General features: G+C 35.8%; 1 long non-coding RNA gene across 1 annotated transcript; it reads left to right on the top strand.

Annotated features, from left to right (window-relative positions):
• The first annotated feature begins 14,702 nt into the window (after positions 1-14,702).
• LOC149536298 (uncharacterized) lies at positions 14,703-36,903 on the top strand. Its single transcript, XR_016357695.1, has 3 exons — positions 14,703-14,823; positions 14,953-15,020; positions 36,698-36,903. It is a non-coding gene; the product is annotated as an uncharacterized LOC149536298 (long non-coding RNA).
• Positions 36,904-72,089: the final 35,186 nt, after the last annotated feature.

Raw genomic sequence — 72,089 nt, forward strand, 5'->3', positions numbered from 1 at the left:
ATCAAGTCATTTTTGTTTTGCTTTCTATCAAGCCTTTGCTTGATTTTTGAAGCCTTTACAGTCCTTTCTTTTCTTTTGAGTTTGTGTTTGCTTGTTTTTAGTCCTTTGGATTTACTCATGCCATGCCTTTTGATTTCCCCTTCAATACGGTCTAACCTAGAGGTCAATCGGAGTTGTCAGTCAAGATATATGGTCATTTTAGTGCCTCAAAAGTGGACATTTCAAGTGCAACAACACGAATTAAAAAAATGATGTTATATTTTCAATTTGACATTCACTTTTTGAAAATATAATATTTTACTCACTTTTTGTTATGTTTTTAAGTTACTTTATCTTTTAAATTATAACTTAAAGATTTTCCTGTCATTCTCCTGACAGATGTGATGTTATCTAACCACTATCCCATCTATTTTGTCATTTCTTGGAAAATAACTGCCCCCAAGGTGGCCAAGTCTCAGCTCTTCCTCAACATGTCTATACTGTTGCATGCTTCCACCATCACACACATCCAATGTGTTTGGAATTTGGAGCCACGTCTGCCATCCTAGCAGGGATGGATTCAATGGTGCAATGATGCCATTACTAGAACTGCATAGTTTTTGCACATCTATGGGCACCTGCTGGCAATTTTTAGGAAATGCTCTTATGAAGCAAACACCCTCACCCTCAAAAAAGCCTCTGAGGCTCTCACCTTCAACCCCTTTGATGTGGATTTGCAAATGAATCTTGCCAAACTTTTCCATGACAAGAAAATTGTTGAAAAGTATGTTGCCCATGGAGCTCAAATCAAGGCCTGTCTCCACTAGTTGGAGGTTGGCGATAAAGCCTCGAAGGAGTTCTTTCAAGCTCTCCGAGCCCGTCATACCAATGTTGGGTTTAAAAAGATCAAACAGGGAATGACTATTCTATCCAGTCTCCTTGACATCCTGCAAGCCTTCGTTCATCATTATGAGAACATTTTTGCTTCACAGGGAAATTTAGTTGCTTAGGAGGAGGCTCTCAGAAAGTGTATCTCTGTTACTCCAAACCGCCTTGTAGTTGAGCAATGTGCTTTTTGTGAGCAACTTCTTTCCCTCAGAGACCTTAAAGAGGCAGTTGACTCCATGGCGGATGACAAGTCTCCTGGATGTGATGGCTTTCCCTGTGAATTTTACAAACACCTCTAGGAACAAATAGGTCTTGACCTGCACAAAGTCTATCTCGAAGCATACCATACTAAAAGCTTAGGAGTGATAATAAATAAAGGGAATATCAAATTCATACCTAAAGTTGGTGATCCTGAGGACATATGCAATTAGAGGCCCATTAACCTTCTAAATGTGTCTTATAAGATCATTGCCCAGGCGCTCTCCCTCAAAATTAGGTACATGTTGCCTTTAATTGTGTGGCCTGAGAAAACTGGCTTCATCAAGTCTAGATATATTCTTGACAACATCATTGTTGTCTAGGAGGTATGGAGTGGGCTCACAAGTCCAAGTAGTAGGCTATCTTTTTAAAGATTGATTTTACTAAAGCCTATGCTCGCATTGAATGGCCCTTCATCTTGGCTATGCTTCAAGCTCTAGGTTTTGGCCCCAATTTTCTTTAGTTCGTGGAGATGCTCTTTGGTGATGCTAATGCTTGCATTACCATCAATATTTCGCAATCTGAGGCTTTTGGACTTTTTTGTTCAATCAGGCAAGGTTGCCCTCTAGCTCCAGCGCTTTATATCCTAGCTACTGAAGGTTTTGTCTATTTGTTAGCTCATTTTGTGTCTTTAGGATTGGTTCATGGCATTTCATTGCCTGATTCTTCCTCCCAGTTAGTCAATGGTCATTTTTCTGATGATTCTTTTCTTACGCTTCTTGAGGATGAAGAAAATATCAAAAACACTTTAAACTATTTGGACACCTTTTGTCAAGCCTCTAGCTCTGCCATCCAATGGCATAAAACACTCTGTTACCGCTAGTCTTTTTTTCCAGCTCCACCTTGGCTTAGCCAATTCCAGTGGAAATGGGTCACTCTATTACCACTAGTCTTTTTTAGTCACGAGGAAATCTTCAGCTTTCTTGGCATTCCCTTTGCCTTCCAAGCCTCTTCTGTGGAGCTTTGGAATGTTGTGCTTGCCAAGATTAGCAACAAGCTCGACTATTGGATCACCAAGCTACTTTCTCTTGCTGGTAAATTCTAGATTTGTTCTAAGATTCTAGCCGCCACCCATGTCTACTATTCTTCCCATTGGGTGCCATCCAAAGCTTCCTATCTCAAGCTGGAATGTTTGCTTAGAGATTTTCTTTGGGCTTCTAGTTCTAACCATCATGGTTTTCATAGAGTTGCTTGGGATTTTTGTTGTCTCCCAAGGGAGTCTAGTGGTCTTGGCCTGCTTTCCACTCGGAAACAAGGCTTTGCTCTCTATGCCAAATGGATTATCCGAGCTATCTCTAGGGATGAAGCCTAGAAGATTTTGGTAAGGCACTACATTTCTTCTAGCTTCCTTATTAACATGCCTACATAGAAGGGGATTATTTTTCAAACCCTTCTCATCATGCATGAACTAGTGGTCATTCAGGGCTCATTTATTATTAAGAGTATCTGCAAAGCCTGGGAAGCTCTTAAGAAATGGCTTCATTGGGCTGGAGATGAGTTTCGCAATGGGCTTTCCTTGAATCAAAAAAACATTTGGTGGTCTCCCCTGTTTGCTATGCAGGGTACTCCTCTCGCCAAGATTCAAGGTGCTAGTGCTCTGCATTTTTTCAAACGTGGCATCCACACTCCTAAAGATTTCTTTTCAAGAGTCACCATGAGTTTTAGGTCATGGGAAGATATGCAAGTTTAGTACTACCTTGTCAGTACGGATCAACAGAATTTCAACCTTTTGCTATCTTCCATCCCTGTGCACCTAGTTCATAAGGTGGGGATTCAGTCTTGTTGGCCTTGGTGACATGACTGGAAGTGGTATCCTACCACTCCATTTGCCAATTATAAGCCTAGTATGGGGTACTGATGGCTCTCACCTCATCTTCCGATGGTTGACACACTTAACCAGTAGTGGCATTTGCAATCTTCACTCTCTCGATGGAGAAAACATGTTGACACCATTTGGAGTGTTATTAAAAAACCCAAGATTGCCCAGTTTTCTTGGTGCCTTGCCTTCCAAGGTCTTCCCCTAGGGCCTTGGCTCAAACACATTGGGGTTCCTGATCCTAGATGCCCCTTCTGTGGTCAACCTGAGTCTTTTTTGCATATTTTTTGGTTTTGTAAGCGTGCTCAAAATTATTGGCACTGGATTCATGATTTTTTCAAGCCTTTTAGGCCCGAACCATTTTCATGGCACATGATCCTGTTGGGTGATTCCCCTAGAATTACTCATAAATTCACTCAGATTTGGCATACCTTGAAGATGGAAATTTTTTTTTCTCTATGGAAAGATAGGAATGCTATTATGTTCACTCATAGCTTTTTGGATGTTAACATTGTTATGTACACTAAAGCATGCATTTGTAACAATGTGATTATGCAAATCCAGGTGCAAGCTAATAAAGTTTCCTGAGAAGTTGCTCACTTACAGGAATTGTTAAATCATTGGGGTAATGCTCCTTGTACCATTGCCAGAGTTCCTCCGGATGCCTCGGTTGATGCCTCTACACCTCATGGTCGTCGTTCTTGCCACCACTCCTCAAGCTGCCAATCACAAATGTCATGCTGCCAAGCTTCCTGCCACCGCTCTCCTAGTGGTGGTGATGGCGGATGGAGGTTCCACTCTGCTTCCCCACCCTGCGGTGGTTCTAGCTGGTCCTTGGCTCTGCCTCCTGGGCCTCGGCGGGTGCATTCTGGGAAATTTCCTCACATGGCTTTGGCGATTTCGCCTCCGTGACCTAAGGTTAAGGAAGCAGAGGTTGCCCCTTATCTTGCTGCTGCTAATGACAGCTGAACTGTTCCCAGTCCACCCCATAATCCTACCGATACATGGGGATTTCCTAATAGAGATGATCCTCCTCCTTCGGCTGGCACTGCCTTGGCAGCCTGAGGTGATTTATTCATTTTTTTTTTATGAATAGTTGCTATTTTCTGCTGAGGCCGTGTTGTTAAGTCCGGCTTCAGCCGTGTGAACTTTTTCGCAGGGTGATCTTGTATCCCTTGGCCCCTTTTTTGTGAGTTGTATTCTTAGCATATTTTATTAATAGAAAATGACTAATCATCAAAAAAAATTATAACTTAAAGTGACTAAGTGCACTTTATGTTATAATTTTAGGTTGAGTTACTTTTTAATTTTTCACTTAAAGTGACTATAGAACTATATAGTTACATTTTAAATTTTTGATTTTAAAATCAAATACTTATTTAAATGTCACTTTAACATAATATTTATGTATTATATTGAATAACATGATACATAAATATTATTTTTGACCCATATTAAGGACATCTTTATAATTTTAAGTGAGATACATGACTTAAAGGCCTCAAAAGTGGAAACTTTTCATGTTATTGCATATAAAAACTCACTTTGAGGATTTTTTCATTGCATTACATCAAAAACTTGTGAAAGTGGACCTTTTTGAAGCAATGACATGAAAAGTAGAGTTTTTGTGCTTAAGCATCAAAAATGTGAAACACATTATAAAACATGCATATGGCCTCAAAAGGTCTGATTTTTCCCATGAGCATGTTTTAAAACATTCAATGCACTCCAAAAAGTGCGATTTTGCATAAAGACACATTTTAAAACATGTAATTGACCTCAAAAGGTCCAATTTTACATGAAGACAATGTTAACCCCACTAAAATAATATTTAATAATTATTAAGATACAAAAAATAGGTAATATATATAATAATTATAAATAACTAATAATACTTTTATAAGTAAAAGATAGATAGATAAATAAATAAATACTATTGTACAATAAATAATGATTAAAGTTATAAATAAATGAAATAATATAACTAAATAATGTTTGTATTTAATAGATGTTATTGAGATATTTAATCTACCTCATAAACTTAATATTGTTAAATAAACTAAATACTATAATCTAATAATATTAAATCTTAAAATTTAATAATATCATTTCTTATTATTAATAAAATATTATTTAAGTTAGGAGTTATTATATTCTATTTAATATGATATAGTTGAAATGATATTAATAATATACAAATTAATTAATATTATTATATTAATAAATAATAAACTACATTAATATTAATAATTAATTGAAAAGATGTGTCTCTTGTTATTATATCTTATATAAGAGAAGTATTAAACTTAGGAAGAAGGGGGAAATGAATTTTTAGAGAGCTAGAATATAAATTAAGGGGAAAATGGGAAATGACCTAAAAGGGGTCATTACAAAGACATGTTTTAAAATATGCAATGACTATGAAAATGTCCGATTTTGAGAAGGAAATGTGTTCTTGCTCCCCAAGAATCCAATTTTGGCCATAACTCCAGATTTTCTTCATGGATTTGAACGAAATCTTTTGCATTCAAGGTGTTTTTGCTTGGTGATCATTTTTCTTCCATCAAAGATGAGTTTAATGTGCTAAAAACTATTTTTGGGAGTCCAAATCTAGGGCACATTTTTGAAGAAAATCTCCAAAATTCCTTCATTTTTGCTCATAACTTAAGTTTTACTCAATGGATTTGCATCAGATTTGTTCCATTTGAAATGTTTTTGCATGGCAATGAGTTTCCTTGCTTCTAAAATATCATCGATAGAAACTGTGTAGCCAACAGGTTGATACCATTGGTAGAAATTGTGTAGCCGATGGGTTCATGTTGTTGGTAAAGATTTTGTAGTTGACGGGTAGATTAGTATTATTATGTAGCCAATGGACCCCTTTGAGAAAGTTCAGCGGGAAGTATTTATACCCTGTCTGGGATCATTGTAAATCATCTTATGCTATGTATATAATCTCTTGGCATAGGCGAGTAATAAATGGAGTACTACTATTGCTATTCTTGTTCATTGTCTGTGTTCATTAATCAATTAATCTATGCAATAAACATTTGGCACCGTTGCCTAATGGACTTGGAACAAAGGCCGAGGAATGATGACTAATGCTGAATTAGTTAAACAAAAACAAGAATAAGCTGAAGGACAAAGATAAAATCTGCACAACTCAAGGAAATTTAATTTTGGCGCAGCAGGCCGAACGTAGATGGAGGTTTCAGAAGATTGCCAACGGATATCGAAGTGTTGAGGAATTGTTGGAGGAGACTCAACAGCGGGTGGAATTGGTGGAAAAAGCAAGGGATGAATTTTTGAACCTGTATTCACCGAGGGAAGTGAATCCAAACGGAAGGAAATTAACTTGTACGGCTCGGAGTGCCGAAGGAGCACAAGTGTGGAGTGAACTCTTCATCCGCGATACACTTCTAAAATAGGAAGACCCTTCTTCACCCGACAACATAGCTATTGGAAATAGGACAACTATTGGAGAGACCGCTGGTGTGGGAGTGTAGACCACTAGTGTGGGAGTGTAGATCACCAATGTGGGAGTGCAGATCACTAGTGTGGTAGTACAAAATGCTAGTGTGGGAGTGAACAATGCTAGTGTTGCAAGACCGAACAATGCCTGTGCACAAAATTTAGTAGTAATGGTAGGACCAAAGGAAAAGTTGTCAAATTTTGATGGCGATGGTACGGCTGACCCGATCTGACACTATAAAGCATGCAAAATGATTTGGAGAGAAAATGGTATAATTGATACAAACAAATGGGTTTGGTAGTTTCGGGCCACCCTACGTGGTGTTGCAATTGACTAGTTCACTGATGCAGATCCCCAGAAATTAACCACTTGGGACAACCTTAAGGAGTTTACTATCAAATTTTAACTACTCTGCGACGACAATGAGATCATAGCCAAGATATACAACACAAAACAAGGGAAGAATGAAACTGTTCGAGTATACACTAGGAAATTAAATGTTTTTCATCTCAATTACATGGTTTTCATCTCATTCACCATCCACATATGCATGTAATCCTATTTTTCGCTTCCATTTTCACTCATCTCACCTTTCGCTTCCATTCACATGACATGATTACATGCAATGTCTTACGTGTAATTGCATCTAAAAGGTTTGATTTTGATTAAAAGTCACTTTTTGAAAAGTCAAAAAGATGTCATGTGCATGTTTTCCCATGTACTTTGACATTACTTTTCCTCAAAGGCATCTATAAAGTTCATTTTCACCTCTACATATGCATCCACGCCTCCATGAGAAAATACATGTTTCCTCATCTTTCTTTGTTTTCCATCTTACTTTTTATTCTTCATTACATGTTGCATTTACATGTAATCATTTTTTGTGCAATAACATCTTGAAGACCCTAAGTCACATTTGAAAATCAGCAATCTCCATTTGCATGCATTCCCATGCGCCAAGCATGTTACTTTAAAAAAAGAGAGAGTTAAAGGTGCTGATGGAAAGTTGTGCCAAGTGTACATATAGACATTGCCAAGAAGGTTTTCAAAGTGTCAGAGACTCCAGTTTGTGCTGATCTACAAAGGAGAATTCATGACAACTTGAATGAGAAAGGTTTAATCACATCAATCTATCTAAAGACGTAACACCATGGTTATCAAGGTGAATGCAGCAGTACAAAGTACATGAACTTTTAATCTTGTGATCATCAGGGATTGCATCGTCAAGTAAAAGGTCCTTCAAGATCGTTTCAACTCTCTTCCATCTTCTTCTTTCATGTTTGTAATTGAAGAGGATGCATTGCTTGAAGATGTGTAGTTACATGTAATGTGAGTTACATGTGTATGTAAAAGATGTAATGTGAGTTGCACGTGTAGTTGCATGTAACCCTTTAGTTTCTGTAGTTAGAATTGGTCAAAGTTGGTTGAGTTGCTCCCACTTTTTCCTCCCTCTTTTTCTCAACTTCTTTGCCTATATAAAGGAGTGCCCCCTCATTGTAAAATCATCATTATCTTTTATGCAAGAAAACTTTGGAGAAATTGTACTAGCATCACTTTGTTTGTGTAAGCATTATTTTGAGAGAAAGTGAATACAAAGGAGCATTTGAGACTTAACTTTGATTAAGTGAGATTGTTATTTGTGTGAATTGTAAGCTTTGTCTATGATTCATTCAAGTTGTCTTTGATTCATATAATCTTGTGTTATATGTAATTGTTCTAGTGAATTGAATTGAAAAGAGTTAAGAAACAATTGAAGCCCGAGCTTTGATCAAGAGCAATTGTGAAAGTGTATAACTAGAAGCTTTGTCTGTAGCTTATATTTTCTTCTTAATTCACAAAATAGTAATATTCTTACTATTTGGAGTCTTTGTGCCCTAATTGTAAAGTTTTTCCATATAGAAGTATGACCGGACTTAAAGCCAAACCAGTACGTATTTTTAGCTAGCCTTTGAGTTAGTGAAGGTTTATCAGTATCACTATTTTCAGCTCTTGATAGAAGTGTAGTTAGAGATTTATATTGCCCACTATTCGGTATATGAGTAAGTGGATCCTTTCTTGAAAGTTAAGAAGAAACGATATTAGTAACACTTTGTTTACAAAATCTCTCGACTTCTTGCTTACCTTGAGTTGATCCAAAGAATGGTGAGAAGGGGGAGCCTTCCCTTTAAGGTAGGAGAGACTCTGTCTCACACACTGTGGCTGATCATCCTATTTTGTGATTGGATTTTTACCCAAAACTGTTAGTTGCAAAATATCCACCCAACAAGACGTATTGTAGTAAGAGAATTTATAGTCTGCTAGCAGAACAAATCGGAACATACTCCTTCTGTCAGCTTACTACAGCCTTTGTCGATTCCAGAACATAAGTGGGAAAGTATCTCAATGGATTTCATAATGAGGCATCCCAAGGTAAACGGAAAGGATTTTATTTTCATGGTGGTTGAAAAATTGACAAAGTACACACATTTCTTTGCCATCCCCTCAAATTTTCAGGCCGCACAAGTTGCCAATATTTTTTTAGAGAAGTCTTTTGTCTGCATAGGTTACTCTGAAACATTGTCACTAATCGGGATGAGCGATTCATCAATATTTTCTAGACAGAATAGTTTCAATTGGCAGAGATAGAATTGTCCCCAAGTACTAGTTATCACCCTTAGATAGATGGACAAACGGAGGTTGTGAACAAGTGGCTCAAAGGTTACCTTCAAAACTATGTTTTGGCACAACAACGGGCATGGGTCAAGTGGATACACCTGGATGAATATTGTTATAATACCACGTATCACATGTCTATTGGGATGACACCATTCATAGCTTTGTACAGATACAAACCCCTCTCCTTCATTGACATAATACTAAGAGACATTAGTGCACCAAGGGTGAGGGATTGGCTTCAGGAGGGATAGGAAATCCTATGATACCTGAAGGAAAACTTGCAATAGGAACAAAATCAAGAAAAGATGTACATTAATAGACTTCGAATGGAGAGGAGTTTTGAATTAGGAGACTTGGTTTATCTTGGGCTCCAGCCATATCGACAATCTTCATTAAAGGAAAAGGGAAAAGAAAAATTGAAACCGCAATTTTATGGTGCCTATCACATAGTTCATCGCAATGGTGAAGTCGCTTACGAAATGGAACTTCTAGAGAGAAGCCATATTCATTAAGTCTTTTATGTTTCATGCCTGAAAAAGGCCGTAAGGCAGAATGTCACAGTAGCCACAGGCCTTCTGTCGCTCAATGAAGAAGGAAAACTCATATTGGAACTAGACAAGATCATCAAAGTACGTGAGAAGACCCTGCGGAACCGCACATTAAGGGAATATTTGGTGCATTGGAAACACCTGCCATTGGATGACACAACATGGGAGGGCAAGCACATTCTCCAACACACAGCATTGCATTCGCTTGAGGACAAGTGAAATTTGCGACGGGAGGACTATATAGTCTCTGTTATAAAATAAATCATTAATCAAACTATTGTTAATGGTCTGATTGATTTAATATATCTTGGACCCATTTTTATTTGTGTTTTTATAGTTTGTGTCGCCATCAGCTATCTTTGTACACCCTCGAAAAGTTTTTCCCGACGAGTATTTAAGCATGGTTTGTAGGTTGTTATTAGGCATGCATTTTTTATTATTTTCTTTGTATTGCAAATTCCTGTTGGAGTTCTCTGTCATTGGCCATTTCGAAAGTGAATGACATTCCCTATTTGGCTCGTGCAATTTTGGTGGGATTGGCTCGTGCAATTTTGGTGGGACTCAACCCTCACCCCATTCCGTTGTTGCATGTAATACTTCACTTGGATCTGGAAAATCGGAGCACCATCATTTGGCAAACACTAATTGAAGGCTATTTATGTTTCAATCCCCATTAATGTTTGGTACTATTTCATGAATTGTGATCCTGAAGTTATATTGGCATTACTAGATACTTCCCCTCCATCTGTATACTACCTATCAATTGGGTCTCCATTCAATACTGCATTGTATCCCTATTCCACCATACACATTGTCACCCTTTGCTACCATACAGTAAGTCTGGTGCACGATCACTGTACCTATTCTATTACTGCGCGACATAACACTTCTTGCTACTATACGACCACCACTATCAACAACTTGACCTCTTCCATCACCATACAACTTTCATGCACTATGTATGGCCATCAACCTTCCACCATACAACCACAATATTGTACGGCCTCAGAACATCTTTTGCCCATCGTACACCTCAGTTACGTTATGGCCAACATTCTACTCCTATACAGCCTTATCCCAGACATCGTACAATTAGCTTAGTGCATCGTTAGCCAATACCAATTGTTGTGTACAACCATATTAGATATCATACCCTCTCTATACCACACACTCCAACTACTTGACAGGAATCGAATTAAGATATAGTGGAATTTTTGTCTCCTCCAAGGTTGGAACACTATAGACATGTCTTGCCACAACAAGAATTCTTTTTTTTTCCCTTTGTCCAAAATGAATTCAAATATTATGGCTATGATTCTCTAAATAGCACAGACAATGAATGAAGAGAGATTGGTGATAGGAGTCTTAGCCATTACCACTTAGAAGATTTGTACAAAAGAATCTATGCCCAGCTTGTACATCCCATCACATAGAAATTGATATAGAGAGGAGTAATTCAAGAAGTTGGTTTTCTTGTATTAGTCCAGTCACCAAAGCTAATTATGGAATGTATTACAAGATTTGATCTCAACACCAAAAGATAAAGAAGCCAAACAATGAAGTTGTGATCACATTGGATAGAGGCACAAATTTGAATTATTTTGGGCTTCCAACAGAGTGGAATTTACAGATTGAAATTTCTCTCAAGCTACTTGAAATTGTGATAGAGGGGCATGATGTCAATAGTGTAGCTCTAGAGCAAGGGGTTTGCCATTCCAAGTTACATAAGACCTTTTATGGGACCAATCTAAAAAGGGAAATAGGAGATATCTTAGTTTTACTACACAAATTGAGGGAAAGCAAGGAAGCCCCAAATTTTGAGGAATGGTGGTATTTCATCATACTGACCATTTGTGTGAGGGATAGGTATGTTGATTGGGCATAATCACTTAGCGATCATTTTAAAGGATTACGACGACCAAGTACAAGTCCTCCTAAAGATGTGATAATCCAGATCATGAAAGGTCTCCTACCCCAAAGAAAATGAAGAAAATAATTATCTTGGCTGCTTTGGGGAAGGAACAACAAACATGGCATGTGATTGTAGAAGTAGCCTAGGTCAAGTCTCAAGACAAGATTTTTAAGTTGTCTCTTTCGGACTTTGAGTTGAATGGGGTTGATTTGGGCCCTCCTCATCATGAGATTGTAATGAAGACATGGGAATTCGTACATTAGAAGATTAGGGAGGAAGATGGGATGAAGGAAGATAAAACCAAGCTCAAGACCATGGTTACCCCTCTCTCTGACTACATTGAAAGGGCTCTCACTCCACTCTCCTCCCAACCTGATTTTTCCTAGTGGAGCATTTGACCTTCCAACTCAAATCAAGCTTTGGTTGCATAGTTGCAGGAGGACATGTGCATGAGGTGGATTAGGAAAGATTAGCTTAAAGACTTGAAATTTAGAGGCTGGCCAATCAAAGAATGTCTTGGCTCCTATTAATAACTTTATTTATAGTTCAAGGATGTTGTGATAATGGACATCAAACTAGGAGATGAAGACATATGAAAGAATTGATGGCATTAATAAAGGACCTAATGGGCATAAGTACATGGGATGCAGTCAGGTAGCTATCATGAAATCAATGGCTACAACCCTGTAGAAATGGATGTTCTCTTTAACATTTGAAAGTGACAGATTTACTAAGGCCCTTAAGAACTTAGAAAGGTTGGTGAGTGGACTTAAAGAAGATGTGGCTAGAAGAGAGAAGTGCTTCACAGACTTGGGATGGATTTTTCGTCATCGCCAATAGCAAGATTTGATTAACCTTTGAGGTAATGAAAGAGGCCTACTAGAAGAAAGTTGATAGCATCATCAATCCTATAGCCTATCATGGTGGAAATATCCAAAGGCTTACAACTGTTGATGCCTTATTGACCATTGTAGACTAGGAAGCTAAAAGCTTTTCAAGGATATTTTGGAGTTAAAGGAAAATAAAATCTATTAGATAGTCAATAATGACAACACTATTATTCCTGAGGAGCATCAAATGAATTGTACACTCATAGCTATGGGAAAGTACTAAAAGGCATAGGATGCAGGCAAATGGAATGTGAAGAAGATAGAAGTTGGAAAGGCTTCATAAGCTCTACTTGATTTTACTTTAAGCATAATCAATTGTTGTAATTGATACTTGTTGTATGTTTTCTTTTGTTTTTCAAGAATCTATCATTGTAACTGCCCGAGGCAAGTGAAAAGACTATATATAGTATTTCAGACTCTCTATAAAGGATCCATAATTTTGATGTCTATCTCCCCCCTATTACTGTAAGAATAGAGTGTGACTCAAAGGTCGAACTAGTATTGTTGTTCAAGTGTAAATTTCAAATTTATTGTTAACTAGATGAGTGATAAATGAAATTAGCTGATCTTGAATATTGAGTTATGTTCTTAGTATTTGTGATTACCAAATGGTCTATGAATCATTACTATTCTTCCTTTATCAAATTTAGTCTGTCTAATAGAATTAGTAATTCCTTTATATCTTTGTTGTGTGTATGGCCTTCATAGTTGTGAAAGTGTACATGCAAGGATCTTTATAGTAATCTGGTTGTGTTTTGCTTTCATAGTTGTGAGAAAGGACATAACTTGTTTGTGACATCATTTGGAACACATGCATGGGTATATCATAATAACGAGTACCCATTAGAAGCCTCTTCTTCTCTTTGGTTAAGAGAACACCCCCAATTTTAGGAAGTTAAGACATCCATTCATAGCATATCTATTTCAGGGAGCTCTACCTATCAATTAAAACATCAAACTTGTTTTTCAAATTGTTCAATTGTTGTTAATAGAAGAGGCCTTTGGCGGTGAGGATTTGAGTCAATATTATATGAAGGCCCACCCTGTTAACCAACAATGGGGAAGTGTGTTGTACAATCGTGTAGTGCCTACAATACATTACAATTTCTATGTCATTGCAACTGATTGGCTAGCCTCTCAACTAGAAGAGTTATGTTTTAGAGAGGTATTTAAATTGCATGGTCTACTGAAGACAGTTATTAGTGACATAGGTGATGCCCAATAAGGCAGATGGCCATATGGAGATCGTAAATCATTAAATGAAAGGTTATCTCTGTAATTTTATTTTAGGACAACAAAGAGAATGGATCAAGTAGCTATATTGTGGGGAGTATTGTTATAATTCTACATATCACATCACTATTGACATGCCACCATTTTGGTCTCTCTCCTTTTATCACCCTTTTTCTTTTCATTGATTTTGCTTTTGATGACAGCAAGACTATCCATGCCAAGAATTGGTTATAGGATCATCGAGATATTCTTAGGGCTCTTAGGGATAGTATTTGGTATGCACAAAACCAGCAAAAGATATATGCTAATTCCCACATGATGGAGAGTACTTGAGGTTGGAGATATAGATTTTCTACGCCTTTAGCCATATCGGTAGAGTTCATTCAAGAAGAGTGCTGCAAAAAAACTTAAACCTAGTTTTTATGGCTCGTCCAAGATAGTGAGGATTGGAGAAGTGTCTTATGAGCTTGAATTTCCATCAGATAGCTAGATTCATAATGTTTTTCATGTATCATTTCTTAAGAAGGCTATTGGACAACATGTTGTGCCCACTCCTAGTCTACTGGCCTTGGCTGAAGAAGGGAAGTTGATTTTGGAACTTGCAGAGGTATTGGAGGTGAGAGAGAATAAATTGAGATTTAGAGTGATCAAGGAATTTTCAGTGCATTGGACGAGTTTTCCACTTGAGAATGCAACTTGGATGGTGAAGACATTTTACGACATCCAACTTTGGAATTGCTCAAGGACAAGCTATCCCAACTTCTTCTTAGTAACTTCCCAGGTGTCTGGTTATCCTATTTTCTCATCCTAATTGGATAACAATCTATTGAAAAGTAATGCTTTTGTAGTCGCAGCTTTATTCAAGGAGAAACAGAGAAAAAATAAAGTATTGTTTAATGGGTTAATATAGCTGAAGTTACTTTATGTTTTAAAATGATATAAAATTTAAGTGAATTTATAAATTAAAAGTGACTTCCATCCCACATTGAATCCGTGGACTTAAGAGGCTATATATATATATATAAACTAGCATATTCTCAAATTTTGTACATGCTATTTGATTAGAATATTGAAGTTATTTCTCCATTGTTTCTGAGGTTTAATGCATGGGTTTTCAAGCATGAAACCCCTTGGAATTTGAAGGTTGGACAAACCGCAACTTTCGATGAGAGGTGAGCACTACTTAAGGTTTTGCTACTGAAATAAATAGCGGAAGTTTTGGTTTAAATAAGAAGCTATGATGCAGATAGAAGGTGACATGAATAGTATCATGAATAATGTTGTGAACATTGACACTACAGTATGATGAACAATGCCGCTACAACGCCATGGACAGTGCTGCTGCAGTGCACGATAGTATTGACAGCAGGTATTCCACATTTGTTGGAGCTGATTTTGTTTGCTTCATTACCATATGATCTTCTACATTCTTCAGCATATTTCCCTAAGGTTATGCATTATTCTGGGTATGTAATAGATCATTTTTTAATCAGCTGAGAAACAATGATATTAAATTATCACCATTGTGTCAATCTGAATTAGCATCTGAAATTTGATTCTTTCCCAATTTTTGAGAATTTTCTGGAAATAAAAGGTGTATAAAATAGTAACATATTTATCCTGTCATAGCTTTCTTTCCAAGTCCTTAAAGAAATCTTATCAATAAAAGTACTGAAATAGTATAAAAGAAAAATAACTGATCATTTTTTAGAATGATGTCTACCAAGTGCTTGTTAAAATGCTGATGCATAAAACTGGGTTATTTTGGTGAAGTTTTGTCAAAATATCAGATTCCTATTATCTTGCAGGTGTTTAATAGAACTCCTATGCAGTGAAAAATTGTGTTTGGTAATGTTTCTTTCAGACAAGAACTTAGAAGTTTTAGATCAAACCTTACATACAAATTTTTTGATGGATATGATACAAATATGAAAATTTAGGGACAGCAATTAGTTGAGGATCTTACAGGTCCTCTGGGCCTCCAACTTACTTTCTGCTATTTCATAAGCTCTCGTACTACTCTAAAGTGATGAGAAGATCCATAAAAGGCTCTCTCTTTGACCTTTCTATTGATGAGGCTTCTCTAATAACTTCTTGAAAATGTCTTGAATACTTTCCATATGTATTCAGTATGTTCAACTGCCTCCCAAGCTAATAGGATGTGTTTTCAAGGATTTGAGGGCGGGAAAAACCTCCTGGGCGGATGGAAACTTATATGGGCATTAAATGCCTCTTAAAATGCTTTAAATTGAGTAAGTTTTCCTTGTAATTGCCCTTTAATTGATGCCTAACCTGTGTTGGGTTTCTTAGTGAACTCTAGTTTCTGCATCTGCCTCAAAATTCCTCCTTTTTAGGCTCCGTTTCTATTATTTCATGAATTTCTTTCCTCTTTACAGCCTTATTTTGGCTATCATATGGACATCCATTTTACTGTATTATTAAGCTCTGGGAACAGAATTTCATATAGTTTTTTCCTCTTGGTTTCTGCAACCTTCAATCATGATATGACTGTCACAACTTTTGGTTATAGTATGCCTTTGTCACCTTGAAAGCCTGCCAATGTATCTCTGCCCAAGATTTTGAATTGCATGACTGCATTTGTAACAGCGAGAAGGGCTGCCTCATTAGCATTGCATACACACTTCCCCACCCTTGATCATGTTTTATGAGCATGTTTGATCTCTTGACAGAAAACTCTTCTGATTGTCAAGCCTCTTCTAGTTAAGAAACTCATTTTTGGACTATGTTATCTTCTATTTTAGATATCATATCCTTTCCTATGTTGAAGCACTGAATAAACCAATCGATCTGCTACACTAATATGTCTACAAACACTATTGTTCTTATGATTGTCAATATGAAAATGGATGGAAACAGTGCACGCTCTCAAAAGAATAGTGAATAGATGATCATAAAAATTCAATGCTTCCTCATAGCACTACATGAAACAGTCACATCTCTTTTGAAAATAGTAAATGGAGCCCATGACATTGAACAAACCTTCTCAGTCATCCATTTGCATAGTTAAACACACTAATCTCTAGAAATTATAGAATCAATTTCAACTATGTTTCTCTCGTTGTTATTTAATTTTCTTTGGATAATTTTCTGTAACAGAGCTATCAAGCTCCGGAATGGAAAAATGTGAAGATCCCATTACATACCTGCCAGATATTGGATTGAAAACTGAAGAATGGTGAAAATCTCACTATTGTCTCTTTTAAAACAATGATTCAAATAGTCTTGAATACCATAGAAAGGCACAGGAAATTTAGAACCTCAAATCGTCCCTATTGGGGAAACCTTGAATCGACTTAGTCAAAGCAATCTTCTTTAAATGAAAGTTATCCATCTAAAACCGTGTGTACTTGAAGAAGGACATTACAATGTGTAAAAAGAGATGGCTCTTGCAGACATGAGACATTATATGCTAATTAATATAATGAGATATATTACTTTTGCAAATTAGTCTAACAAGTATCAAGACCATTTTTTCGTGCAAAAATAAATACCCATTACAAAGGCCAAGGTGATTGTGAAGCCATTTAGTCCAGTGGAAGATATTTGATTGTCAAAAATAGTATTCTAACTCTCATGAATTTTATGGGGTTTTGATGCGGGAGCATCTTGGCTAGCTAGGACATATATAACAATATTTTCATAAAGTCTAGGTTCCTAGGTATGTTCCAAGTTTGTTTCACTCCATTCGTATGTAGTTCAAAATTCAAATTTGTGCAAATGTCATAGAGGAGGTATGCAAAGCATTGTAAAAAAGTCTTAGCTTGAGTGGTTGTAAACTATATAATGCCATAAAAGCATTTTCATCATTTGAATGATGTGAAAAGTGCATTAGACACTCATGCCACAATGATAGATGGCTAATTTTCCCTTTCTAGCTTGTTGTTGAGCCTCCAAAGGAATAGTTGAGTGATTGTGGGAGAGGATATAATGAACTACACATAGGGGAACAACCTCTTGTTTATGAATCCATGAGAATTCTATATTTACAGATGTTGTGTGCCAAGAATAATGCAACTGTGTAATGTTTGAAGTGATTTTATCAACTATTGATCATTCCTGACAACATGATTATCATGTTGTCATTGACATGACAATGAGCTTGGTTTTAACAACATCAATCTAGCAGAATCCCTTCACCTATTTGAAGGTATAGGCACTTGAACAAGGAAAAAAAAAGGCGAACATAAACTATTTGAGGCTTGGACACCCAATTTTGTGATTCTTTTACCTAATTTTTTCTTTTTGTTTCAAACTAGGGCAAGTGGTTACTTTATGACTCCTTTGGCCGAACTTATCAAAAGTTTGAATTCTTGATCCTTATAGATTTGCAGTTGAGTGTGCCATGTTTTGTGCCTAGTCCACAAGTGTAGGTGTCTTTTTTATGAAATCCTTTGTTTCCAAGCTTCTACATGGCACTTTGAATGTATTTTTTGAAATTTCCTGTATTTTATGTGCAATCGATGCAATTTGATTGTTTAGACATGTTAGAAATGTCCATTTACAACTTCATTATCAATTATAGGGCCTGATCAATTGATTTGATCTCTGCTGTTCTAAAACAGTCCAACAGACAAACCTAATTTGACTCTAAATAACAAGCTTTGGCTCATTTTGTACAACACAAGCATGCCTAATATTCAAATATGTTTAATAATAGATAATTGGATATCCAAATCATTTTTGAGACATAAATTACCAAGTGTATGAAGAAAGATATGACAAACAAATATTTGGAAAATGCTACAAGCACCTGGGTTACATATAAAGGAAATGAGCTCTAATAATGTGCTAAAATTTTGCTAATTTGTTTTAATGAATGGGTCAATGAAATATTTTAATAATGTCCATGAGGCCAAATAGTTTGATGAAGCCAAAAATAAAAGGCACCCAGTAATTTAATCTTTTTTCCTTCTATAGCTTGGATTTTATGTTGCATATCTTGGTTAGGAATCTGCAACCCTTATAATTTATCCAACTTAAATTAACTTACACAAGGTCTTCTATAATGTTTTCTACTTAAAATAACTTACTCAAGTTCTTCAATTTAGCTTTCGGTGTAACTTTCCTGAATATTTTTGTAGGCTAAGCAGTCTATGATGTAATGCCATTTTATCTTCTTATAATATTTTGATAATTTAGGTTAGATATGTGTATGATGCAAGTGTATTTAGTTAGCTTTTGTGAATGTCTTGTATAACAAATATTGTCATGTTTTAGGGATTTTTGTTCTTAGACTAGTCTAGACAAGAAAATGACCAATATTGAGTATGGGTTTCCTAAGTAAGCTTGGCATACCATTTCATGATTATGTTTTATTGGCCATTAAATTTAAAATATATATATATTTTTTGGTTAATAAATTTAAATATTGGTTATTCAAATAATCTATGAATTTGTATTTGTCACATACCATTGTGCTCAAGGGAAAAGTAACTAAAGGAAAGCACTCAAGGGAAACACCTATGGAAACTACCTAAGGGATGCACCCAAGGGAAATCACCTAAGGGAAGTATTCAAGGGAAAGCTCTTTGTTAGAATCTAAAAAGATTAATAACCCAGAAAACTAGTGCAAAGAATAAATATCTAAACTATGAATGCAAATGATACAAAATCAAAATAGCAACACAAAGTTAGTCTCCAAGAGAGTAATGCAAATGCTAGAAGCAAAATAGCATTAAGAGGATGCAAAAAACAAGAGATGCAAATACAAGCCAGGTAGCATGCTTATATAGGCTAGGAAGAGGGAGGAGGTAGCAACACCAACCAATGAGGAGAAACCATCTATCGGACTAAAGATAGAAAAGTATCTTCCCAAGATAGCTAATGGATGCTCACGTGTAGGAAGGTGAAACCTCACAACCATTCACCTAATAAGACATGCTTTATTAACCTAAGTGGAATTATTAAAAGTGTAGGAAAAACCTAGCAAAGTAGGAATAAAAAACTACACTAACACCCCCCCATAAGTGAAGCTTAGGTGGATGTAGAAATGGGTCCTGGCAAGTCAAGCCTGATGAGGTACCCATGTACATAAGGTTTCCCAAAAGAGAGAGAGAAAAGAGACCCCCCAAAAAAAGTCAGGACTCTGAGTGAGAGGAAGAGGCCCCCCCCCCCCCAAAAGATGAAACATCTCGCAACCCCAACAAAGCTCGCAAATGAAGGAACTTGCTCTCAGTGAAGGGTTTGGTGAAGATATTAGAAACTTTCTCGAAAGTCGAACAATAGCGAAGGTCAATGACATGACCATGGATGAGCTCCCGGATGTAGTGCATGTGGACCTCTATGTGTTTGGTCTACTGATGATGAACTAGATTTCGTGAGATCTGAATGACACTTTGGTTGTCACAAAATATGACTGATGGCCATCTAATCTAGATACCAAACTCAGTGAGAAGATGTTGAAGCCAAATGGCCTCACTGGCGGCATTTACAGCCCCCTGATACTCAACCTCAGTAGAAGATAGAGCAATAGTAGACTGCTTTTTGCTCGACCAACAAATAAGACCTGACCCAAGTGAGAAGCTATACCCTGAAGTAGACTTGCAATCCTCATACTCACCTACCCAATCTGAATCTTTGTAGCCCACCAAATCAAGCTCAATACCTGCTGCGTAGTGAATCCCACAATTATGAGAACCTTGAATGTAGTGAAGGATCCACTTGGCTACTTTCCAGTGCAACTCATGGGGCTTCTGCATGAATCGAGAGACCATGCCTACAACATAGGAGATGTCAAGTCTCCTATGAGTCAGATAAATGAGACTCCCAAAAAGTTGGTGATACAAAGTGCCATCAACAAGTGGAGAAGGACATTGAGCATCAAGTTTGATTCTAGAAAGGAAGGGAGTCGGAGCAAGCTTACAGTCAACCATATGAAACCTCGAGAGTAAATCTAGAGCATACTTGGACTATGTGATGGTGATCCCAAAAGGAGACTGAAGGATCTCAATCTTGAGAAAGTAATGCAACAAGCCCAAGTCAGTCATTAAAAAATTGTCCCGAAGGGCCACTTTGATAGCCTTAATGGTGGGTGAAGAACTTCTTGTGATCAGCAAGTCATCAACATACAAAACCAAAAATAGAAGTGAATCGCCATGTTGTAAAATTTAGAGATTAGGATCAGAATGGCACCGAGTGAACCCAACTAATAAAAGGAAGGAGTCCATCTTGGCATACCAGACTCAAGGAGCCTGTTTGAGGCTATAGAGAGACTTTCAAAGATGGCACACAAGTGAAGAATCCTGAAGGAAGCCCTATGGCTACTCCATGTAGATCTCCTCATGAAGGTCACCATGAAGAAAAGCACTCTTCACATCCATCTGATGTACTTCCCAACGATTAGCTACAGTAATGGCAAGAACAATTCGAATGGAATTCATTAAGGCAACTACCGCAAAAGTCTCAGAGTAGTCAATCCTAGGAACCTAGGAGAATCCTTTGGCAACCAAGCGAGCCTTGTGTTTATCAACTAATCCATCTGCTGCAAATTTTGTCTGATAGATCCACTTACATTGAACAAGTTTTCTTCCTTTAGGAAGAGGGACAAGATCCCAAGTGTGGTTCCTCATCAAGGAACTATACTCTTCCTACATATCTATATCCCACTCAGGAATACCAGAAACCTTGTGAAAGGACTATGGATTTGAGGTAGTAGAAATGAAGAGATGTGGAGCATCCTGGAATTGTGAACGAGTTTGCCTGGTGTCTGATGGATCCCCAACCCAATCACCTACAGACTGCAAGGTTTGTCTAGCCCAAAGTGGACAGGAAGATGGAGAATCTGGAGGGGAATCATTAACCTATGAATGATGACTAGGAGAGGAAGGAGGTGAGTTCTCTAAATCACTTTCTGCATCAAAAGTAGAGGTAGAAGACTGTTAAGGTGAATCTCACTCATCAGAAGATCTGTCATGTATTCCAAGTGACTCTAATATCAAGGTAGAAGGAGTTGAAGAAGTGATAGAAAGTGAGCTTGAAGATCCCTCCTCAAACTGAACACTCCTCTCAATGAATAACTCATGTGTAGTAGGGTGGAGCAATCGATAACCCTTCACACCATCAGGATAACCTACAAATATGCAAGGTCTACTTTGTGGATCCATGGCCTTACATTTCTTTGTAAGAATGTGGGCCCATGTAGGGGAGCCAAAAACTCGAAAGTGCTTAATCGATGGTTTTCAACCGCTCCAAGCTTCAAAAGGAGTAACTCCCTTCAAGGCTCGATGAGGAACACAGTTCTAGATATAACAAGCATAGTTAATGGCTTCTGCCCAGTACTGTGGTGAAAGAGATCTAGAGTGAATCATACAGTTTGCCATTTCCTTCAAGGATCTATTCTTCCATTCTACAACACCATTTTGTTAAGGATTGTATGGAACTGAATGTTGTAAATCAATCCCCTTTGAAGTGCAAAATCTTTCAAACCGATGGTTGACATACTCACCACCATTGTCTGTGCACAAAACCTAGATGGCTTTCCCAGATTGCTTTTCTACAAAAATTTTGAAGTCTTGAAGATGATCAAATACCTCTGACTTTATCTTGAGAAAGTACACCCATGTATATCGAGAAAGGTCATCAATGAATGTGAGGACATATTGGGCCTTGTTGAAAGAAGGATGTTGAAATGGACCAGACAAATCACTGTGAACTAACTCTAGTATTTGTGAAGCTCTCTATGCCTTACTTTTGTCAAACTTTTCCTTAGGATGCTTACCAAGAATGCAACCTTGGCAAACACCTCCTGAGAATTGAACCAAAGGCAACCCTGTGACCATGCTCTGCTGGTTGAGCTGATGCAAATAGCGGAAATTAAGATGGCCAAACTGCTCATGCCATAATTTACTCACATCATTAGAGTGAGTGAGAAAAACAAATGAAGGAGGATTAGGAACAAAGTGAGAAAATAGATAGAGTCGTGACTGATGATCTGCTCTCCCAACTACAACTACAAAATCACTATGCAACTCACGTATCTCCACTGAATCAGGAGTGAACTCAACTCGCTTTCTTGAACCTGTGTGAGTGATTTGGTATATTGATAGAAGATTGGTTGATAATGAAGGTACACAAAGAACATCATGGAATGTGCCATCCCCCACATCAACAGACCCTCTCCCACACACCTCAACAGGAGTGTCATCACCCATCAAAATAGAATGCATAGTACATGGCTCCAAGGATGCAAGTTCTTCCTTAGATGAAGCCATGTGGTGCAAAGCACCTGAATCAAGAACCCAAGTGGATGGTGAGGAAGCAACTGCAACAAGAGCCTTGCCCTTTCCTTTCCCTTTGTTGTTTTCTTTTGCCTTGTTAGAGTCTTCATTAGAACTTTGTTTGATAGACTCAAGAACACTAATATTATTCTTCTCAAGAATGTATGTCAAGTGATCAATTTGTTTCTTCAAACATTTATGTTCATCATGACCAGGTCTTTTACAATAGGCACATTTAACCTTTTCTTTCTTAGGCTTATCGCCCTTAGAGGATGAGGTATCAATAGTTTCTTTTGAAGCAATTGGTATCTGATCCTTCTTTTCCTTACTATTATTTTGTTTCTCATCCTTACTATTGTTGTTACTACTTTGTCCTTTTTGTTCTTTTGTGCCTTTGTTGGCTGCTAAGGCATGTGACTTAGAGGACTTAAGAGTGCTCATCTGGATTAGCTTGTCCTGTTCTCGAGTGAGATTGACAACAAAATCATCTAGAGATGGCATGGTGAATTGAGTACCAAGTGCACCCTTAGTAGCATAGAAGGTAGACACAAACACAGAATATTTTGAACTTAGCTTAGAGAGAATACTAAGAATCAATTGTTCATCTTTCTTTTCAATTCCACATTGTTTTAACTATAGCCTTAGTGATTTTAATTTTGTGAAGAAATCTTGGATTGTGTTGAAATTTCCTGGACTTAAACTAATTAATTCATTTTCCAACATATGATCTTCATTAAATCTTGTGTGCCGAATAGTGTTTATAGCTTTGTCCATACTTCATTTGGTGTATTCAAAGACTCAATGTAAAATAGAAAGTCAAGAGAAATAGACAAACACAATGTTCCATATGCCTCATCACATTTGTTAAACCACTTAGGCTTATCTTCATCTTTAGCAGGTTTAGTTAAAAGTCCCATAGTTATCCTATTTAATCCAGCTTTCCTTAAGTGAATTGTCATGCGTGATTTTCACTCAAAGTAATTGTATGGAGTTAGGATGGGCATATTTGTTTGATCCATGATGAAAAAATGCAGAGAAGAAATGCTAAAAAGAAGAGAACCCAGTCACGAAAATGCCCCCCCCCCCCCCCCTTTTTACTCAATCAAAGAACCCCTCCAAAGAAATATGATTTGGCACTTTATTTTAGTGCATTTACAACTACCACTAGAGAGAAATACTTAGTGGTCTTGATTTCAATGCATTACAAACCCTCATGAAGAGCATATGTTGTAAGTGAAACTTAGGCACGATAATCAAGGAAACAAATAGCACCACTCTGATCTACTCAAAAAATCATGCACTTTCAAAAAAAGAATTGCCTCGATACGAGGTCGTATGAGAAAGTTATGACCCTCTGAAGTTTCCAAAACGAGAACTGTGTACAGTTACGGCCAAGAATCTGCAATTTCTAAAAAATTTATGCATGAAAATCAAAAAACAACTCCACTAGTGGATAAAGCACAAAAAATAAGCCAAGGTCATAACAAGAATCATGAAAATTGGAGTCTGTATGAGCAAGAACGAGACATTTGAAAATTGCGTTCAAATTTGCGATTTCCAACGGAGAGGGGTACAGTTGTAGCTTTCCACACTCGGTCCTGCAAAACATAATATCCGTTGGACTTATAGGTCCAAAATGTGCTTTGAGTGACACAAGGAATATTGTCAAATGCTACATGTGCAACCTTCCCACTTGCTGGTCTAATGTTATCAGTCTGATATGTACTTACAAGTAACTATAGGTGGCTTCTAATGCTTGAGAATCAACACACCAAAATGTAAATTATGCTCTGATACCACTATAATGACCCTACTCAAATCTGATCCCAAAATGCTGATAAAGGTTCATAAAAACACTTTGCATACAAGGGTCATATGACTGATATAAAATTCAGTATTCTTTTATGGCTCTTTCCTTCACTTAGCATCAAAAAGAATGCTTGCAAGAAGATTCTGAATTGACTAAACAATGACCTGACATGAATGTGCAACTTATTCTGACAATATTCAATGCATATATGTGACTGAAACTACTTGCAATATGCAGCTATACCAACTAGTAATTTTGCAAATAGTTGGAATGCAAAATTATAAGATTATTTATGCCAAAAAGAGTTATTTATGCCAAAAAGAGAACCTACAGCGAATTGACATTTTTTCAAACAATTGGCATGTAAACTAATAAGCTGATCATGAATGAAATGAACACCTACAGCCAACTGGCATTTTTACAAACAGTTGGTATACAAACTAACTAGCTGATAAATAAAAATATTGAATTGCTCAAATGACACCAACAACTATTATCTCCTTAATTACAATGAAATTTCTAATACAATGCTCATGAAATATGGCCAAAACTTTTTGGCATTTACATGGATTACAAAAATGATAATGCTGGTATAATGCACACCTATAGCTAAAACTTATAACACCTAAAATGCAATGCAAACAAAGGAACCTAGTTGTAGATGGCTGTAATAATTTTCTTCAATGTTGCCCCTTCTGCTTTGCTTTTTTTTCGATCTGCTTTTTCATTTGCTTTTTCTAGATTTTCTTTTTTCGTTTTGCTTTTTCGGATCTTCTTTTTTGAACTGCTTTTTCAGATTGCTTTTTTCAGAGCTGCTTTTTTGGACTACTTTTTCAGCCTACTTTTTTGGGTCCGCTTTTTTTTATAAAAGAAATCAAACCCTCAATCAAATCTCTATCCAAACTAAATATACCAATGAAGAACAACATGAAATGGCTGAGTACCACTTCCAATGTGCAACCCTTCATAAAGTTTTTCACTTCCTTAGTTATGCAATCTCTTGAGAGGTATCATTCTCAAGGATTATGTTGAATATTTGCAAACCTGGATGGTGCCACAAAGGCTCAAAGAGAATGTAGTTGAATTATCAAATCCCGTCTGTCCAAATGAGAGGCCAAGCCCTCTATTTATTCACTTTTCTAAGAAGTTACTAAGAACTTCTAGAAGCATCCGTTATAAAATCCCATTACAATGCACTTTTATAATTAAATAATTTTATAAAATAAAAAGTGCAATCTCAATTTAAAATTATAACATGTAGGCTGTGTATAAAAAGTAATGATAAAATAATATCTCCAAGAGCATAATAAACCATCCAATCCTCAAATAAATGCTAGAATGACTCTCTCATCACACCCACCAGTCTACGAGAGTCCATGGTAGACTGATCCGGCTTGCAAAATGATGTCAGCTAAAATGGGGACATTACACAAAATATATAGATTGCATGCAAAATCTAAAAGATACCCAGATGGTTTTTCGGGGCTGCGAACAAAACTCTGAAAACATTTTTCTTGCTGATGTACAGAAGATGTTGTTGTAGTCTAAATCAAATGCCTAAAATGGCTCCAAAAATCAAGAAACGACCCCAACAACCAAAATACGACATAAAAATGATGGATCAGCTTTCTAAGTCCATCAATGGCATGTTGGAATCTACAATACTAATTGAAAACTCCAAATATGCAAGTTGGTTGTTAGATTTGAGATTGAAACCCCAAAAAAAAACCATTTTTGTCAAAACTTTTCTGATTCTCAAGATCATCCAAAGATGCAAGAGAAGAACATACTTTAGTTTTCAAAAAACTACAATAAAATTTATTAGCGCCCCCCCCCCCGAATCTCTCAAATAAAGAAACTAAAATCTACTCTTGCACATAGAAAAGCTCTGATATCATGTTAGAATCTGAAAAGATTAATAAACTAGAAAACTAGTGCAAAGAATAAATATCTAAACTATGAATGCAAATGATACAAAATCAAAATAGCAACACAGAGTTAGTCTCCAAGAGAGTAATGCAAATGCTAGAAGAAAAATAGCATTAAGAGGATGCAAAAAATAAGAGATGCAAATACAAGCCAGGTAGCATGCTTATATAGGCTAGGAAGAGGGAGGAGGGTGCAACACCAACCAATGAGGAGCAACCATATATTGGACTAAAGATAGAAAAGTATCTTCCCAAGATAGCTAATGGATGCTGACATGTAGGAAGGTGACACCTCACAACCATTCACCTAATAAGACATGCTTTATTAACCTAAGCGAGATTATTAAAAGTGTAGGAAAAACCTAGCAAAATAAGAATAAAAAACTACACTAACACTCTTGAGAAAAAGGAACCAAAGGGAGCACCTAAGAGAAAGCACTAAAGGAAAGAACGTGAGGGAAGCAGCTGAGGGAAATGACCTAAGGGAAGCACTCTAGGGAAAGAGCTTGTATAGTGTGGGAGAGTATGTTGTACTATAGGCAGGCAATGGTGCAGGTCTGTGGATTGCACTTTGTGCACGTGATTACGTATGGGGTCAATCCAAGATATATGATGAGTGAGAAGTTGTCCCTGCGATGACAAAGGGAAGCATGGGAAATTCAATCTTCTTCTAAGTATGTAGATTTATTTGTCATCAATACTAATAATGTATCTGTAGATGAGAAAATGGAGCAACATAGATTTTAATACTGACTAAAGTATTATGCCAAGAGAATTCACCACTTACAAAACTTGAGATAATGATAGTGCTTCAAATTTTCCAGATAGTTGATCACCAAATATTAACAACACCAGAAGTATATTTAGATTCAAAACACAATTTCAGATTACATTGGCCTTAGACAAGATCTGAGCAAATACAAATCAGTCGTCAAATGATGATGATCAACAAACTTGGCATACCGGTGAAATATTAGAGTGATATATGCAACAACAAACTAGGGAGGACTTAGCATTCTAGCCATTGGTCTTAATTGCATTCACCAAATAGGGAGGACTTAACATTCTACCCATCGGTCTTAAATAGCTCAACAATGGAAAACTCCCAAGGTTCACAATGTGATATCCCCATGTTGCAAATATATATATATATATAATGAATAAATAATAAAATAGTTAAATAATGTTAAAAGACAAATTAAATAAATAATAAATAATAAAATATAAATATGATTTGTATAATGATCGAACTAAAATTAACAAACTAAAATTAACATATACAAAAGGATCTTTGTCTATGAATATAGCCATATTATAGGCAACAATCAATTATTAGATATAGCTTAAATAATTACTTTATATATATATAAGACACGGATTTGGGCATGAGATGTACATATAAGATACTGTGCATCGAAATAAAATTTCTTATAATGTTTACAGGCAACCATGGATTATTAATCATAGGTTGAATAGCAGCGTTAATTAATATAAATGTAAGATTGTGATAAAAGTCAGCGCCACAAGACAATGACTATCACAGATATGAAAGAAATAAGTATCTTGCCATTAGTATGGAAGATGTGATGTCTACAGTAAATAATACATAGCTATGGAGTTTTATATGGAAATAAGTTTTATAAGATAATCATTATAAATACAGTTCCAGCGATAGGTATATTCGAGGCTGCGAGAGACAAAGAATGGGGGAAAAAGATACATTTGGAAATATGAATATATCAAAGATAACATGAAGCCTAAGGGAGTGACATAACAGTCAATGGCAATTTCATGGAGCATCATGAAGTAGTGAACAACAATAAATTAAGATCCACACAAGTCTCAGAATCTGTAGTTCTTAAGACTGTCGGGCAGCCCGAGAACCATGATACGTACATATATTAAATACTGGCAATAAAAGATTGGACGTTGAATTACTGTTGAATACCTTTCTAGCATCACCCAACAATAGCATTCAGTGATAAATGTCAGATAAAAATAGGAATCACAAAAGCAAATATAAAGTATTTGATATTTGTTATACAGCAGCTATGGAATGATACACATAACATTGATATCCTCAGACTGATATATTTGTCAATAAACTAATAAAAAAATGATAGTTTGTGAAATCAAAACGAAATGCTATTAAAAGAAATTAACCAAAACAAAAGGTGCATTTCTCCATGTTGAAAAGACATGAATCCAAACAAAGTGAGATATAAATGAAAGATATTTTTCAATTATCAAAGGGGAGGAAAAAATCGGAAGAAAGCAGCACGAGTTGAAACAGGAAGAATATAACCTTCAGCAATTCTCATCAACACCAAGATTGCAATACGAACATCTCAGATTGGGTAACTCAGGCGTAATCACTAGATGGACTAAGGAACTCCATAAGAAACTGCAGAGGATTGAAATCACAGTCAGTATTATTAAAGATTTATTATTGGGGTTCGCCCTATCAGGAATCTATCCATTAAGCATATACATCAACATCAAATATTCTTTTCAGGACAGAATACTACAGATTATAAGGAACGATTAAAATTGCAATCTAAATTCTTACTTCCTTATTGGGAAAGTATACCTTGCTGAAAATCAATGTGGACTTGCTTTTTGAAAGAATTATCTAATCTGGCATAATTGATTGCACAAGAAAGGATAGACAATACTAGTGCCTGATTTTTGGAAACAATACCAACCTATCCACTATAACCTTCTATCTTCAAGCTATACAGAACAACTCCATCAATAATCATATTGGAGGCGACAACGTATATTACCCAAACAGGATCAGACTTTATTGTCATGTTTAATTGTCTCAAGTAGTACAAATCATATCAAATTCACTTCTAGACATATATTATTGATGATTAGAGGGTGGTACTCTATCATATAGTTCAGTTAGTAGATTTTGATATGGTGAATTAAAAGCTATTGCTCTAATATTCAAAGGATAACTTATTGTGGGACATTATACATAACTAGTGTGACACAACAACAAGCACTTATGACCGAAATAAAAGATAAACCTAAGATATACATAAATTAATTAGAACTACAAATACAAATATTTTATTTTGTTAATTTTGGTCTAGATATTAAATAAATTAAAGGTCTTCTATTATATAATTAAATTCTAGGACTATTTAAATTAATTACTACATTGAATTTGGGAACATGACAAATTCTCATCACCCAAAGATTACTTGCCCTCGAGCAATCCACCATCTGATCAATACCATCAGCTCCAGGATTCCAAACCAATTGCATAGGCTAACTAGGTTAGTTGACATCAAACTTCCATTGCAACACATAGTTTTCTAGCTTTCATAGTACCACTCTAATATAAACATTGTCATGCCCTTTACTAGGATCTCAATGGCAACAATTGGCATAATCCTTTATACAGACATAAACACTAACACAAAATTAGCTAGAGACACGACCACAACCATGAAGCAACAAACAAAACCTCAATGACAGACAACCTCATCAGACAAAACCTTGACATAAGATAGAGCCTCATTAGTGAGAAAAGCCTCAATGGATAGAACCTCAACAATGAGCATAGCCTTAGTGCATAGAATCTCAGTGGACAAACCTCAACAACAGGAAGAGCCTCAGTAGAGAGAACCTTAGCAATGGATAAGGCCTCAACAGAATACAAAACCTTGGCAGTCAAAATCTTAAGGGATATAACCTCAATGAAAGACAGAGCATCACTGACGAGCAAAGTCCCATCGAATTGAGCCTCAACAATAGTCAAAATCTTGACTAACAAAGCCTCAACAAATAGAGCCTCTGCAATGGGCAAAGCTTTGGCAAAGAGAACCTTGGTAGAAGATAGAGCCTCGACGACGGGCAAGGCCTCGACAAATAGAACCCCGATTGCAGACATAGACTCAAAAGATAGAACCTCGGCAAATAGAGCCTTGGCGAAGAATAGAGGCTCAACAAAGAGAACTTCAGTGGACAAAGCCTCAATGAGCAGACAAAAAGTGACAGGGAGAGCCTTGAGAGAGAGAGAGCCTTGGCAAAAATTGAAGGGCACAAACCAAGACAAAATGAACACAATAGGAAAAGGGAAATATTATTATAAGAAGTGATATGTTATTTCATTCAGTACAATGAAAGCAGACTCAATGACATGCCCTATAGCTTACAATGTTATTAGATTCTGGAGAAAATCCTTTCTCGCAAAACCTTCTCCCAAATTCCACCAAAAAACTATCTTTACAATACAATAAATGACTTTAAGTAGCCTGAATTAGGTTTAGGGTTAGGAATGCATTCTAGGATATGCCATTTGGCATCCACTGCCAAAATAGAAGGTTCTAGAAAACACGTCACAAGTTGGTGTAAAATTAGAAGAATCCAGAAATGGTAGTCCAACTTCTGGGAGGCATAACTTTTGATTTGAGACTCTGATTGACAAACCGTTTACATTTTTGGAAAGCTCTCCAAGTACTTTATAGCCCTATGGACTAGCTATGCTCATCTCCCATTTTTTAGGCCTGTATGAGGCCATTTAGTGCCTCAACTCTAACTTTGAAGCATTATTAGGAGGTCTCTAGGAAACTTAAAATTGCAATAATTTTGTTAAGTTTGTAATATTGAAAATAGGAAAAATGTGAATCCCATCTGGTAACTCCACCTCATATCCATTTCCTAAATCATGTTTCTTCAAAATTTTGTAGGGGCCAAATTTCTTCATCTTCAGCTTGTTGTAGGTACCCACTAAAAAATCGCCTATTCCTCAAGTATACCATAACCAAATCCCCAACTTGGAACTCCTTACGTTTCCTCTTTTTATTTTCTCTAGCCTTATACTGTAGGTTCATCATGGTAATATGTGCATATACCCCCTCATGTAGGTTCTTGACATGTTCAGTAAGGTCGTCTACCTCAGCACTTGTCCTCTCCCCTTGCTCCATCTTCCTCTACTCTGGTGCAGTCCTTGTACTACTCCCATACACAATTTGGAATGGTGATCTACTAGTACACCTATTCACACAATTATTGTAAACAAATTCTGCTTGTGGTAGAATCAAATCCCATCCCTTGGGCTTATTTCCTACTAAACACATTAGCAAATTGTTGAGACTTCTATTCACTACTTCTATTTGTTCATCAGTCTATAGATGATTGCAGAACTGAACTTCAATTCCATTTTCAACTTCTTCCACAAAGTCCTCCAAAAATGCTCAACGAATTTAGTATCTCTATCAAAAACAATACTTTCTGGGAGACCATGTAGCCTCACCACCTCTCTGAAAAAAAATTTTGCAATATGCACAGCATCATGAGTCTTGTGGCATGGAATGAAATGTTTCATTTTGGAGAACTTAACAACCACCACAAATACCGAGTCATTATCCCTTTGTGTCCTTGGCAATCCAAGAACAAAATCCATACTTATGTCCTTCCAAGGCTTTGATGGAACAAGCAATGGCTGATAGAGTCTAGTATTGTGACTAAACACTTTGGGTGTTTGACATACTCAACAGCTCTGCACAAACTTCACATCTTGTGATAATTGAGGCCAAAAATAATGTTCACTAATAATGGTAATGGTCTTATCTCAACCAAAGTGTCCTACCATCCCTCCACTATGTTTCTCCTTGATCAATTTCTCCCTCATGGAACTCCTTGGAATACATAATTGACTTCCATTGAACAACATACCATCCTGAATCATGTAATCTAACCACTTGGTCCTGTTTAGAGTAACAGGTTCTTTACAAGCCTTCCAAGCCTCTACAAAGTCAGGATCCTTAGGGTATAGATTCTTGAGTTCATCAAACCCAACCACTTCAACCTGAATTACTATCAGCTACAACTGTTTCCTACTTAATGCATCAGCAACCCTATTAGACCTTTTGCTTCTATGTTTCAATACAAATGTATAGCTTTGAATGAAATCTACCCATTTGAAATGTCTCTAATTCAATTTACCTTGGCCATTTAGGTACTGCAATGCCTAATGATCAATATGAAAAACTAATTCTTTTGGCAACAAACAATGCCTCCATTTCTTTAAGGCCTGAACTATTGCATAGAACTGTTGATCATAAACATAATATTTCTTCTTTGTATGATTCAAATTTTCACTAAAATAGGCAATAGTTTTACCTTCTTGGCTCAACACAGCCCCAATAGCACTACCATTTAAGCATCATAATCTAGCTGGAACACTTTGTTGAAATCAAGAAGTGCCAACATAGGTTGCTCTATCACCTTCTTCTTCAGCAATTGAAAACTCCTTGTAGGTGTTGTAATCTACTTGAACTCTTTTCTGTCCCCCCTCATTGTTTCAATTAGGGGTGCACATATACTACTGAAATTCCTGATGAACTTCCTGTAAAAACTAGCTAGACCATGGAATGACCTCACCTTAGTGGTAGACCTTGGATTAGACCATTCCAAGATGACCTTAACCTTCTTTGGGTCCATTTTGAGACCTTTAGTTGATACAACAAATCCCAAATAGACGAACTCCCTTTTTACAAAGCTACACTTCTTCAAATTAATCAACAATTACTCTTCCCTCAACCTTTCAAGGACACTATGAATGTGCAATATATGTTCATCCAAAGACTTACTAAAAATCAAAATATTGTCCAGATAGATAATAACAATTTTTTCCAAAAAATTCTTTAACACTTCATTGATAAGCTGCATGAAGGTGCTTGGCACATTGGTCAGTCCAAAGGGCATGACTAATCACTCATATAGATGCTCCTTGGTCTTGAATGCAGTCTTCCACTCATCTCCCTTTCATATCTGTATCTAGTGATAGGTGCTCTTGAGATCTATCTTTGTGAAGTATTGAGCTCCACTCAAGTAGTCCATAAGATCATCCATCCTTGGCAAAGGAAATCAATACTTGATGGTTATTTTATTTATATCTCGTGTGTCTGTACACATTCTCCACTCCATATCCTTCTTTAGTGCTAGCACTATAGGTATTGCACATGGAGTCAGGCTCTCTTGAATCAAATCTTTCCTCAATAACTCCTGAACTTGTATGTTTAGCTCCTCAGTCTTAGTAGCAGTCATCCTATGAGCAACCTTGTTAGGCAAACTTGCTCCAGGGACTGAATCTATTTGATGACTAATTTGCCTTATTGGGGCAACCCTTCTAGAACATTATCATAGATGATATCTCCATACTCACTTAATAGACCCAAAACTTCAAGTGGAACTTCATTACTACCTTCCTTATCCTTTGCAAGAATTAAAGCACAACACATATGCTGATGTTTCATGCCATCTAGAAATTTTCTTCCATTAACAAGACATACCATAGCACTATTGCATACCTTTTCACCCTCCTTTATCAAGGGTTTCAATTTATGGTGAACTCCATCCTTTGTCAGAGAGTATGTATTTTCATGACCACCATGTATAGCATGCCTATCAAACTGCCACGACCTTCCTAACAATAAATGGGAGACATCCATTGGGATGATGTCATAGAGGGCCTTGTCATGGTAACTCCCAATCTTGAACTTTACCAAACATTTCTCACTAACCAAGACCTTATGATCATCTTGCACCCAAGAAGTCTGATAGGGATGGGGGTGTTTCTCCCTCTTGAGCTTTAGCTTGGAGACCATCTCCTCTAGCACCAAGTTGTCAGTGCTCCCACCATGAAGAATCACATCACAATATTTACCCTCACACTTGCACTTAGTATGAAACAAACTCCTCCTTTGTCTAGGTTCAGTCTCACCACTCAACAAGACCCTTTCATTAACCAAAACCTTTCCTCTTTCTGCATCCTCTAAATGTGATGATTGTGCATCATCATCTAGATGAGCAACCCTTGCTTGACCATCAGCTCTTGTATGTCCTTCCTTGGCATTGAGGATATTCGTAGGTATGATGACCTTCTTCATTGAATAAAAAACAAGTACCATGAAAGCCTCCTCTTCTTGAACCTTGTCCACATCCTCTATCTCTTCTTCTCTGGTGTCTAAAGTTTTGATCATAGGACAAGTTGAAACCATCGTTCCTTTTTGGTTTCGGATGGTACCCACATCTTCATATTTCTTGTGGTTCTCATTTCAGCCTCTAAATGACCTGCCATCACCTCTTCCTCCTTGATTGCACCATCTTTGCCTTCCATCACTAGTACATTTGAAGTCATTTTTTGACTAATATTGGTTGAAATTTTGACCCAATTTTTTACCAAATTTCGACCAACCCATTGGTTGTAATTTTTGTCGTCCAAATTTTGACTAAAATCTAGTTGGTCAAAATTTTGACCAATGGGTTGGTTGAAAACTGTGTGTTGCCATGGTGCACTTTTCACCCAGATGTTGGTCTAAATTTCGACCAACACCTTATAGTTTTTGACCATCATTGGTCAAAATTTCAACCAATGATGGTCAAAAACTGGCAGGTGTTGGTCTAAATTTTGACCAACACCTGGGTGCAATTTTTTTTTTGACTGGCATGATATAAGCTTCTAGTATTGTATCCTAAAGATGATAATGGCAAGTTTACTAAAGAAACTGGGCAGCTTGCTAGTTTGGATGTCTTGGGTGATGGAAATGTGGCAATTGTCAAGAGCTTAGATGAACACTCATGTCTTATCATGGAAGAAGTGTACATGGATATTTATGTTTATACACTTCTTCCACGATAAGACATGAGTGTTCATCTAAGCTCTTGACAATTGCCACATTTCCATCACCCAAGACATCCAAACCAGCAAGCTGCCCAGTTTCTTCAGTAAACTTGCCATTATCATCTTTAGGATACAATACTAGAAGCTTATATTTCATGCAAGTCAAAAAATCTTCTTGGCCATGGCCTGGGGTAGTATGAACCAGCCAGATGAATGCCATATTCATCCAGCTCAGTACAATATCTCCTCTAAGAATTGAGTGAGGCAGGAGTCATAGAACACTAATAGAGGAATTGAATCATAATAGCCAACATGCTATAATTTACAAGCCATTGAGGCTAGTAAGCTTTGCTCCTACATTAAAGCCATAGAGAACTAATTCTTGGAAAATAGTTCTCTGATTCCTTGTCAGATGAATTCGAACCAATGGTATCATCTAAGGAACATCCAAAAAACTTCTAACAAACAAAAACCTTGATGATGGATCACAGCGTGTGATCCAAAATGTTGATGAAAAAAAGTTATACAATTAGATTAAAAAATCATAGTGATTGATTTCACAGATTGTCAAAATCTACTTACTCTTAAACAAAAATCTGCAATGTCTAAAGTATTTGGATCCTCCCTTGTTTCCATATTGAGAGGAAATAAAAATCTGCAGCATCTAAAGTATCTTGAATCTTTCTTGTTCCAATCCCATGCATGCTCAAAAAAGATTTGCATGGTATGGCTGAGTTAGTCTACGTTGAAGTGGAAAAAAAGACTAAGGCTAATGTTGTTATTTCTATTTGCCTGGTTATACTCTTGAAGAATTCAGTGGACCTATTTTTCTTGCATGGTTTGTAAAAATACAATGCAAGACCTGGATGAGAATATTTACATTCTGATTCATATTTTACATGTTGTGATGTCTGATCTAGTAGTTGTCCAACCACAATGAAAGACCCTTCTGTTACCAAGGCCAGTTGCTCTGCTTACAAACTAAGCTCTGTTATACTGTAGAAGCCATCCTGTGTAGATCAAAATGTGGTAGAAGTTAGTACTGAGAGATAAATGCTCCTGATTTGTTATGAAAAGAGAAACATATTTGAATATCTAGGTTTCTAGCACACCTAAATATCATACAATTAACTATATATTATTGTGCATAGCTTGTGGTATTTATTGTGTGAGTTTATTTGATCGACATTTGAGATCAAACATTTTTTTGTCTTGCTTCATTCTGCTAACGGATTATGTAGTTTTGAGCTCAAAGTTCTATAGTCCGTAGACCAAGAGGCAAGGAAAGAGGTCACTGTTATTGCATACAAGATCTCTAATAGAAATACTGATAAAGATACTTACAATCTTAGCTTTCTTGGTGCTGATGTATGGATCTTCAGATTTATTCTTCAATGGCAATTGCTAATAATGTGTATTCTGAACCTGCAGGTTAAATCGATCTTGGGACTGCAATATACATTTGTACTTGATATGTTGCATTGTCTCCAAGTTCGGTGAGCATATATAATACATGGAAGAGTCAAACATATGTTGAAAGGGGTTTTCTAATCAAATTTAGATCAAACATATGTATATATCAGCACTATTCTTCGTCAAAAAACTCTTGCATACTATAAAGATAGCCAAAATTTGCATTAACATATCTTTTCTATAAGATAGCTTTAAACCTATGTCTAAGTTAGATTAAATACATATATTAGTAGCAAATATATATTTGGATAAAAAGAAGTCTCTTACAATTTTAGAAATTAAGAAAAGCCCTACAAAATTTCATAAGGGGACATTACAACCAAATAATTACAGCATTACAAGCAAAGGAAATTTAAATGTCACTGACCTCTTCCAAAAATATGGTACCATAAGAACCAGAGCTGAAGTCTTTGACAACAACTTCAGTAGTCTTGGCTCTAATTGTCAAATCATTTTCAAGTGGCATAACAAATATGAAAAAATAAGGAATATATCAACTGCAATGATATTTGTAAGCACCTAAATTACATGTCCTGTTAATCAGGCATTATTTTCAAAATAAGTATATTAAATTTGAGAACAGAGCATTTACCTAGAGACAACTAGGAAATAGTGGCGATGCAGTGTTTCTATCTCCCACAATGAGCTCACTGTAAAGAGACATGGAGATACATAGTTGGATCCACAATAACTGATATTACATGTCATCAGTTTATATATAGTTGGAAGTTCAAATTACTTTGCATGAACTAATATCATTTTGTCGCATCAGTATATATTCAAACTCAACATTTAAATTACCAAGTAGTAAATTTATGTTAGCTTAAGTTGGTTTACCAACGATAGTCACTAAGTTGGATTCTCTTGACAAATGAACCCAAAATACAATTAATTGCATTGAATTTTAGCGTCTCTCTTTGAAGCATTTACTTGGAGACTTTGGGTTTCAAGTGTGGATTATTCTAGTGATCATCTGTAGATACTACTACAAAAGGTGTTAAAAACCTTTTTTTGAAAGCAGCCAACATATTGTTGTTGCAATAGATTTAGTTAGTACTCTACAATTGAAGTGGGCATTCCCTATTTTCTAAGGGATGGATGTGAAACAAATAGAAGTACTCTAAAATTGACCCACAACACAATGCATGTGAAACAAATAGAAGCACCTATGCATTATTTTTGGAGATACAATGTGTTCCTTACCTTACAATGTTAAGATTTTGAGATAACATCCTTAGAATGGATATCTCACGAAGGGTAGTAGTAGTAATTCCATCTTCATCATGCTCAAGCTTAGCTTTCTCAATTGCCACAATCAGAGCAATAGCTTGATAGTCACCTCAACTGTAGACTTCAACATCAAAATCCAAAAGTTATTTATAAATAGGAAGAAAATATGTGAACTTACAACATCTAGAAAGCATATACCTAAAGAAAAAGATTTATGATGACATTGTAGTCAACAAGACAACCCCCCTCCATTTGAGACATCATCAGTGCAAAATTAACAGCACCCTAGAAATAATTTTCAACAAATAAGACCTCTTTCTTTAAAACATCTTCATATTCACTATCAAAAAAATATTTTTATAAATTGATAATACCTAGGGATCAGAGCACAAAATTGTCTGAAGGAGAAACAAGTAATCTAGAGTGTACCCAACCTACAAAATTCATGAGTGCCCTATGTAATGCCTCATTCACAATCTGTAAAGCTATAAGCATTAAACACAACAAAGAGAATGTTGAACTAAAAGAAATAAATGCTTCCAAGAAAAATATATTTTTTCAGTTAGTTTAAACATAAACAAGCCCTATCTTCCATCATAAGTGACAAGTGAACAAATCCAAGGTGTACCTGTTTACAATAAATAAGTATTTTATCAAATTCCCTTCTTTCAACAAAAGTTGCTACAACTTTGGGGGTAGGCCTTGCTTTTGTGATTCCTTGGTATGTTAGTTTGAGCTTCACTTGTTTTGAAGAATACTATAATATTCTCTACTTAACAAGGCCAACCACGTGAAGGTGGAAGCTCATTTGGCCTCACCGCCCTCCCCTTAACATCAATCTAAATTTCCCATTAACATCTAATTACATACTTCATTCATTTCATTCATCCATTTATGAACTATAACATTCAATCAATACAACCACATAACATTCATTAATATGATATAAAATTCATTAATACGCAATAGTAATCAAGACTTTATATTATATTATCAAAAGATTTTACAAAAGTTTTGCCTTGTTCAATTGCAGGCACTGGGGGAAAAAGAACAAGGCAAAAAGAACCCCTGATATAGCCCGGGACCGAAGTCCTATATACATTACAGACGCCCTTTATAGAGGTCTTTAAGAAGGCGTACCTCCTTTTATACAAGGGGAGGATTTCTGATAGAAGAACCTCCAAAAACAAATACAAGGTTGGATCAAAATCCATCCTAGCCAGATTCCCTTCCCAACATATTGGAGATTACAAATAACAATGGCTGAAAGGATTACAAATATTAATGTTGGAGGAAATTGGAGAGACAAAATTTTGAGGAGATCTCTAGTCTGGTTAAAGAAATGGTGGACACTAGAGGTAAATGTTGCAATCCTTGAATAACCTACAATAAAAAAATAATATTCCATGGCAATGAAAAGAAGGGGGGTGAGGGGTGTTTGCAACAGTGCCAAATGTTTACCGCATAGAGTAAATGGATTAATCCACATAGATAATGAACAAGAATAGCAACAATAGTACTCCTTTATTCGCATATTGCAACAGATTACATGTAGAGCATAAAAAGATTTACAATGATCCCAGACGGGCGTAAATACTTTTCACCGAACCTTCCTAAAGGGGTTTGTCAGCTACATAACAATCCTAATCTACTCGTCGGCTACAAAATCTTTATCGACGACAACACCCTGTCGGCTACACAATTTCTACCAACGAAAAGGGGTTAATAGGTCTTACCCCCCTAAAACAAATATTCAACAAGTCACCTGTTCTCAAAATAGGAAACCGTAAAACAATTTAGCACCTTACGCTTCTAGCTTTGGTCACAAATAAAAATATACATATACAAAGGATAGCGTATGAATGATTCGGATCTGCATATGTATACATATTCAAGTGGATATATATATATATATATATATATAAGATTATTTGCCAATCATAAGTATATAAAAAAAGAACAGTCTCAATAAAATGACTGTTGGAGCATCATTTATAAAGATTGAGATTAATTGAATTGATTCATTTCAAATAGTTTATAGAATTGGCATTCATCTTGTCATTTTTAGGTGAAATAGCACACATGGTTTAATAAATGGGCCTTATAACCATCACAAAAGGTAGTCTTAGTGGTAAAGAAACATTTAATATTCATTGAATGTATCGACCAACTTACTCAATTGTCAATAGAAATTACCAAAGAATTCAATTGTGATAGAATGACTTCCCATCAACTACACTCTGATGCAACTTAAATCCTATTTAACTTAAAAGTCTTGTTTCCAGACCAGTAGTACTAATTGATGTACTCTTAAATAGAGAAACCTACCATCTATCTAAGCCTGGTGATAATATCTCTAGTATTCTTAAATATAGCAACCAACCATTGTAGCTTAAGAAAAGCGAGCTTACCTCACATGCTTGAGATGCCTTGCAAAAGCAAACAATTTTCCCTCCAGAGAGCAAGTAGAGGCTGTCAAAGAGTTCAAACACCTCATTGCTAGGTTGATGAACTGAAGCTATTACAATATGCCCATCCCTCGCCAAGCTTCTTAATGTTTGGATAACAAAAAATGCAGATGCATTGCAATTAACAATTCGCCACATATCAATACATGCAATTTTAAATTAGTCATAATCCCAAGTAGTCAACAGTCTATAGAATCACTAGTAGTTAGTATTCAATGGTCTACAAAGAACAATAAAAAATCATTAAAATCCTCTCTAATGCTATTCTGGATTCAGTATCTGCCACCAATTTAGAAAGATTCTTACCTATCTAAGCTATTTGTTGGTTCATTCAGAAACAACAACCTTCGCCTCCTTAGAATTTCTAAGGCAATGCTCACTCTTCTCTTTTCTCCACCATTGATTCCCCTCAAGTGCCAGTTTCCTATGGGAGTGTTGGCACATTCCTGAGGACCCATTTCCACAAGTGTAGACTCTACTAGTGCTGATTTCTCTGACCAGGGCATTTTATCAGGTAGCCTTACATGAGCAGAGTATGCTATGTTTTCTCTCACCATCAAGATCCCTGCAATTAGAGTATCATCTTGAGTTACATATGCCTAAAAGAAAAAAGAGGAGAGGAAAACAACACCCATGTAAGAATATAACACTAAACATCAACAATTCACCCAAAAAATACTTCTTTGATTAAATGATACATCAGTTCCAAAGGAAAGCTTTTTCTTTTGGCCATTCAACTTGATAGATCCAGACTGAAATGTATTAGCTACCAATCTACCTGATTTCCACAACACAAATCAAACATCTAAAAAGCTTCATGAATCACAAATCAAATATGAAATTCATCATCTACTTGATGGGAAATGGAAACCTAATTTATATTACCTGCAAAGGCATCCAAGAGAGTAGATTTTCTAAAGCCAGAGGGACCCATGAGAGCCATCAAGGTGCAAGGCTCTGCATATCCATTCAAACCCTAAAGAATAGTTTGAGTTTCACCACTGCCAACAGAAACAGTAACACTCAAATCTTGCCATGTAAGCCTTGCTAAAACATCTATGCCTTTTGTATCAGTTTTCTCCTTCCACAATGTCTCACTAAGTGGACTCAACCCCCCCACCATCGCTATCCCTTGAACCCTACTGTTTCCTTGCTCTGTTTCCACTACAGCATGGTTTTCACCACCATAATCTACCATTTTTATAACACCTGGATATTTTCTTTCTATTAAACAGATACAAAGCTTCAAACCCACAAGCTTATAGTCGTTGCCTTTGAATTGCTCATACTCTTCACAACTATATTGGATGGTTGTAGACCCAAAACAGATATTTATGTGATGATGGAAAAAGAATCTGTTAACTACTTAGAGAGAGCTCATGTGAAAATGAAGGTGGTATGAAACTTTCATGGTATGGACTGTAAGTTTGAATGGTTTGTGTGTTCATACAATTGGCCTCATGGCCTAATTGACCACAATATAAAATGTAAAGGACGAATTAAGAATGAAGAGCGATGTAAGTAATGCAGCCATGCAAGATGAACTTTGTTAGAAATATAAGGAAGCCATTTGTTGGGTATTTCATTTGGGCATGATTGATGCCTCATCTACTTAGCTCTTTTTACTTATTAAAAGAGGGAGGATTCTGGTGAACATTTAATGACGTTCCTTCAACAAGCACCACCTATGTCTCACATACACACACCCAATTCTTTTTGCAATTATGATTCTTCCTCAACCAACTTCATTTAGTACAAAGTAACACACAACTAGTAACACACAACCTATTTTTAAAAATGTGATTTTTTCATCATCAGCATTTAACTTCAACCAATTATTTGCCCTTTTTGTTTGTTCAAGCAACTCTTGTTGAGCTGTAGAACAATAGTGATAAAAGAATGAGAAGTATTCATGTAATTTTTAGTTTTTAGTTTTATATTCATGCTAAGCTTTCAACAAAAAGAGACTTGCAATGAGTCTGACAAAAATCTTTTACACAAGTTGCACTTGATGTAAAAGAAAAAACATTGAGTGCACTTTTACAGTACATTTTGTTAAATTCTAGATGAAATGTAGAAAGATCTTGTTGGAATATTGTCATGGACAAGATTATTGATCAGTGTGTTTGTCATTGATGTCACAATGATTTGATTATAAGTTTAAGGAAATGTCAGGGCAAGGTTGAAAGATAGAGCTGGTTGAAGACATCATAAAGATGAGTTAGGATGAGATAAGGTTGAATGCATACAAATAGTTGCAATAAAAATAGAGCTGATTCAATATGTAATTCTATTAAGTCATTACATCAAAATGGCCCTAAAACTAAATAGGAATTGGTATGAGTATGCTGATCTGAACATTAGCATATCTCCTTTTAAGTAGCAAAGAAACAGTTCATGAAATTGACATATCTCTAAAATCTAAGCAACAATGCAAGGGATAGTGACCCACAATAAAAATCTGAATGTACAAGCAAATATATACTTATTACAATTAGCTCACAATATCAAGATTTTGAAAAATATTTGGATGCAACTATATTTCGCTGGAAAAAGATGGCTGTAAACATGGCAATCCCAAAATAAATTTAATTATAACTAGAATTTAAAATTGAGTTCACTAATAAAAAGAGTATAAGATGTCACACATCTTGTAGCCTCATACAACCCTTCTTTAGATGAATTTGAAAGTCTTGGAAATTAATTTATTTTGTTTAATGTACAAATATTCAATAAAATGTTTATAGTTTAACTCCTTATGCTTAGTACTTTGGAAGGAGACAATGTAATTACTCCTGTTTCAATTATTAAAATTCCAAAAATTTTGGATTTCAATAGGCATGAGAAATAAAATCTCATACAACTTAAAGGTATCTCCAATGAACTATTTTGAGGTACATCACATTACAATCAATAATGCAAACCCAGGATTGTGCTTGATTTCTAATAGCATTTTTATTGCCTTCATCTTTTCCAGACAAAATATATGAATTATTATAATGGCATGTAGCCAAAGTTTGAAGGGTAAATTACCATCCGCAAGGATGAATTGCTAAAATACAAAAAAGAGGAATCTTGTATATCAATATCTCTAATGATATTGGAATACAAAATATTATTGATACACAGTGGAATCTAGGTATTTCCATGATTAGAAATATATAGGTTGATTAGTGTTGGATACAATTGATAATTGCATGATTGTCTTTGATGTTACACAAATGTCATATCAGTCATCAGACAGAGTCTACCGAGCTCAGAAGGTAAGTACAGTTGTTGACAGAATTTACCGAGCTTGCAAGGTAAACAAAGGAAGTTCAGTGTTTACCGAGCTCACTCGGTAATCAAAGGATTTGTTGCCGAAAGACAGTGTTAACCGAGCTCACTCGGTCATCGAAGAAAAGTAGCAGACAGTGTTAACCGAGCTCACTCGGTCATCGAAGAAAAGTAGCAGACAGTGTTAACCGAGCTCACTCGGTCATCAAAGAAAAGTAGCAGACAGTGTTAACTGAGCTCACTCGGTCATCGAAGAAAAGTAGCAGACAGTGTTAACCGAGCTCACTCGGTCATCAAAGGAAAATCGGAGAAATCGGTGTTTACCGAGTTCACTCGGCGACTGAAAGATTTCACGAAATTCTCTGTATTAACCGAGCTCAGTCGGTTAACACATGAATTATTTTCTGTGCAGTATTTACCGAGTTAAGTCGGCCAGCGAAGGATTTCTCGAAGGTTAAGTAATTAAAGTTAATTACTTTATGTAATGTATGAAGCCGACTTATAGCACAATTATTTATAATTGTAACTTGTATTTGAGCCGACTTGATAATCTGAAAGGTATATATGAAGGATCAAGTTGCGAATTCAAGTATGGGAGTATGAATGTGAAAAAGCTAGCAGATATGATTGAATATCTAATATGCGAATTATAAGGAAGGTCAGAGCAAATTTTTGAAGGATCAGAGATGCAGAGTTGCATTTGATCAGAGAGGATCTAGAGGAACAGAACAGAGATCTGTATCAGCAAAGATAAGTTGTATTTATTTCAGATCACTCATTGTTACTTTCTAACAATTGTAACAGTGTTTTCAAATCTCTTAACAGAGTGGGTTTAACAGCCTTTTGTAAAATCCTCTAACAAGGTGGCAATTCAGTTGAATTGATCTAAAGACCTCTAGCAAGGCCACTCCTAGCAGGGTGATTAAATCCTCTAACAAGGTCGCACCTAACAGTGTGTTTTGTAACCTTTAACAAGGTTGGCTCCTAACAGGGCTCACTTCAGAAGAGTGAAAAACAGTAACTAGTTACATTGGTGGTTTTTCCCATATTGGGTTTCCACGTTAAATCTGGTGTCTCTTGTCTCTTGTTTCTTGTGTTTTCAGTTTGATTATATGAGTATTTCCTTTGACATCTTAAGGGACTTGTGGGAAAAGTTTTTGTAGTAACTGATTCACCCCTCCCCTCTCAGTTACTCCATTCTCATTTCCAACAATTGGTATCAGAGCTTATTGGTGCTTGCAGGAAAAGATTTCAAGGATCTAAGCCAAAGATCAAGATGTCTTACAAGAGAGAAATACCAAGACTCAACAAAAATAACTTCTCTGCATGGCAAGGATTGATGAAACTTCATTTGGCTACTATTGGTGATACAGGACTGAAATATCTTGATGAAAAATACAAAGAACCTTCCGGCACATTATCTGTCAATGATATAGCTGAAAAGAAGACTCATAACAATATGATGATAGACATTGCATCTGCACTAAGCTATGAAGAATTTGATGATATCAAGGATTGCCAAACCGCTTTTGACATGTGGAACAAGCTGAAAGAAATCTATGGAGGAGATGACAATGTGAAAAGAGCAAAAGCAGAAAGTCTAAGAGGACAATTTGACCAAATGAAAATGAGAGAGGATGAAAACATTGCAAAATATGTTGATAGAATCAAAGCATGTGTCAGTGCAATCAGGGCATCTGGAGGTGATATCAAAGAAGAGACGGTTATAAGCAAAGTTCTCAGAACCTTGCTTCCCATCTATGCAATCAGAGTTTCTGCAATTCAAGAAAGAAGGTGTGAAGCAAATCATAATATCAATTTGGAGGCTATAGTTGGAAGACTAACCGCATTTGAACTAGACAATTTTGACAACTATGTTCCAGCTTCCAAAAACATTGAATCAGCATTTGAGGCCAAACTTTCACTCAAAGATAAAGGCAAAAAGAAATCAAAGTCAGAAAGTGATGATGAATCAGACCAAAGTTCAGACAGTGATCTTGAAGTAATTGAAGCTCTACTGGCAAAGAAATACTCCAGAGGCAGAGGAAAATATAAAGGTAAAGTTCCTCTAATCTGTTTTTCATGTGAAGAAATTGGTCATATTGCAGCTAGGTGCCCAAACAAGCAGAACAATGATGAAAAGAAGGGTCATAAATGGAATAGAAAGAAAGATTACAAATCATTCAAGAACAAAGATAAGAAATCATGTTTCATGGCTGAAAATTCTAAGGATTCTGATAATAGTGAAGATGAAATTGTTTATATTGCTGTGAAAGATGATTCTGATAGTGATGAGGAAGATAAAATGGCTCTTATCTCTCATATAAGTATGAATGATACATGGATTATAGACAGTGGTTGCTCTCATCATATGACTGGTGATAAAACTAAGTTTGATCAGTTTGAAGATTATGATGGTGGCAGTGTAAGGTTTGGTAATAATGAACCTCGTTTCATAAAAGGAAGAGGAAGAATCTCTCTAACCAAAGAACTTATATGCAACAATGCCTATTGGGTTGAAGGTCTTAAACATAACTTGCTAAGTGTGGCACAGTTACTCAATACTGGATTTAAGGTGGAATTCATGCATGGAAAGGCAAGACTGTTGAATGAGCAAGGAAAGCTGATAGGATCTGGCACACAAACTAAAGGTAACTTGTTCTACCTAGAACTTGGTGAATGCTCATGTTTTATTGCTCAAATTGAAGAAAGTTGGTTATGGCATAAGAGGTTGTGTCATGTCAATTTTGATAATCTGGTGAAGATAAGCAAATTCAAAAAGGTAAGAGGCATTCCTAATATAAAGAAACCTGAGGTCGGTTTATGCAAGAATTGTCAGATTGGAAAAATGGGAAAGACTAGTTTTAAAAGTAAAAGCTATCAGTCTGAAGATATATTAGAAATTGTGCATACTGATTTATGTGGACCCATTGGAATTGAAAGTTATACTAGAGAAAAGTTCTTCATTCTTTTTGTTGATGATTACTCAAGAATGATGACTGTTATGTACCTAAGGAATAAATTAGAAGCTTTTGAGAAATTCAAATGGTACTTGGCAAGAGTAGAAAAAGAAACAGGGAAAAGATTGAAATGCTTAAGGTCAGACAGAGGTGGTGAATTCATTTCACATGAGTTCAATAACTTCTGCATTGAAAGAGGAATTAAAAGACAAGTTTCAGCACCAGGAACTCCAGAACAAAATGGGATAGCTGAAAGAAGAAATAGATCCATTATGGATTGTGCAAGGACCCTAATGATTGAAAAGAACATTGCTATCAAATATTGGAAGGAAGCTATCAGCACTGCAGTTCATACCTTGAACCGAGTACAACTGAAAAAGGACTCATTCAAAACTCCCTATGAATTATGGTATGGCTACAAACCCAATGTAAGTAATCTGAAAGTATTTGGAAGCAAATGTTATATTCTGAAAGAATCTAGAAAAGGTAAATTTCATGTAAAAGGAGATGAAGGAATATTTCTAGGTTACTCTTGTAAAAGCAAAGCATATAGATGTTTAAATCTATCTACTCACAAGGTCATAGAAAGTGCACATGTGAAAGTTGATGAGTTTGCAGAGAAATCAGAAGAAGAAAGCAAGAAGGTTCCTGAAGACTACAGAAGATTTATTTACATTGAACCTGATACTATACCAAGTACTCCAGTTAATCAGGAGTCCTCAACTCCCGAGTCATCAATGACCGAGTTGCAGGAAGTTCAAACCGAGACACAGGAAGTTTTTACCGAGCTAAAAGAATCCGAGTCACTTTCAGACTCTACCAAGCAAGTATCTACCGAGTCTGAATCTACCGAGCTAGAACAGCAAGAATCTGAAGTACAAAGGGACAACAATGAAACTCATTCAAGAAGTAAAGAACCTGTGTTAGCTAAATATGTCAGAAGGCATCATGCTCCAGATCAGATCATTGGAGACAAATCTGAAGGAACTCTGACAAGAAGTAAGTTAAAAGGCACTTGTTTACTTGCTGATTTTGAACCCAGAAATATCAAAGATGCATTGGCAAATGATAGTTGGATTGAGGCTATGAATGAAGAAATAGAACAGATAGAGAAAAACAAAACATGGACTCTTGTATCTAGACCCAAAGATAAGAATGTGATTGGAACAAAATGGGTATTCAGAAATAAACTAAATGAAGATGGCAAGGTATCAAGAAACAAAGCTAGACTAGTATGCAAAGGATATGCTCAAGAAGAAGGTATAGACTATGGAGAAACCTTTGCTCCTGTTGCAAGATTGGAAGGTGTAAGAACCTTACTTGCATATGCTGCTCACAAAGGATTCAAAGTTTATCAGATGGATGTCAAGTCAGCATTTCTCAATGGAATACTGGATGAAGAAGTTTACATTGAACAACCTAAAGGTTTTGTTGATCCAGATAAGAAGAACATGGTCTGCAAATTACACAAGGCGCTGTATGGTCTAAAACAAGCTCCTAGAGCATGGTATGAAAGATTGCATAACTATCTTATTCAGATTGGTTTTCAAAGGACTAATGATAACAGTAGCTTGTATATAAAAGAAGGTCCAGATAATAAGATTGTTTTGGCAGAAATATTTGTAGATGACACTGTTTTTACAGGCAATGATGATCTATGCAAAGAATTTTCAGAACAAATGAACAAGGAGTTTGAGATGTCTATGTTTGGTGAGATTAAATTCTTTGTAGGTCTTCAAATCCAACAAAGTAAGAATGGCATCTTCATCACACAGTCAAAATACATCAAGGAGATATTAAAAAAATTTGGTATGGAGGATTGTAAACCAGTTAGAACCCCTATGTGTACTGGATTGAAACTTACCAAGGAAGATGAATCCAAAGAAGTGGATCAAACACTGTATAGATCTATGATTGGAAAGTTGCAGTATGTAGTACATACTAGGCCAGATATTGCCCTTGCAGTCGGTATTGTAGCAAGATTTTCAGCAAAACCAAGAGAAACTCATATAATGGCAATCAAAAGAATAATGAGATATTTGAAAGGAACTGAAGATTATGGGCTATGGTACAAATTTGGAGGTAATTTGGATTTGAAAGTATTTACTGATGCTGATTGGGCAGGAAACCTTGATGACAGGAAAAGCACAAGTGGAGGAGCATTCTTTCTTGGAAAGAGATTGGTTTCTTGGACAAGCAAAAAGCAGAATTGTATATCCCAATCTACAGCAGAGGCAGAGTATGTTGCTGCAGCAGTAAATTGTTCAAATATTGTTTGGCTTAAGCAGTTATTGCAAGGAATGAGGATGGAAATCAAAGAACCAGTTGTTATGTTCTGTGACAATACTAGTGCAATCAATATATCAAAGAATCCAGTGATGCATTCTAAGACCAAGCATATTGCAATCAAATATCATTTTGTCAGAGAATTGGTACAAGACAAGGAGATCAAATTGGAATATGTCAATTCAAAGGAACAAATTGCTGACATATTCACAAAGCCACTACCTAAGGATGCATTCTTGTATCTCAGAGGTAAGTTAGGGGTTACACCCCTATCCGAAATTCACTAAAAACAAGTTTTAGTGATGCATCAACGCATACCAAAATGAAAATCTATCTGTTGATGCAGTCAAATCTGGAAGCTTTGCATATGAATCAGTACTAAAGGTACATTACAATTCATTTAAGTTCTATTGTCTTTGGCATTTGTTGTCAAAGAGGGAGAGATTTACTGTCATATCTTTCTGAAATTTGTGTGAAAAAGAAAGTTCTTATGTAATTCCTTCACAGAGGGAGATTACTGAAAGAGGGAGAGTCTATCATCTTAGAGGGAGAATTGTTTTGATGACACATTGTGCTGATAAGGACTTGTTTTCAAATTTCATTCTGCTATGACATGTTGTGTTGCCATCAATGCCAAAGAGGGAGATTGTTGGATACAATTGATAATTGCATGATTGTCTTTGATGTTACACAAATGTCATATCAGTCATCAGACAGAGTCTACCGAGCTCAGAAGGTAAGTACAGCTGTTGACAGAATTTACCGAGCTTGCAAGGTAAACAAAGGAAGTTCAGTGTTTACCGAGCTCACTCGGTAATCAAAGGATTTGTTGCCGAAAGACAGTGTTAACCGAGCTCACTCGGTCATCGAAGAAAAGTAGCAGACAGTGTTAACCGAGCTCACTCGGTCATCGAAGAAAAGTAGCAGACAGTGTTAACCGAGCTCACTCGGTCATCGAAGAAAAGTAGCAGACAGTGTTAACCGAGCTCACTCGGTCATCAAAGGAAAATCGGAGAAATCGGTGTTTACCGAGTTCACTCGGCGACTGAAGGATTTCACGAAATTCTCTGTATTAACCGAGCTCAGTCGGTTAACACAGGAATTATTTTCTGTGCAGTATTTACCGAGTTAAGTCGGCCAGCGAAGGATTTCTCGAAGGTTAAGTAATTAAAGTTAATTACTTTATGTAATGTATGAAGTCGACTTATAGCACAATTATTTATAATTGTAACTTGTATTTGAGCCGACTTGATAATCTGAAAGGTATATATGAAGGATCAAGTTGCGAATTCAAGTATGGGAGTATGAATGTGAAAAAGCTAGCAGATATGATTGAATATCTAATATGCGAATTATAAGGAAGGTCAGAGAAAATTTTTGAAGGATCAGAGATGCAGAGTTGCATTTGATCAGAGAGGATCTAGAGGAACAGAACAGAGATCTATATCAGCAAAGATAAGTTGTATTTATTTCAGATCACTCATTGTTACTTTCTAACAATTGTAACAATGTTTTCAAATCTCTTAACAGAGTGGGTTTAACAGCCTTTTGTAAAATCCTCTAACAAGGTGGCAATTCAGTTGAATTGATCTAAAGACCTCTAGCAAGGCCACTCCTAGCAGGGTGATTAAATCCTCTAACAAGGTCGCACCTAACAGTGTGTTTTGTAACCTTTAACAAGGTTGGCTCCTAACAGGGCTCACTTCAGAAGAGTGAAAAACAGTAACTAGTTACATTGGTGGTTTTTCCCTTATTGGGTTTCCACGTTAAATCTGGTGTCTCTTGTCTCTTGTTTCTTGTGTTTTCAGTTTGATTATATGAGTATTTCCTTTGACATCTTAAGGGACTTGTGGGAAAAGTTTTTGTAGTAACTGATTCACCCCTCCCCTCTCAGTTACTCCATTCTCATTTCCAACAGATTAGGTCACTTCTGCATAGCTCAAATTAAATATAAAAATAGAAACTTTCAGCCACTGCACCCTCATGAGGAGCATTGTATGGGAAAGAGAAATACAACTATTGAAATGAAATGTATAGCACAAGTCAAAAGAATTAGAGAATGTAACAAGAAATTAGATCATTGAGGAAGACCATCATCAATTATTGAGATGAAGTGAATGGAGCATGTGGTAAAATAGATTGAGTTAATCTCTCTTCATCTTCCAAAAGTTTATATGGGTCAATGTAGGTAGGAGCTGCCACTTGTTTGTTACTAGCATGTATGAAGGTTGGTCCAAAATACTGCATCAAGAGCATGTTCAGCATAGTTCCATTCATAAATGGATAATGAAATTGAACTTGCCAAGAATTTAAATAGGACTAGACATGAAATTGCTAAAAAGATTTAATTAAATTTGAAAAAGGAACTATTCCAAATACAGTGTGGAAAAAATAAACATGCTTGTCCTTTGAATAAAATTAAATAGAAAATAAATTCTTAAAACTGGAAACCTTTTCTTAAACACTAGTTGCTTCTACTAAAAGTGAATGCTCATTGAAGATAAAAAAATGTGGCTTTAATAGCTCAAGTAAATCATTATCTAATAATCAATGGCATGTGCTAGGATCCATGCATTCTACAAGTTTTGACTTTCAAAATTGTCTTACCAATAATTCAGTGACTATAAATGGAAAAGAACATGGTTTTAAAACAGAGTCTTGGGATATAATATTCTTTTAATGTAACAAGATGAAGCTAACTTACAAGAAGCTATATAATCATCAAAATACCATGGTAAAGCATCTGAGGCTACAATTACAATAATTGAGAGTATTTATAATGCCATATTCCAGTTATCATAATGCTCGCAGTAATAAATGAATACTCATTGAAGATGGAAAATGTGGCTTTAATAGCTGAAATAAATCATTAGCAAATAATCAATGGCATGAGCTACAATCCATGCATTCTACAAGTTTTTCCTTCCAAAATTGGCTTTACCAATAGTTCAGTGACTTTAAATTGAAAAGAACGCAGTTCTAAAACAAAATATTGAGATATAATATTCTTTTAATGTAACTTACAAGAAGCTATATAATCATCACAATACCATGGTAAAGCATTTGAGGCAACAATAACAATAGTTGAGAGTATATACAATGCCATCTTGTGGTCAGCATCACACCTTGTCTGTAATTTGTTATACCTCAAGATTTAGCTTGTTTGGGTACTAGTTTTGTTTCCTTTCAGCTTCTCTGTGCATAATATCTTGAGTTTTAATAGGCCTATTTCCTGATTTCTATGGGGTGTATTCCTTGTTATGATTTTTTTCTTCTACATAGAGAGTGATCATCATTCATTACATTATCTTTAGGCACTAATATTAAAGGACTGCTATTAAAGCCAGTTTTATTTGATGGTTGTAGGATGTTTCTCTATAAAAATGCATTGTACAAAATTATTGGTTGGCTTGAAATTCATAATAAATATGAGTGTAAATATATATATATATATATATACATATACATATATACATATCTCTCTCTCTCTCTCTCTCTCTCTCTCTCTCTCTCTCTCTCTCTATATATATATATATATATATATATATATATATATATATATATATGAGAGAGAGATTAACTTGCACCAGTGATTAACAGTGGTAAACAGAAGAAAAGAACGAACAACAATTTATTATTCTCCTTAGCAATGCAGAGATGTAAAACAATGAGTTCAATATCAAGTGTTGTCAAATTAATGGACGATCATATTCCTGATCAGAAGGAAAGCTATTAATGGTCACAGAGAATTTTGGAGTATTAATAAATTCCCATAGAATCTCTAGGACCTCAGAATCAAAGCCAAATTCTCTACATACATTCAAGAGGAAGTGCCAATTAACACCATACACTTTCTAAGGTCCAATTTAAGAAAAAGACTAGAATTTTTATTACATCCAAGAGAGTGAATATTCTCATGGACAATAGCAATAGAATCCAAATTTTGGTGCCCTGAAACAAAACAAGATTTTTGGGCCAACGTGATCTCTTGGGGACCTCTTGGATTCTTAGAGCTTTCAAAAAGATTTTATAAACTGAATTACAAAGACTTAAAAGATAACTTGTTAAAGGAATTAAGACCCAAGGTTTTTGGGATAAGTATAGTAAATATGGAACTATGCTCTTTCAGGACATGTCGACTACCAAAGAATTCCTTAATCATGTCTGAAATATTCCTGAGCATGATAACAAAAAGAGAAAATGATCGAGGCCACAAGATTTGTCACCTTCAAAGGAGAAAACAACTCTCTTAATCTCATTTTCCATAGGGATAGCAACCAATATTCTATTGCAGTTATCATCAACGAGCTTAGGAATAAAATTAAGAAAGCTCTTCTCACAACAGCATCTTGAAAACCTTCCTCCGAAAAAAGTTTAGAGAAGTCACAAGCCACCACAATAATTTATCCCTCTTTATCCAATAACTGACCATCCTTAAAGATTTTTGATATCTTATTAGAAGCTCTATGAAGGTAGAGAGATGAAAAAACATGGTATTTTAATCCACACACTACAATCAGATAGCTCATGACCTCTGCTTCCAGAATTCCTCCTCCTTTGAATAATGTTAAGTAAATGAGCAAGGAGACTATCCTCCTGGTCTTTGATCTAATCATTATAACCATTAGATTGGATGGAGCTTTGAACATTTTTTAGCACCTTCAGAAGAGAATCATTTTTCCCAAAAAAAATGTGATCAGAGGATGATTTATTCCATTTCTTCATGTTGGGTTTCCCAAAGCTAAGTTTCTTGACTAATCTATACATTGCAATATCATCAATATTGATGCTCCGGCTACCTTTAACCTATTTTTGCAATAAGGGAGCTTCAGCCACATCTTTTCAAAGTGGAAAGGGAAGCACTTTGACCTTCCCAAGATCTCCAACTAGAAAACAATGGGGAAGTGGTCAGAGTCAATGAGAGAGATAAAAGAGAGCACGCATTAGACATTAACCATTCAGGAGAAATAAAGCATGATCCAATCTAACTTAGATATGATTAGTTTCAACCCTTCTATTTGATAATGTCTAAGAGCCACCCTAAATGCCCAAATCCAAAAGAGCATGATCTTGAATGAAATCCATTAAATCAAAATGGCTATCAATTGGATCTGTGAACCTCTCATCTGTCCCATATCTTCCAATGGAATATTCAACTCTACAATAACCATCCAGCACACATCAGGTTTAGAAGATCTGAAACTAGAAAGTTTTGACCAAAGCCTTCATAGGGCAATCTTGATGTTTGAAACATAAATTTTCGATGCGATCCAAGAACAGGCATCATAGAATTGAATAAATTTGGTAGCAACATGATTCAAGTTTTCTATAAGGGGAGAATCCTTGAAAATTTAGTCTCCAGGAACTAGCAGTCCCATCCGAAGCACCATCAGCATTGGTACTTATGAATACCACAATCTTTGATAAAATAATTCTTCAATCATCCCAACTTTTCGTTCTGCATTTTTGTTTCTTGATTCATTTTTATCTAGTTTAGAATCTCCAATGAGATTTGACAAGATATCATGATTATTAATGAGGGTCACTCAACCATCGTATATTCTATGATATCATTTACATTTTATTTGAGGTGTACTCTTTAGGCACATCTTGGGAATGGTCTTTTTCATATCTTAAGCTATCTCCAGTTACTGAATTTCATTTTAATATGATTAGTTATTAAAATGCACTAAATTAATATTAAATGTATATTCAGAAGTTTCCAATCTCCATACCTTTGAATACTAAAATATGATAGAGTTCATATAAGGTAGATGAACATATCAAAAATAAAATTTGCTATCTAAAGAGTTATTGTCTACCCATTACTGCACATTAAATGAATTTAGTTAACATTCTAACAATTAGTAATGATACAACTTTGCATATTGTATTTAAGGCTAGAAGAATATTTATTATTAAGCTAGAAGCACCTTGTAGCTTATGATGGAAAAGTGTATGCTTGTTCATTTCTTCTGGACCTATGAGCTCATATCGAATTGGGAAAATGCTTACAATCTTATGGAGAGCAAAATAGTGAATATATAAAGTTTTCACCATTACCAAGGCTTCTGTGATAATAATTTCTCTTGCACTCAAGTAATCCAAAAAAAATCATATGCAAAATGCAAAATGGCTAATTTTAAAGGCTAATTCACGCAAAAGAAGAGAATGATTGAATTTAAGTAGCATTGAGACAATATGATATAAATAAAATTAAAAATAGGAAAAATACTAACCTCGCACCAAAACAAACCAAAATTCCTCAAGATTAGAGAATTTAAAAGATATTCTGAAAGCACTCTCTGATGGTACACCTCGGTATCTTTAAATCTAGCATCACATCCATCTCTACCATAACCATATCCTATTCATTTTTTGGTATGGAAAGGACAGCCACAATGATTTCTCGTATCGTCAATTTCAGAGATAGATTCTAATATGTAAAATCATCAAACTTTTGGACAAAGCCCTTTCTTTGAATAGTGGTGTCCTAGACAACCATGCTCCCCTAGTTGCACATGAATTGAACTTGGTTGATAGTGGAAAAGGAGTTTAACATTTTTTGGTTATTGAAAGAGCAGGTGTTATAGCAGGGGTTTAAGAAAAACAAGATGTACTATGGTAAAACAAAAAATTGACATGGTAAATTGCTTTCTCTATATTTCCCAGATATCCAGATGAGGGAGCAAGGATTCTAGTATTGGTGCTGACTAGGAATAGAGTGACACAGTGGTTAAGAGTTGGAAGAAAATTTACATGATTCTGGGATGGACCAAGGAAATTGTAGGCTGTGTGAGTACAATTTGATTGGAACTGTAAAAAAGAAGAAGAGCATAATAGTATCTTTTATGCAAACCCACAAATAATGACAAGACATAGCGCTAGCCAGATAGTTGTAGTTGAAGGAGAAGCTTTGGACAAACTCTAATCAGACATTTCTGGTATGACCCATAACTATTCTTACTGGAGATAACATGAATGAAGCTAGTGCAAAAGATTAACTAAACAGAAAAAACTAATTAGTAATTTGACTGCTGACCATGTTGTCCATGACTTGGAAACACCATAGCTGTGAGAAAATAGCAAGACTAGTGAGGATTTTTCTACTCATGAAGTTGGAAAGCATAACAATTTTGAATAGCTTACCTCTAGATCAGAGAAGGGATAGCAAGGGGTCAGGTGGGTCCTTAAAGTAGTTGGAAGAGATATTCAGCTCCATGATCTACCACCTACTGGCAAGCTCGTAGGGTGGATTGCTGATAATTATATAAAGAAAAGAAATATAAAACAAGCAACAGATGAGGAAGACCAATAAACATAGAACATCAAATTTACATGGTTTGCCATAATGGCTACATCCATTGGAAATACAAGGGAAGAATTTGATTATACAGTTATACCTACTATAGCAGCTTCCATCAGTAGCAATAACAATTATACATTATCCACAACCATTCGAATTCGAAGTCTTCAAGCAAAGACTAAGAGACAATCATGAGAAAGAAATTAAAAAGGAGTTGAATGGTCAATAACTATTGGGCTTGACAACATAACAAAAACTGCCAAATTCTCATGAGACAATGTATAGTAGGCCACAAAAAAATGCATATGCAAATTCCAAGCTTAATCCACCATACATTGAAGTGACCAAAAAACCCTCTCAAGATTTACACCTGACGAATCAGTGGATTGCAATAAAAAAAAACACTACTATGCTCCAATAAAACAAAACTAAGACCTCGATGAGACTTCTAAAGGATCCATCTACATATAAAATGTATAAAAAAAGTCCAAAATTCATCTCCTTGAGCTTCCTGTTCCAAAGCATTAAATATTCGTTCGACTAAAACCCATTTTTGCATAAATTGAATGGATCATTGCAAGATATAAAACCCATTTAAGCAAAAATTACAAGGATCATTGGAAATAACCCCATTTCTCACAAAAACCTTGTAATGGGCACCCCTGGATGTCCCAAAAAACTAAACCAAATTGCTGAAAGGAATTATGTCAAACAGTTTGCATTCAACTTCTTATTTCTCCGTTTAATGTTTTAAACCCCTTATAACTCCGAAAATCAAACGTTTATTGTCTGTTGTGTTTCGTGCATGGAATTAGTATCATACAACATAAACAAGAAAGAAACTACAATGATATGCAAAGTGGAAATGAACTGCTGCTAATAAAATGTTATTTTCAGAATTCATAAAACCAAATACATAGCAGATTTATCAACTCACTAATTACTTCAGCAGTATTGACATAATACTCCAGCCCATGCTTACGAACTTGCTGCTACAATACTTTGTCCTTCAATTAGTCCACTACCTTCATAATACCATTCCCTCCAAGCGGCATAAGCGTCGGACAAGTAGTGAATAAGATACGAGCAAAATACCAAATCTGCCTGTAGCCGGAAATGCAACTAAACTGCCTGATAATGAAGCCAATAACAAAGAATTCCAAAGGCCAAACCCCAAGGGAATGACGTCTAGAATGTTACAAGAGAGGATAGACATCCTCAAATGCCAAGAACGGAGTTGCAACTCACACACCAATTTCTTCTCATATTCAACCTGCCTAATGAAGCCACAAATGCTTCCTTTTATTCTATTTCCAAGGGTCCGCTCAACTCATATGGGCAATGTGGGATAAAAGATGTGTAATATATAAAACATATATTAAAATACCCGTTATGTCTCCCTTGGGTACACATCACCATAAAATAAATATTAAAGTAACGCTTTAATATTTTACAATTAAATTAGACGTTACTTTAATAAAACTTCAGGCATTAAAATGTATTAGCAATCGGACTCCAAATAATGTGAGTGATAGCTCATCAGAAAGCTCTCACTGAGGAGTATCGAATCCAGTCACCAAAATTGACCTGCACTGTGTCTTGCCGACTTACTAAAAATAGTAAGTATGCCTGAAACTGAGTAAATCAACTTCATTTTGGCCCAAATTGGAAATGACTTGGCCAAAACATTCCAGGATCCCATTAAACCCTTTGTTAGCCCTCGGGACCATGTAGAACAAGGCTAACGCACACACACTTGGTCAAATGCTAAAATGGGGACATTACAAACCTCATTAATGAGCGCCATTGCTTGACATGTGTCTAAGGCACCTGATTGAGCCCATCGATACCTCACTAACTTCCCTTCATTATTGTCACCCATAAACATCTTGGACATAAAAAATTAGAAAGCCCAGCACTAGCAATTCCAATGCTTCTCTTCCGTAAAACTATGTAATCTAAGGCTAAAATCCCTCCCCAAAATGAAAAGCTTGCAACCTACCCAAAAAATCCCAATGGCTGAGAATCCATATAGACCAACAACTTTTAATACAACTCCTCAATAGTGGGAAAATCCCACGGCCCCTTGCAACACTATCTTCTTTCAAATCTTCATGATTGAAAGCTAGAAAATTCTCATTCTGCAAATGTTGGTCTGCAAACACGCCACTCCTCTCACCACTCACTCCCTTTCATTTGCAAAACACCCTTCCACACATGATGGTCAAAGAGAAAAACCCCTTTACTTTTCCTGTGCATTATTATTTTAACATAATGAAGTCGTGTTGGTTGAAATTTTGACCAACACGGGCATGGATTTTTAAAAAAAGATGTCTTTCCTTGCATATTTCGATCAATTTGACCCCATTTTAATAGATGGTCAAAAATTTTGGTTTAAAAATGGGCTCAAATGTACTAGTGCATCAAACTTTTTGTTTAACTCCTCCTCAACTTGCAAGGCAAACTGGTATGCCTCTTCAATGCTAGTCATTCTAACCAGACTTAACTCCTCCTAAATGCTAGGTCTTAACCCATTAAGGTAATGGGCAACCTTCTCCTTGTCTGCTTCCACATGCTCCACCTTAATAAGAACTCTGTAAAACTCCTCTGTGTATTCCTAGACAAATTTTCCCGCTTGCTTAACCCTTGCATCTTCTTGAACAAATCAAGCTCATAATCAACAAGAATGAACTGCTTATTTAGTTTGCCCACTATGCGATCCCATCTTGTGATTTTCTCCTTTCCTCTTCTATTGCTTCCCAACTAAATCTCTTGCCACTAGATTTTGGCATGCCCTTTCATTTTGGCCTTCGCAAACCCTATCAGGGTCCCTAATATCCTCATACTCAAAATATTCCTCTAGCTCATTGATCCAGTCGATCAACTCATCCAGTTTAGATTTTTAAAAAACTTGTTGACATCAATTTTAGGTCTTTTTCTCAACTTTGCAATTGCCCTAAAATGATTCTCCTCTGCTTGTTTTAGGACTTCTCCATCTCCTTTCCTTTCTTGCACAATATTTCCTTCTTTATTTCCTCCTCACTTCCGTCACCTACAACAATATGCATCCCTCTATTGATCTCCTCTTGCAATGCATAAACTTGTCTCTAGAGGGCTCTAACCTTAGGAGGAACAACTTTGGCCCTTCCACCACGCTCCCATCATGGAGGCATCTTCTTGCTATATCAAAGCTCACACCTACACAGTCTTGGTGCAAACTACCTCGTAGTCGGCACTTTGTCTACACACTCAAGAAAACCTGCTCTGATACCACTTGTTGAAGGGGACAACCCAAGACAAAATGAAAAATTGATATGCTATTTCATTCAATACAATGAAAACATATTCAATGACATGCCCTATGGCTTACAATGTTATCAGATTTTGGAGAAAAGCCTTTCTCACAGTACCTTCTCCCAAACTTCACCAAAAAATTATGTTTACAATGCAATAATGACCTTAAGTAGCCTGAATTAGGTTTAGGGTTAGGAATACATTCTAGAATATGCCATTTGGCATCCATTGCCAAAATAGAAGGTTCTAGAAAATATGCTAGAAGTAGGTGTAAAATTAGAAGAATCCAAAAATGGTACTCCAACTTTCAGGAGGCATAACTTTTGATATGGGACTCCAATTGACAAACTATTTACATTTTTCAAAAGCTCTCCAAGCACTCTATAGCCTCATAGACTAGCTGTTCTCATCCCTCATTTTTTGAACCCGTACAAGGTCATCTAGTGCCTCAAATCTGACTTTGAAGCATTCTTAGGGGTCTCCTAGAAACTTAAAACTATAATAACTTTCAAATTGTAAAGTCTTTTGACCTGATTCTTTTTTTGGAGTACTTTAAATTACATGTATAATCATCCCTCCAACTTGCACCCTCTAACTCATCATAATTATGGCTCAATTACAAAATAACCTATTTTCTACACTAGTACATAACCCAAGGTGTTAAAAACTCTAAGCTAGAAAAATAATAGTGGAACTATGAGAGTTGGAATCTCTATTTGACCCAAATGGGTATCCATAAATAAATACATTTAACAAAGACTAACACTAAGTATATTTTTTGGGTGATACAAGATTTCCCTTACACCACATGATGCTCTGTGTAAAAAATAACCCCACCATTAGACATTGCCTCGACATAGAGAACCCCCCATGGAAGACATAGCCTCTATTATGTACAAGACTGGTAAATAAGGAAGGGCTCTATACTCAATGAACTTAAGGCCTTTCTTATGAAATAGAGTAGTAGTAGAGCTTGTGTCACCTTGATATGTTCATATTGTCTTTGAAAGATCCAGACAAGCAAGCTCTATAATGTTTTCATCATAAAAATAAACTATATATATTAGAACTAGTTTATGGGTTAATGGATTTAGGATATCTAAGACCCATTTTTATTTAATTATTTTCATAGGATTTTTTCATGTCTTTTGTTAGCACATAGTTTCTCCCTCGATGGGGTCTATATATTCATGATGTTAAGTTGTTTGGGTAGGCAATTTTGAATCATTTTATTGTATTGTGAATTCTCGTTCAAGTTTTCTTGTCTCTCAATTTTGAAAATGCAAGATCTTTCTAATTTTGCTCTCACAGTTTCAATGGGAGTCAACCCTTGCCCTATTTCTTTCTTTGTATTACTTTTCTTGGATCTGAAAAATCAGAGCACCATCTTTGTTTGACAATACAATTACTATATGGTAACAAGTTGCATTTATCTATTGGTGTCTCCAGTTTAGCAAGGTATTTGTGTTTAATACATATCATCTGCGATTCAATTGGCATCACCAAATTCCATCATTTATTCTCCACCCTCAGCCACATAGCATCTCTACACAATAAAACTATTATGTATGGTCCACTACCCCCTCTAGTACAATAGTGTCTTCCTACAAAGTCCAATAATATCCATCCATTGTACAAACTAGCTTTCTTGCCTTCCACTCGCTCAATCGTACAGTACTCTAGCTATCATACACCCTGAACTCCATCTTTTCCCTCACTATATGGTCAAACCCGTGCAAAAATCACCGTACTCTTCCAATATACATTTGATCTATATGACAATTGTCATACTCCATCATACATCTATCCCATATGACTATCCTCCTTATCACGTACTTCCATTTCATCGTGCATCACACCTTTCTTATATGTCATATGACCCAAACTAGTAGTCAAATATCTACAACGTACAATTCCACAAGGACCACATAATGTACACTAGCCTATGGAGAGTGAATCAAAATTTATAGCTGAAAATGAAAGAGATTACACTCAATTGATAGAATGGGAGAACCCACTCCTATTGAAGTCATGGCATTACTAAGGGATCTTTCATTGGGCACAAATGAATGACATTCCTTGGCTTATGAAAAACACTTTGCAAAAATTAGCTGAAAGTAAAATATATGACAAACAAAATGGTCACAACAATGATTATATTTCGAGAAGGGAAAATCCTTATTTGGCTTGCTCTCAACCTTCTATGACAACTTTCTCTCCATCAACAGAGGTGTTGCATAAAGTAAGGGAACCAACCTTTGAAGAATTTTAAGAAAAATTGGGAGAAGATTGGGAAAATGCAAACAAGGGAACATATCATACAAATATTATGTGGAACTAAGAATGAGATATTTTGTTGTTAGCAACCCAGGGTATTTCAATGGTGATCTTAAAAAGAAATTAAGTAAACCAAATTTATTTCCATTTGACAGATCGGGATCAATATGGCACATGCATGGGTAATTAAGGTAGATACCTACTTGTCATGTCCCCTATTCAAATATTTAAAAAAAAAATAAACTTTGTTAAGGTAGGCAGGCTCCAAAAAGGTGAAATTTTGGAAAAAGGGGCTAATCTTTGGAAACCAATGGACTAATAAATAAAAATTATTATTAAATTATATTTTATTAACCCCTCTTGGATGTGAGTTAGGGTTATGCCCTCTTTAAAAGGGGTTTGGAGGCATTTTGGGCTCATTCTACATCTTGATTCTTGCTAATTTTCTTGTTGTTCTTCAGAGGCTGCCAAACCTGTGGAGAAGGAGACCCAAGAACGGGAGTTTTCAGGTTTCCAGGAAGGCTAAGGATGGGAGTTTGAAGCCATTCCATGTGCATGCTCATACAGAGTTTGCCTTTGTGCTGAATAGTGTCGATTTGGGTGTTTTCGGGGTTGTTTTTTGTTTGAGTTTGGGTTTTCAGTTGAGTGTTTCATATTAGTTTGGTTTGCTGTTGTATTTCAAACTTTATGATATTAAAATAGAGCTGAATATATGTATTGGGTCGTGATTAAACTTCTGAGATAGTTTATGAGTGTTTTGTGGTGTTTCCGGGCATTTTTGTGTTAATTTCGGGAGCCCGATTGAGCATAGTTTTGCCCTACATTTGTGAGTTGTTGTGTAAAGGCTATACAAATCTGGAAATGTCATTTTGTAGGCTGTTATGATGCTGAAATTTCTGTAAAAATGTCCATTTTCAGATTTATTAATCATTTGTGAAGTTGTGAAGTTTTTGGCACTAATTTGGACATACCCGATTTGGGTTTTATTGGGAAATTGGCAGATCTTTTTAATATTGGTTGTTTGATTTTAAAGTTCTGATTTGAGGCTGGAAATATCATAAAAAAATCAGTAAAGGGACATTTCAGTGGTATCAGAGCCGTGACCTTGCCAGCCTGAGGGTTTGTAGAAGTTGCATGTCAGTTTTAACAACTACCCAGATCTTGCATGTCAAGTTTTGATAACTACCTAGATCTTGCATGTCATATTTTATGATTGCATGCAACTAAGTGAAAGAGAAAAAAGATATTTGCAGCGAGAAAAGAATAAAGAAATTTTGATCAAACCCCCAGTTGAAAGAAAAAGTACAAAATTCAAGGAAGAAAAAAGTATGGCTGATCCAGATGAGATGGCAAAGAAATTCTTCGAAGACATCCAAAATACTCAGAAGCAAATAGTGGATGGTTTGGCGGAAACTAGAGAGGCTTTGCGAATATTGACAGAAAATTTACAAGGTATTGCATCTATTAATGAGAAAGGGAGCACTTCAAAGGAGCCAAGAAATGGGAGATCCACACCATCTAAATCAACCAAATCTATTTTCTTGCCTGCAGATGAGCCACCAGTACCAAATCCAGCCATTAATCCAGTGGAAGAGGTTACAGGTAATTTGATTACATTAAGAGCTACTTACAATGGCTTAGATGATGACTTTCGTAGTTCAGTTCCTTTTAGAGAATATGTGGATATGATGAACGCTTTGATGCCCAAGAAAGAGAACAGGAGGGAGCATGACACAAGTGGAAGAGAGCTCAAAAATAAAATAAGCAAGTTTACAGCACCTACTTTTGATGGAACAAATAAAATTTCAGCTAGAGCATGGCTACAAAAATTACAAACTTTCTTCACACTTAACCCCATGAAAGAGAGTGATGCTATTCAATTTGCAAGTCTACACTTGGAAGATGCAGCCTATGATTGGTGGTATCATGGAATAACTACTCAAGGTCACGATCAGGTAACTACATTTGAAGATTTCAGTCAAAGGGTGATAGATAGATTTGACCTCAAGGATGATGAAGAGTACTTTAAAGAATTGTCAAAGTTGAAGCAAACCAAATCAGTTAATGAGTATATAGAAGAATTTCAAAAAGTGGCTGTTATGGTACCTGATATGAGTGAAAAGAGGATCGTTTATCTTTTTCTTGATGGTTTAGAAGATTCTGTTAAGGGTTTGGTTAAGGCTTTCTCACCCTCAACCTTACAGGAAGCTATCAAAAGAAGCTTGCAACTTGAAACTTGCGTGCCTATGAAATCAATCACTAATCAAAAACCCCCAAATCTTTGGCAACATAAGGGAAATTTTCAGAAAAAGACTTTCCCAACACTACCACCAAAAGATGTGACAAATGTGGCAAAAAAGAAGGTAGATGAAGAGACTAGGAGTGAATTACGAAGGAAAAAGCTTTGTTTTACTTGTAGAGAACCATGGGTTCCAGGACACAGATGTTTGGGGAAAGGTCAAGTGCACTATATTGAAGTTGCTTCAGAATCTGATTTAGATGAGCATGAGGAATTTCATGATACTAAGGAGGAGGTAGAAGAAGAGAAAGTAAAACAAATCAGCAAGGATGGCACTTTAGCAGCATTATCTGGAGTCCCAAGATACCATCCCTTCCGAATTCGAGGGGTACTAGCAGGGCAAAGGTTGACTGTTCTTCTTGATAGTGGGGCAACTCACAATTTTATTGATGAGGGATTTGTCATGAAAAGAGGGCTTAAAGCAGAAGATTTTGAGGGATTCAATGTTACTGTAGCTGATGGATTCACTATGCCTTGCACACGGGTGGTGAAAAAACTCAAGATGACCTTAGGAGATTATGAGTTATGTGATGACTTCTATGTGGTTGGTATTGGGGAGACAGATCTTGTATTGGGTGTTCAATGGTTGCACTCTATCGGAGGCTATTACATGAACCATCAAACTATGGAGTTTAAATTTCATTCCAATGGGAAAGAAGTCATATTGAGAGGGTTATCGAATGGAGCACCTAAGGCGGTCTCTGCAAAGAGGATGGAGAGGACTTTTCGAAGAGGACAAGTAACATGGGCAGCAGGAGTCATAATCCAACCAACAAGCTCTCCAAAGAATCAAGGTAATTTCCATTTTGAAATTCAAAATATTCTTGATAAGCATAGTATAGTTTTCAATGATTTGCCTCCAGGGTTACCACCAGATAGAGGTTTTGAGCATGTTATAGAGTTAGAATAGGGTGCCAAACCAGTTATAACAACCCCATACCGCCATCCAAGAGGTTATAAGGAAGAAATTGAAAAAACTATTAAAGAACTCCTGGACATGGGATTCATAAGGCCTAGCTCTAGTCCATTTGCATCATCTGTGGTACTTGTCAAGAAAAAGGATGGTACAATGAGAATGTGTATAGACTACAGGGCTCTAAACAAGAAGACCATAAAAAATAGGTATCCCATACCACGCATAGATGAACTCATTGATGAGTTACATGGTGTTGTATACTTCTCAAAAATTGACTTAAGATCAGGCTACCATCAAATCCGAATGAGGAGTGAAGATGTGGAAAAGACTGCTTTCAGATGTCACTATGGGCACTTTGAATTTCTTGTTATGCCATTTGGACTCACTAATGCACCTGCAACATTCCAATCTTGTATGAATAAGGTATTCAGTCAGCATCTTCGAAAATTTGTTTTGGTATTTTTTGATGATATCTTGATATACAGTAAAACATGGGAAGAGCATCTAAAGCACATAGACACTGTTTTGGGAATCTTGGAGCAGCAATCCTTCTATGCTAAGCTATCTAAATGTGAGTTTGGTTTGACAGAGATCCTATATTTGGGACATATTATAAGCTCTAAAGGAGTACAGGTTGATCAACAAAAAATCCAGGCAATTTTGGATTGGCCTCCACCCACTAATCTTACATAGTTGAGAGGTTTCTTCGGGTTGTGTAGCTACTATAGGAGATTTGCCAAGAGATTTTCTCAGCTTGCTGCCCCCTTGACTGATTTGACAAAGAAAGGAGCTTTTGTTTGGACAGAAGAGGCACAAAAAACATTTGATAAGCTTAAGGAGGTAATGAGTTCATGCCCTGTGCTTGCAATTCCAGATTTCTTTTTACCTTTTGTTGTTGAATGTGATGCTTCTGGAGAAGGTATAGGGGCTGTCCTAACTCAAAGGGGACATCCAATAGCATTTGAGAGTCAAAAAGTAAATCAATCAGAGAAAGGGTACTCCATCTATGATAAGGAAATGTTGGCAATCATGCATGCACTTCATAAGTTTAGAAAATATTTGGTATGTGGGAGATTCATTGTAAAGACAGACCATAATAGCCTCAGGTTCTTCTTGAACCAAAGGGATTTGAATGATCGTCAACAAAAATGGGTAAGCAAATTGCAAGCTTATGATTTTGATATTGAATACATGAAAGGAAAGAATAATGTGGTTGCTGATGCTCTCTCAAGAAAGCTCACTTTGTGTTCCTTATCATCTATCTCTGCTAATTGGAAAGTCTCCATAATTTTAGAGTATGCTAAAGATTCATTTGCCACCAAGATTTTGGATAAGTTAGTGGATGATAACAGGTACAAGGTTGTTGATGAATTGATTTATTAGGAGGATGTCCTTAAACACATTAAGGAATGTATGGTATGCCAACAAAGCAAGAGTGAGAAAAATTTTCCTGCAGGGTTGTTGCAGCCACTTCCTATTCCCGAACAAAAATGGGAAAGTATTTCCATGGATTTCATCACTGGTTTGCCCAAGGTTCAAGGTAAGGATTGCATATATGTGGTGGTAGATAGATTAACTAAGTATGCACATTTCTTTCCTATCACATCTGATTTCAAGGCATCACAAGTGGCCAAATTGTTCTTCAAGGAAATTTTTTAATTACATGGTTTGCCTAGAAACATTGTTAGTGACCAGGACAGTAGATTCCTCAGCTCTTTTTGGAAGGAGCTCTTTCATTTGGTAGGAACTGAACTCACTCCCAGTACTAGCTATCACCCTCAAACAGATGGACAAATAGAGATAGTTAATAAATGGATAGAAGGATATTTGAGGAACTATGTTTCAAATCAACAACATGCTTGGGTGAAATGGTTACACCTAGGGGAGTATTGTTACAATACATCTCATCACATGTCTATTGGTATGCCTCCTTTTCATGCTCTTTATGGTTATGATGCCCTTTCTTTTGTTGATCTAATACTTTCCGATAGCAGAGTACCCGCAGCAAGTGATTTCATCAAGCAAAGCCAAGACATAATAAGGTCCCTCAAGGATAATCTACAACATGCACAAAACCAACAAAAGATATATGCTGACAGGAAAAGGATTGAAAGATCTTTTGAGGTGGGAGATTTGGTATTTGTTAGGTTGCAGCCATATAAGAAAAGCACCTTGAAGAGAAGTGGGGCAGAGAAACTCAAGCCAAGGTTCTATGGGCCTTATAAAATCATCAAGAAGGTAGGAGAGGTAGCTTATGAATTGGAGCTCCCACCAAACAGCAAAATACATAATATTTTTCATGTATCTTGCTTAAAGAAGGTTCTAGGCCAGCAAACCATAGTATCTACAGAATTACCACCTCTTGATGATGAAGGGAAATTAGTTTTGATACCAGAAGAGATTTTGGATACAAGAGAGAAAAGGTTGAGAAATAGGAGCATCATAGAGCATTTGGTCAAATGGAAAAGATTACCACAAGAGGATGCAACTTGGGAAGGAGCACATATTCTTGAGAATTCCAACCTTCATTGCTTGAGGACAAGCAATATTTGGGAGGGGAGGACTTGTCATGTCCCCTATTCAAATAGTTAAAAAAAAAAAAAAACTTTGTTAAGGCAGGCAGGCTCCAAAAAGGTGAAATTTTGGAAAAAGGGGCTAATCTTTGGAAACCAATGGACTAATAAATAAAAATTATTATTAAATTATATTTTATTAACCCCTCTTGGATGTGATTTAGGGTTATGCCCTCTTTAAAAGGGGTTTGGAGGCATTTTGGGCTCATTCTACATCTTGATTCTTGCTAATTTTCTTGTTGTTCTTCAGAGGCTGCCAAACCTGTGGAGAAGGAGACCCAAGAACGGGAGTTTGCAGGTTTCCAGGAAGGCTAAGGATGGGAGTTTGAAGCCATTCCATGTGCATGCTCATACAGAGTTTGCCTTTGTGCTGAATAGTGCCGATTTGGGTGTTTTCGGGGTTGTTTTTTGTTTGAGTTTGGGTTTTCAGTTGAGTGTTTCATATCAGTTTGGTTTGCTGCTGTATTTCAGACTTTATGATGTTAAAATAGAGCTGAATATATGTATTGGGTCGTGATTAAACTTTTGAGATAGTTTATGAGTGTTTTGTGGTGTTTCCGGGCATTTTTGTGTTAATTTCGAGAGCCCAATTGAGCATAGTTTTGCCCTACATTTGTGAGCTGTTGTGTAAAGGCTATACAAATCTGGAAATGTCATTTTGTAGGCTGTTATGATGCTGAAATTTCTGTAAAAATGTCCATTTTCAGATTTATTAATAATTTGTGAAGTTGTGAAGTTTTTGGCACTAATTTGGACATACCCGATTTGGGTTTTATTGGGAAATTGGCAGATCTTTGTAATATTGGTTGTTTAATTTTAAAGTTCTGATTTGAGGCTGGAAATATCATAAAAAAATCAGTAAAGGGACATTTCACTACTTCCATCAACCCAATATGAGAAGAGGAGTTAATTAAATTTTCCACACTCCACCTAGAGGGAGTAGTGCAAGAACTTTTTAGGATTAGAGAGACCAAATAACAATTAAATGTGAATATAACGAATATCAAAAAAGATCACACATAAAATAACAAAAGAAACAATGATTTAAATGGTTCACCCAACAACTTGAGCTGTATCCACCACACATCAAGTTCACTATTATTATCTAGTAATTTTATCATGATTACAGTTTGCAATCCCTTGCAACTCAATACTGCCACAAGAAACTACATCATAAAATCCCTAACCCTAAGTCATTTTATACAAGACTTATGTCACTTATAAAATTAGGGTCCAAATAAGTCATCTAATAGAAAGAAAAAAATTAACTCCTGGCTCCTTGACCCTAGCATGGGGGTGCAACCCCCTAACCCCCGTAAGAAAAACTAGGGGGAAGTTGTGCCAAAAATAAAGTGAAGAAAAATAAACCTCTAAGTTTGATAAGGCTCCAAATAAAAACAATATTCCACTTAGAGATTACATAAAGTCTACAACAAGAACCTCCCACTTGGAAACTGATCATAGCATTTGTAAACCGATAGCTCCCATTGGAATGTAAAAGCACTCTAGATTTTGTTGTTCTTTTATTATGTTCACTCTAGAAGAACAACTGAAGTTGAATATGTGTTCAACTTCTCCCTTATCATTGCCTTTGTAAATATATATGTTGGATTATCATCTATATTTATCTTTTCTAGCTTTAAATGTCCATTCAAAAATTGCTTAATGAAATGGTAGTCCAGTTGTATATGTTTCATTTTTTTATGTAGAGTATAATTCTTGGCAAGATGAATATCACTTTAGTTATCTATAAATAGATAATTGTCCATCTATGGCTACCCCAACTATTCAATGAAAATTTGAAACCATATCAACTCCTTGGTTGCCTCTATAGTAAGAACATACTTTGTCTTTGTAGTTGATAAAACATTCACCTTTTGTAACTAAGAAATCTAACTCACTGCTACCCCACCAACAACAAATACATGTCCTATATTACTCATCCTACTATCTAGATCACCTACCAAATTTGGTCAACATAGCCTTGTAAATTAGTAATAGAGCCCCCCAAAATGTAAACATTTACTAGATGTATATCTCAAATATCTGAGAATTCATTTTACTACATTATAATGCTCAATCCGAGAATGACTCATATACATGTTAATGACTTGCACAACAAGTGCAATATCTGGTCAAGTACAACACATAGCATGCATCAAACTACCTAAAGTTGAAGCATAAGGTACATCAGACATTTTATACTCCTCTTGTATTTTTGGACAAATTTCCTTAGTCAATTGTAAGTGACCAGACAAAGGTATGCTAACAGCTTTGGCATTCTCCATATGAAAATTTTGTGATACCTTCTCAATATAAGAAGCCTAAGATAGAGTTAATTTTTTGCTTTTCCTATCTTTGCAAATTTTTGGACCAAGGATTTATTTTTCCACCCCCAAATCCTTCATAGCAAATGAATGTGCTAACTTTTGTTTCAATTCCTTGATGTGATCCATGTTAGACATAACTACAAGCATATCATCAACATATGAACATAGAAAAATGTAGCTATCATCATCCAACCTCTTAAATAAACACAATGGTCTGAATTGCATTGAGTGTATTTATGCTCATTCATAAAATTGTCAAATTTAACATACCATTGCCAAGATGTTTGTTTCAAGCCATATAAATATTTCTTCAATTCACACATTAAATTTTCTTTACATTTGACCCCAAATCATTGTGGTTGTTCCATATATACTTCTTCATCCAAATCAACATAAAGAAAAATGGTTTTAACATCAAGTCTTTCCAAATGCAAAACTTCAGCAACCATAATGCTTAAAATAGTATGAATAGAAGTCATTTTAACAACTTAATAAAAGATCTAATCAAAATCAATACCCTTTTTTTGTGTAAATCCCTTGACAACTAACTTGACTTTAAATCTTTTCTTACATCCATCCTCTTCTTTTAGCCTGTAAACCCTTTTAATCTATAAATCCCTTTTCCTGTGGGTAACTTATATAAATCCCAAGTCTAGCTTCTAAGCAAGGAGTCCATTTCTTCTGTCATTGCAGACTCCTAAAGAATCTTTTTATCCACCTATATAGCTTCATCATTTCATTCTGGCTCACCAACATCTATTAATAAAATAGAGTGAAAAGAAAAAATCTTTCTAGAGGTCTACTTATCCTTGTTGATGGTCTAACATTCACTGAGGTTTGTGGTATTTGTTGTTGTTGTTGTTGTTGTTGTGGAGCATGAAGGATTCTTGAAACATCATCCTTATGAGTATAATGATATAATCCATCATTACATGACTATTTTCTTTCTTCTTATGCTATTGCAACAAATCTTTGTACAACACTTTCTCATAGAATATGGCATCCTTGCTTCTTACAATTTTATAATTTTCAAAATCTAAAAGTTTATAGTCAAATTCATCAATTCCATATCCAAAAAATTGACATTTCTTATATGTAGGTTCTAGCTTGGTTCTATTTTCATGATTTGCATGTGCAAATACTTTACTAATAAAGGTTCTTAGAAAATAATAAGTCACTTCCTTACCTGTTTATGCTTCCTCTGAAATACCATAACCTAAAGGAGTAGAGGGACATATATTGATTAAATATACAACAATATATACAACTTTTGCCACATATTTAAGGGTATCTCAACACACTATCTGTGATGACACTTTTCTCCATCCATGTTTGATAACATAAGTTTCAGTCCATAATCATATATTTTGTTCTATTTTTTCAATATCCCCTCAATCCTTATCATAATTCTTATTTTATATGGAAGAACAGACCTTCCAAAAGCCACGACTCTTCAAAATCATGACTATTTATTAAAAACACAAATATAATTTATATATTAATATATCGAATACTACTTATTATTGCATATGAAAATATAATAATATTATAACTATAATTAATATTATTAATGTTATGGTTAGTTTTTATTTATTAAATATTAATCTTTAATATTATTATTATTATTTATTAATAAAAATTATATGATTAATACTTAATATACTAAGACCTAATTAAGATGCATGTATGTATTGTAGTACATGATGATATTTATTTTATAATATATAATGAATTATATTAGTATTATTTATTTGTATATGTACTATTTATTCTTTTAATATCATTAACTTTATATAATTATTTATTATTAAATCTTATCTCAAAGTGGTAATATCACTATCCTCCCCTCTCAAATTTGCTTGTCCTCAAGCAATTGATTTGATCCTCATTAATTCATAGTCTGGATTCATTATCTTTCTTCCATATTTGTTAGGCATTTGTAAAGTAGACATGTTAGTATATAATATCATGTACAAGAACATATGAATGAAGACACAAGATAGACACATAAATGCTTGAAGACACGATGCAAACATGAGGTAGACACACGAATGCATGAAGACATGAAGAAGACACAAAGAAAGCATATTAATGCATGAAGACATGATGTAGATACATAGTATACATGTTATATT

The sequence above is a fragment of the Cupressus sempervirens genome, chromosome 10 (assembly GCF_028749045.1).
Source record: "Cupressus sempervirens isolate cs-2001-9-10 chromosome 10, ASM2874904v1, whole genome shotgun sequence".
NCBI classification, from domain to species: domain Eukaryota; kingdom Viridiplantae; phylum Streptophyta; class Pinopsida; order Cupressales; family Cupressaceae; genus Cupressus; species Cupressus sempervirens.